This window comes from Mytilus edulis, chromosome 6 (assembly GCF_963676685.1).
Source record: "Mytilus edulis chromosome 6, xbMytEdul2.2, whole genome shotgun sequence".
In the NCBI taxonomy this organism is placed as follows: domain Eukaryota; kingdom Metazoa; phylum Mollusca; class Bivalvia; order Mytilida; family Mytilidae; genus Mytilus; species Mytilus edulis.
Window position 1 is genome coordinate 31,637,177 of NC_092349.1, and position 72,089 is coordinate 31,709,265.

At 31.4% G+C, this 72,089-nt stretch overlaps 1 protein-coding gene across 3 annotated transcripts; it reads right to left on the minus strand.

The window, feature by feature from the left end:
* Positions 1-6,953: 6,953 nt before the first annotated feature.
* LOC139527513 (putative transporter SVOPL) lies at positions 6,954-44,656 on the minus strand. Of its 3 annotated transcripts, none has more exons than XM_071323011.1 (15): positions 44,570-44,656; positions 34,653-34,825; positions 28,546-28,709; positions 26,030-26,128; positions 25,023-25,094; positions 23,755-23,879; positions 18,945-19,008; positions 18,223-18,348; positions 17,491-17,619; positions 16,124-16,268; positions 15,598-15,675; positions 13,608-13,801; positions 12,156-12,245; positions 9,500-9,613; positions 8,191-8,655 (listed from the first exon to the last, which is right to left on the minus strand). In XM_071323011.1, the coding sequence occupies exons 2-15, from the start codon at positions 34,759-34,761 to the stop codon at positions 8,644-8,646; spliced, it is 1,521 nt and encodes a 506-aa protein (XP_071179112.1). In that variant the 5' UTR covers positions 34,762-34,825; positions 44,570-44,656; the 3' UTR covers positions 8,191-8,643. The 3 variants fall into 3 exon arrangements, with proteins under 3 accessions (XP_071179113.1, XP_071179112.1, XP_071179115.1); XM_071323014.1 differs by having other exon boundaries at positions 28,557-28,709; positions 44,570-44,634; XM_071323012.1 differs by lacking the exons at positions 34,653-34,825; positions 44,570-44,656 and adding an exon at positions 32,694-32,807 and having other exon boundaries at positions 6,954-8,655.
* Positions 44,657-72,089: the final 27,433 nt, after the last annotated feature.

Below are 72,089 nucleotides of genomic sequence, written 5' to 3' on the forward strand. Positions count from 1 at the left end.
GGCAACCCGACCGTTGGCAAACCTTAGAAATAAAAGTGAAAGCAGGACACTTCTCATATCCATTGTGTAGTTAACTTAACCGCCTGGAAGATTGTTGAAAACACGTTGTTGTTACTGTGTACTTAAATGCTATAACTTGTTAGGCAGTTTAAAAATTTTACCTTTCGAAATGTTGAAAATGTTTGAATTATTAATTCAGCGTTACTATCAATATTAGTTCAGTAACTGTTTATTATGTAAGCATTGTCTCCAAATCTATTCAAACTGTATGGTGACGTGTGTTGATGCTATTGTTTTGCAAATGTGTTATATTAAATCATAATGAAATAAACATGCAATTGATATGAATACAAGGAGAACTTTATAATTATGAGGTATACGCCAATGAGACACCACCCCATAGACACAAAAATCAATAGATATCTCGTCTAAAACATCAGCATTGGTCTTCAACATTAGAATGTGTCTTTACACGTGTCAAAACCGTAAATCACCAGAATCCTATAGTATGGTTAGCTTTCAAGTTAAAATAACGCAATATTGTTTGACTAATAGTTCCCTTTATTTATATCTATCATATTTCTTTTAAAAAATTCAGCCAAAACTCTTGTAAATAAATAAATGACAGAAGTCTAATATATTAATTAATAAAAATATAGAATATATACCAATACACATAATTAACAGCGCCTGGTGATGTTTCATAGCCTGACCGGTTTCGGTCCAAAAAGGACCTTCATCAGAGGCAGAATGGTGGATTAATGTTTGCACCATATTTATATAGATATGGTAACCGGCGGTTGAGTTAACCAGCGGTTCAGATTTTACCGGCGGTTCAGAGTTAACCGGCCGATCAAAGTTATCCAGTGGATAAATATGTATCTGGTTGAAATATAGACAAGTTCAATTATCCTTTCAGTGAAAAATCATAGCTCTAATATATTAATTAGTTTGGCATGATGTATTTTTTTCTATATTTTTAGGGGTTACTTCCTGGACACAGGTTTTCTTTGAAAAGAGGTTTGTTACACAGATTAAATACTTATGTATAATCTAATAATCTGTAATAAAAGAAATCTGTTGTATAATTTAGTATAGATTTTTTTTCTGGATATTAAGTCTCACTTGAATGTTATTTTCTATAAATCATACATGTCGATTCAGCCATCTCTTGTCGATTCGTTAATTAACATCTGTCCACTCTATGAAATCGTTATTTACACCTTGTCATTCAAAGATATATAGCACATTTTTAAAATTTGATCTAGATCGACTTTAATTTGTCTAACAAACCAAATAAAAATTAAAACAATATAAAAGAAGATGTGGTATGATTGCTAATGAGAAAACTCTCCACAATAGACCAAATGACACAGAAATCACCAACTATAGGTTACCATACGGCCTTCAACAATGAGAAAAGACAATACCACATAGTCAGTTATAAAAGGTCCGAAAGGACAGATTTAAACTAGAAAACTAACAGGCTTATTTATGTACAAAATAATGAACGAAAAACAAATATGTAATACAATAAACAAACTAAAACCACTGAATTACATGTTCCTGGCCTGGGACAGACACATACAGTTTGATGCGTGGTTAAACTAGTTTGTTTAAACTTGTTTGTTGAACTCTTAGAGATATCATGTACCTGTTCGTTGTTCATGTATTGGGTCACTGTTTCATTGAGGTTAACGAATATCTCTTTCAAACCCTAAAAAAAGAATATTCAAATAGATAAAACAATTTAATTACTAAACTATTTCTCCTTTTGTAATAATATGTTCATTGCTAATTTGACATATAAGACAATGGGAGACCACTGTAATTCAAAAAATCTATTAAAATCACAGAATTCAATTATCTTAGTGTCTCGGTTGTAAAATAAGAAAACATACAGAAAGTGCTGCATGAATCTTTGGTTTATGTCTAATTAGGTCAGAACAATATTTCTGAAGAAACCTTGTCTTCAAAATATTGAATGTTGAGCATAATATTCATCATATTCTTGTCATTTCAGGGTCTTTTATAGCGGACTATGCGGTATGGGCTTTGTTCATTGTTGAAGGCTGTACTGTGACCTACAGTTATTAATTTCTGTGTCATTTGGTCTTTTGTGGAGAGGTGTCTCATTGGCAATCAAACAACATCTTTTTTTTTTATATCAAACCAATTTGGCAATTTAACCAGAACATCATGTGAGCTGTTTCCATAGCTTGCTTCCGTCGTCAACGTCTTTTTGTATCTTCTCTTCTTAAACCACATAGCAAATTTTAACAAAAACGTGGCAAGAATAATGTTAAGATAAATAAGATGGTTCCGCAATCTCTGAACGAAAAACATAGCCGAGAGACGCATTTAAATTTGGGAGGGTTTTCCATCACAGGCACTTGTCTCAGAATTAGTTTTCCTATATATCTTAATATAACTTGAGTTATTTTGGAACAAACAAATCAAATAAAAATTCATTGTTTCCTAGAAATATGATGGAGAAATCTACACTGAGACAGCAAATCAGCAACAAGAATTTACTAGGACAATATGCAATTTTGAGTCTAGAAAAATATTTACTCCTCCTGTAAAGTTCTAAATCGGCCCATAGTTAATAATTCTACATTGTTCACCTAGGAACATATTTTTTGCTACCATTTTTTATATCAAATTCTAATGCAGAGTTAAATAAGTCACTTATTTCACTGCAAATTTAAAACAATCCGAAGCGGCCCAGTTGTAGTAATTGGTATCCTTGACCAGATACATTTGGCCTTATATTCAGATTAGGACAAAAAAATATACAAAAAAAATTGTAATTTTTTAATAGCAGAATAAATATTTGACAATAAACAAGTAACAGCATATATCACAGTCATTAGAGATAATTAACATATGTCATAGGTATTTACAGCTTAAATTAACATCTGTCATGGGTTTTCTCAGTTTTAATTAAAATCTATCATGGGTTTTCTCAGTTTTAATTAAAATCTATCATGGGTTTTCTCAGTTTTAATTAAAATCTATCATGGGTTTTCTCAGCTTTAATTAAAATCTATCATGGGTTTTCTCAGCTTTAATTAAAATCTATCATGGGTTTTCTCAGCTTTAATTAAAATCTATCATGGGTTTTCTCAGCTTTAATTAAAATCTATCATGGGTTTTCTCAGCTTTAATTAAAATCTATCATGGGTTTTCTCAGCTTTAATTAAAATTTATCATGGGTTTTCTCAGCTTTAATTAAAATCTATCATGGGTTTTCTCAGCTTTAATTAAAATCTATCATGGGTTTTCTCAGCTTTAATTAACATCTGTCATGGGTTTTCGAATCTTTAATTAAAATATATCATGGGTTTTCTCAGCTTTAATTAACATCTGTCATGGGTTCTCTCAGATTTGATTAAAATCTATCATGGGTTTTCGAATCTTTAATTAAAATATATCATGGGTTTTATCAGCTTTAATTAACATCTGTCATGGGTTTTCTCAGATTTAATTAAAATCTATCATGGGTTTACACAGCTTTAATTAAAATATATCATAGGTAAACCGTTTACACAGCTTTAATTAAAATGTATCATGGGTTTATACAGCTTTCTAGCTTTAATAGACACCTACCATAGGTATTTTTAGCATTAATTAACATCTGCCATAAGTATCTTTAACTTTAATTGACACCTGTCATCGTCATTTTCAACATTAATCAACATCCATCATGGATTTTCCCAGTCTTTATTATCAGCTGTTTTAGATATTCAAAACTTTAAATAATATTTGTCATGGGTATTCTTAGCTTTGATTAACATCTGTCATTGGTATTCTTAGCTTTAATTAACATCTGTCATTGGTATTCTTAGCTTTAATTAACATCTGTCATTGGTATTCTTAGCTTTTATTAACATCTGTCGTTGGTATTCACAGCTTTAACTGACATCTGTCATTGATATTCACAGCTTCAATTAGAATCTGTATTGGTATTTTTTAGCTTTAATTAACATATGTCATTGGTATTCACAGCTTTTATTAATATTTGTCATTGATATTCATTCACATCTTTAATTAACATTTGTCATAGGTATTCCTAGCTTTAATTAAGATCTGTCATGGTTACTTTCGCCATTAATTAACATCTATCAAGGGTATTTTCACCTTTAACTAACATCTATCATGGTTACTTTCACTTTAATTAACATCTGTCATTGTTTTTTTAAGCTTTAACTAATATGTCACAAGTACAACAAACACATGAAATAACAATTTTGTTAACAGGAATAATACTGCATGTGTAGTAAATAAAATCAATTTTACTTATTTTGTTTTGGTTCAAACACTCACCAAATATCATGCTGATATTGGTAAGATGTGTTTTAAAAGGTTCGATTTATTAGATAATAATCCAGACAAATAAATGGTTTCAATTTTTAATGAAACTGGTATATATTCTAAAATATATATTCTAGTACAAGTTTATGATCAATTTGTTTCATGATGTCACACATGATTTTAGTATTGGTATTTATTTTGAGATTGGTTGATACATTAATTGATTGGTGTTTAACGCCATTTTCAGCAATATTGTGCTATTTCATGGCTGTCAGATTTGAGTGGTGAATGAAACTGGAGTGTCGTGAGAAAAGCACCAACCTTCAGTAGGAAAACTGACAATCCTAGTCAATTAAGATTGGAGTTGGGGATTCTGCCACATGTGAGATTCAAACTCCCAACCTCAGTGTTAACAGGCTACTGGTAAGTTTGTTTGTGAATAAATTATTTCGATTTAATGTTATTTTTGTATAATAAAGAAAACATATTGAGAAAAAGAATGAGTTCCACAATACATCAAATAGGTGAAAATGAAAAGCTGGTGGACTAGGATGAAGGACTGTAAATTTGAACTGCTAATTAATTGTTGGTTGCATGGTGTCCAGTGGCAAATATTTCTTGCATGTTCTGGAAGATGAATTGCCATTTAAATTTGAAGATATAGAGGGGACTTAGACCCTTACATGACAAATTAACCTCTAGATCTTATTTGCTAAAATAAAAGATAAATTTACAAATCCAGTTTTGATTGCTTTGTTTTCATTAAATTTTCAAAATAATTTGCCATGTAGTTTTAGAGGATTTGTGTGGCAGCAATATTTTTTTTCTTCTAATCAAAACTAAAATAACCAAAAAGTAAAAAAAAAAAAACTTCTAAAAGCTCTAATGATGCTTGATCAATACGAATCCAAGATGATGCCATTCATGAAATTTTTGTCCACCTTATTACTACGTAATTTTGATAGTATAATGCAATGCAGTTGTTGAAATTAAAAACTTACGGCAATACTTGAACAAGTAAACTATCCAAATAATTCTGACTTATCAATCCATGACTGAAGGTGCAAGGCAAAATAATCTCCATGGAAATAGGATCAGCCAATGCTTATACAACTGCATACCAAATATCATTGACCTTATCATAAACTAATAAAATGTTGACGTCGCCAGATACAGCATGCCTTAGTCTTGCTTTTTCATCTTCGTCGAGGCACATTGCTGATTATTTTATTTCTTTTGTTACAATTAGGAATTTTACAGAAAGTCAATACTTAACAGCACTACTAAATCCCAAACTGCAAATAAACCCATCCTAAAAAAATATATACGGTAACATATACAAAATGCAGGCTGATGAGATTCATGTAAAAACTTGAAAAATGTGTACAATAGTTGATGTCATTTCTAAAATGCAATAAAATATAATTTCCTTATTGAGCAAATACAATTTCATATAACAAAACAATACATGATATGTTTTTTCATAATTTAACAATAAATATTCTACAAAGTAAATAATACCATACAGAAAAACATGTATGATGTAGATATCTAAACAGAAGCTTATAGAAAATATTAAAGCTATTCTATGGCTACATGCCTGACAAAGAAAACATGCATTCAATACTGATGAATTTATTTACATTTTGAAATTATACTGCAGTGTTTTGTTTAGTTTTGTTTATTGTCAATTTATACAAAGAGAAAATTTATCTTTTTTTGGACATTGCACAATTTTATGTAATTCTGTATTTTTCATGACCTGTCTGTGTGGAATCCAATTGGAAATAGAACCACTGATTTTCCAGTGCATGCTTTATTTTTTGCATCCAAAGAATAATTGTGGTCTACACAAAAGCTCTGAGCAAAAAAAACAAAAAACTAGCCACCAGTCATATAGAATTTTATAAAAATTCTTATTTCAAATAGTGTTCATTGATTTAAATAGGCACTTTAAATATTTTGCACAAACTATCACAAGTGGCTATATAAATAGATACTGGTGATTTTTAGAACAAAAGCAGACAAAAATTAGCACTCCATGAAAATTCGAGCTATACCATAAAGCACAGAAACCTTTCTTCTAGTTAAGGAAGCTGGCTTGTCATGTTTTGGATTTTTTGTCAGAATTTCGGCATCCTCTGGTTTTATCCATTTAAATGCCTTGAAAAAATTCGCCCGGTGACCCCCATTTTTCTTTTTGAAATTTTTTACATGTATAATGATAAGCCATCTGTAAAAGTCTTATAAAATTTTAATTACTTTCCAACAGTTTTTGAGAACTTCAACTTGTCAATGATAAAGCTATGAAAAGTCAAGAGAGAATTTTTTCCCGTCAAAATTTCAATGGCTCATATCTCGAAAACAAGCACGGTGACCTATATATATTTTTTTTGCTCTTTGGATTCCTTTATCAATTCCCTATCAATATAAACTAGTGCTTTGAAAAGTTAATGACTTTGAAACTGAGAAGCAAACTTCCTTAGCTATGCAGCAGGGATACAAGGTTTTACATTTTAATATTACTTGCTAAGCATTAAACATCAAAAAAAATTTTCAAGTCTTTGGTTAGACCTTACCTTAGATCTAACTGCTGTCCTCAGCTACCCCTAGACATCCAAGGCATTTATATTTTAATTTTGAGGGTCAATGGTTAAAAAATGTGATGAATGCATCAAATGATTGCAGCATTTTCTGAATAATTTCTAAAATATAACAACCATACAGTAGCAGATCAAACAGTACTCAAGACAGCTATATGTATACAAGTATAAACATGAATCTGTAAATTCAACAATAACATTAGAAAAATAGATTAAATGCAAAACTTAAATTTTATCATTAAAACAATTTGCAACCTGTAACATGTAATTTCTGAAAGACACTTTATTCAAATTAAAAATCAGGAGTTAAAATGATAAAATGTAAAATTCGAACATAAAACTGAAAAAATTGAAAAATAAAAAGGAAAAAAGAATTGAAACAGAAATTTCTATCTCAGAATTAATATTACCCTGTAATGTATCTTTTTTGTCAATATAAGAAATCAAGATCTATTAAGAAATTTGATTTAAAATACATATGTCATTGATATATGAAGATGTGGTACGAGTATACTATGATATGAAACAACTCTCCACCCAAGTCACAATTTGTTAAAAATAAATCATTATAGGTCAAAGTTTAACCTTGAACATAGAGCCTTGGCTTACACCAAACAGCAAGCTATAAAGGTCCTAAAAATAACTAGTGTAAAACCATGAACATTAAATCTCAGGAGTATAAACTTATCATGGAAGCTTAACAGATTACTAACAATTTCAATAAGAACTTAAACTTAAAACTTAAATGTGGATAAACATATCATTATGCAGAAAAATACTGACAATTCAAATTCAAATAAGATTTGAGCTACATCAGACAAAAATCAACCTAATGCAAATGAATATCAATACATACCTTAACCTACTGAGGGTTACAAAATCTGAATGAAAGTGTGTTACTGTTTCAAAATTGCGCGGATATAATAACCCTACAAAACCGACCAAAAATCATCTTCTGTTTCATATTTGAATGTTGCAAAATAAATCAAGGTCTTGCACTGAGTTAAACCAGATGCTCCGCAGGGCACAGTTTTATACGACCGCAGAGGTCGAACACTGAACAGTTGGGGCAAGTATTGACACAACATTAAAGCTTGATACAGCTCTGAATTTGGATTGTAATTAAATAGTTGACACAACCAAGGTTTCTGACACAGAATGAATGTGGTCTCAGAACTTAAAACTTCTTCTGACGACGACGACGACGTCATACCAATATACAACCAACAAATTTTCAATTTTTGTGATAATATAAAAATTATTGTGTTCATTAATTATTTCAATTTTTTGAAGAAAGGATGAAAATGTGAGATTTATAAGTGCAATTTCAGGAATCTCTATTCTGATATATATGTAACAGGTATCAGAAAGCAAGTTCTTACTTAATTGCAATCCTCAAAAAACCACATTATTTAAAACAATAAAAACCGGTTCATAATTTCTGATTGACAATTCATGTGCATGTATATGTGCACTTGCATAAGGTCAATTTCTATCTGACAAAGCTCTTTCTAAATGCCCACAGTATTGCTATGAATGTAATAAATAATTCAATACAATTAACAGATCATTGAAACCTGACAAAATATAAAATTGGAATGTTCTGATACTTAATCACATGTGATTTCAAACTCTGAACACAATCATAATTATATTAACAAATATTTCCTCTTCTACCAATGGTTTTTTGATTTTCTGCTTGATTGAAGACTGTTTCTTTTCTTCATGTTGTATGCTGGAAGAATAAAATGCTTATAATTACTTTACATGTATATTTCATTAAAATAAGTTATTTTGAAGGCTAACAGCAGTCTCACATTATTCTGAAATTAACCTTACTTCAAAATGATTCTGAAATTAACCTTACTTCAAAATGATTCTGAAATTCACATTACTTCAAAATGATTCTGAAATTAACCTTACTTCAAAATGATTCTGAAATTAACCTTACTTCAAAATGATTCTGAAATTAACCTTACTTCAAAATGATTCTGAAATTAACCTTACTTCAAAATGAAATGAATCATTCATGATGACACCAGCTTCCACAATCAAGTGCACAGGTGAATAAAAGGACAACTTGATCGAGATAGTATTTTCATGATCCTAGCAAAAAAATGTAATTATAAGTATTGAATACTTCTTTATGTAATTCTAATATAGGATTGAAAAACGACCTTGACCAAAAACTTTAAACTCAAGCAGGACGAACAAAAAAGGAACAAATGAACGAACAGACCAACTGACCGCAAAATATTTATAATGCTCCTTGGTGGGGCATAAACTGGAAGCATTCAATTCTTAAAGGATTTTAATTTTTGGTATTTTCTCACTACTACAAATTTTTGTTGGTCATCTTCTGTAATTACAAAATGCCACAAAAAATAATGTGATCATAGTTTAAAATATGAGATTTTATTTTTGCTTAAGATATGCTGTCAACATTTTTTACAATAGTTGAAAACACATTCCAATTTTTCAAACATTAATGGACTGGACAGGGCTGCATGGGGAGAAAAAGAAAAGGTAATTATTGATTGTCTCCCTTCCCTTTAAGACGCTCATTATCTTCAACTTACTGGTAATGCTCTTCCCATAGTTTCTATTGGCAAACATATGGCACAAATAGCAGCTACAGAACATACACTACCATACACCCACACAGCAGCTGTTAATGACTGATCTAATAGTACCTGTAATAAAAAACAACAAAGTGTGGAGACAGAGAAATGTCTTGACTACAAGAGTCTAATAAATATAACCATACGTTCACACTAAGCTGCTTTTAATGACCGATCTCACAGTACCTGTAATGAAAGCCTGCCAGGCGGTCTTTCTTACTACTTAAAATTAATAAACATATATTTTTGAAATTAAGTTTCCAATTCCCAAAGACAAAAAAGGTTGATATGGTTATTCTTTTATAAGTCTCTATTGGTCTTTTACCAAAGGACATAACTCAACAAGAATGTGTCCAAAGTTCACGGATGCCCCACTCGCACTATACTTTTCCATGTTCCAGGGACCATGAAACTGGGTAATAATCTAATTTGGCATTAAAATTAGAAAGATTAAACTATAGGAAACATATTTTCTAAGTTTCAAGTTGATTGGACTTCAATTTCATTAAAAATTATCTTGACCAAAAACTTTAACCTGAAACTCCCACTTTCATTTTCTATGTTTAGTGGACTGTGAAATTGGGGTCAAAAGTCTAATTTGGCTTTAAAATTAGAAAGATCATAACATAAGCAACACGTGTACTAAGTTTCAAGTTGATTGGACTTCAGCTTCATCAAAACTACCTTGACCAAAAACTTTAACCTGAACGGACGCACAGACGAACGGACAAATGAATGGAGCCACAGAACAGAAAACATAATGCCCCTCTACTATCGTAGGTGGGGCATAAAAACGGTGAAAGTGACATCACCCAAATTTCAAACTTGATCTGTGTTTGGCAGTAATGAGCCTTGTGTTAAAGTTTCATAACATTTGATTGATGCAAACTAAAGTATAGAGTCTGGAAACAGCAGATTTAGTTATCTTTCCATTTATAAAGGGACATAACTCAAGAACAGTGAAAGTGATGTCACCTAAATTCAAATTTGATCTAAGTTTGGTGTTAAAAACAATATTTGAATTCTTTGATTACATATTCTATAAATAACAGCTCCTTTATCTTGTTAACAGTAATTCAGAGCAAATCTGCCAAACAAAGTTTAAATTGGATCTTTTCTGAAAAGTTGAGTAAAAAAAACTGCTCTTATTCCAACAGAAATGAAAGATATACATGTACAATTCTAGAATCTGTTTGCTTAAGCTTTACATGCAGTAGAATAGTTAAAATGCAAATGTAAGGAATTTTGTAAAGAATGTAAGAGAAATCTAAATCAAACTTAATATCAAATTTCTGAAATTTAAGTTCTGCCTTTTTTGCAAACCTTTTGATTTTTTTCTGTTCAATCAATAGTGAAATAGTGAAATAACAATTCGCTTTTTGCAGCCAAAAAGGTTCAATTTTGTCAAATTACGCTTAGAAACATTGATAATTAGTTATTCACTTGCAAGTGAATGAGTGACCTCTTTAAATCCGTATTCATGTGAACTTCAATTTAACCCCTAGCTAGAAATTGACAATGCATGCATTGTACGTGTACTGGTTATTTAAAGAAAAAGAATGTCAACAATGAAAGTGAAACTACGGTAAATCATTTGATTACTAATTCGATGCACATAAAATCATTCTTATATGGTTAAAAACAATGAGAAACATCTATTTTTAATCTATAAAATAAAATCAAACAGACCTATAAAAATCCAATTGCACGTGTTGGTTTAATCTATTCATATCTTTATTTATGTTTACATCACTTATATGGTCATCTGAGGTCAAATCGGTAAGTAATTAGATGGCATCTGGACAAAAATACACACAAAACGAACTTTTGATAGTTTGGATAAATGTTTTACATTGTTATAAATCAAATATGAGAATTTGAGTCAAATTGGTGACCATGAATTTGACAGCTAGTGCCCCTTTAAGCTTACATATTATAGATCTAGGCATGGTATAAACTCAAAGGAACAAGTAAACAAATAAAAGCATTATTTCAATGAAAAACTGCATGAAGAAATATATTCTTTTTTTCTGTTGATCTCCCTTTATTGTGGACATATCAACAATGTTGCATTTTAATAATAATCCTATTCAGAATCATCCCATCAACAAAAGTTTTGACATGGCAATTATATCTAGCGTTATTGCTATTTTACAAAATTTCCCTTTGATCTTAGGACTATTCCAGAAAAAAATGTAGGGGGGGGGGGTTGGAAGGCAGTTTTTGTCAGCACCCGCCACCCAGACAATTGTAATTGAGAATTATAGTGCATTATAGTGTGAAAAGTTGCTCTGATACCCATCACCCATGTATTATTAATACAATGTGCCTTCCAACCCCCCCCCCTACATTTTTTCTGGAATAGCCCTTACTGTGTGACAATTGTTTTTCTCAGCGGAGTCAATTTATGAAATTTATCGCTAGAAACTAAGGGACCATGTGCTGTGGTTAATTTCATAGGTAAAATAGTGAAAAACAGATTATCATCGGTCATTTCAACATTGCTTTTCTCACTTTCGCTGTACTGGCTCAAGCGAGGAAATCAATCTCGTTGAGATTTTCAACAATAATCTATAATTATCTAAGGCTAGGGAGGACCAATCTTAAGACTTACCTGAGCAACAAAAGGAGTAACCATAGCACCAACTCTAGCCCATGATGAGGCAGCACCTATACCAAGGGTCCTTATATTGGTTGGATACACCTAAAATTGTAAAATAAAAAACTGCTCTAGTTTTGAAGCTAAATACTAGAGGAGAATGATAGAATATTTATATATTAAGAATTTGAAAGTGTTTAAACTATGAGAAGAGCTCACTTATTTATACCTTATTTTCCCTATTTGTATAGTTGTTGCCATGTGACCCCATTGAATATAAATAGATAAATATAACCAAATAAATAAAAAAAAAAAGAGTGAGCAATAGCTTTTTTTTTTCCTGAGTGATCTCATATCAAGGAAGAAGATAAAGAAATTAGTGTACATCATTATTATATCTGATATTTAACCTGTGAAACAATGGTTTTCATAAAGATCGAAAAGAGTATTTGGTTAATCATTGTCTCATTTGCAATCGTAGCACATCTGCTTATTTTCAGGAGGCTGTAAACAATAGAATATGTTTGCAAAATTACTTATTGTTTAACTTTAATATAGATGAGAAAGTTGAACTGAGAGGAATTTCTGACAAATAATAACCCTACTATATATAACATGTATATAAGTATTCAGTAAAAAATCGTTTGATGAGCAGTAACACAAGAATGGATGGAAATAATCTAGAATTCATTATTCACAGCCTGATCGTCATTTAAAAGAACAGTCAAGCATTATAATATAAAAATATGATGAGAAGATGTGGTATGATTGAAAATGAGACAACTCTCCACCAGAGACAAAATGACATAGAAGTTTACAACTATAGCTCACTGTACTCCCTTCAACAATGAGCAAAACCCATACATCATAGTATCATAAGAATGTTTTTGTGCATTTGAAGCACACACCACAATATGTATATGTGAACATATGTTCTCTTAGCGGAAAATGATTTGGAAAGAAAATCTTGTTGTCAGTCAGTAGAAAACAAGAATGTTTCCCCAAGTACACAAATGCCCCATCCTCACTATCATTTTCTATGTTCAGTGGACCGTGAAAATGGGATAAAATCTTTAATTTGGCATTAAAATTAGAAAGATCATATCATAGGGAACATATTTACTAAGTTTCAAGTTTATTGGCCTTCAACTTCATCAAAAACTACCTCGAACAAAAACTTTAACCAGAAGCGGGACAGACGGATGAACGGACAGATGAATGGATGGATGGACAAACGAACAGACGGACCCACAGATCAACTTCATCAAAAACTACCTTGACCAAAAACTTTAACCTGAAACAGGACAGACGGCAAATGAACAGACGAACTAAGGAACAGACGGACCTACAGACCAGAAAACATAAATGGGGCATAAAAAACAAATGTAATGGGACGGACATATGGAAGGGCACATAGCCATTGAGTATACCCTTTTCTTTAGAGAGAGGATATAATATGTATCTTACCTCAGCTGAGTAAATATAAACAAAGTTGAACATCCCTGATGAAAATCCTCTAACACAAAACATAACAGCAGTTAAAGCTTTCTGTGGCATTGGTATTTGTAACAACATAAAGAAGAATGCACAACCTCCCATATTAAAAGCACCCATCTTTTTTCTTCCCACTCTGTCTATTAAAAACATATTGACAGGTAATGCTGAAATATAAAAAATACATATGTTATCAATATTTCATAAAAAAACAAAATAAATCAAAAGTGCAAAACAATTTTTTAATCAAATGTATAACACAGGTCTCAGGATTTTAGAAATTTAAAGGGAAACATAAGGATCTATTGTATAAAAAAAAACAATACATAAATGATATAAAACTGATAAAATCCCTACCTTAACAAAAATACACAACTGTTAAAATTCCAAAAAAACTCTAAGCCACAAACCAGAAAATTTCAAAATCAAAACGGAGTTTCTGTGCATCAATCTCCACAAAACTGTAAAGTTTGGAGAAAATTATTCATGAATTACACATGAAAGTACACAATGTGTTACAAACTGCATTAAATGTAACAGTTTTAACCCTTTCAACACTACACAAAAAAAATAGAAAAATGGCTGCTGCTGCATTTTTTTCTTGTGTTCATTCATTATAACAGTATATTCCTTTTCAGACTGCTGTTTCTTTTTTATTATAAGAGATACAGAGAAAGTTATTGTATGAAAAATGCTCAGAAGAGCATGAACTGTAATGTTAGGCAATTACTTCAGTAAAATTCAGGTAAAAGGTTTAATTTATTACATTTGTGTTGCATTTTGAATAAAAACTGCTTTTAGTCTTCATTTATTTTGTTGTTTTATCTGCCATATAATAATTTAAAGAAGACACCATACACAATGTATTATGTAATCGTGGCACAAATAAACGGCTCCATCCTCAAAATGTTTAGTCAACCTCTGTATTTCCCCCTTTTTCTATGTCTCGTAATGATCTATCAAATCATATTTCCCACACGAATTAAATGTAATAAACACATTGAGATAACAAGAATCCTTTTAACTAAATGACTAATCCTTGTTGTCAGTTTCAGAAATCCTGAAATATTTACATATTACAACTTCGTTTATGATTTCCGCCATTTGCAATGGTCAAAATATTTGTTTTTAATTGTTTCAAGCGCAAATGAGACCTTGTATATCATTGATTCATACGATGAAAAATTAGAGAGGACCCGAATGAAAACCGAATGGTTTAAGAGTCCTGATGAAAAATCCATTGTCATTGCGGCATATGCTGCGAATAGCAGTTGCGGACGAGGGAAGTCATCGCGGCATATGCTGTGTATATATATATATATAGCTTTGAAAGGGTTAAGTTCCACAACTCTGAAAGGACAAACTGGAAAATAAAAATAATGACAAGGGCATGTTATTCCATCAAATATAGTATTCTGTTTAAGTTATAGAATTGGGTTAAAATTTCATACAAAGTATCGGCAGAGAGACTGACATTGATATACCATAACAAAACGTTAAAGAAATAGTATTGTTATTGCTGTTCTTCATCAGTAAGTCACAATGCTACAGTAAGAACTTCAACATGAAGCTAAAACTCTCACATCACTGAAAGTGTCATGATGGTCTCTAACAACAGCAGGGAATATTTCTTGATGTGATAATGCTACATCTATTCATTGTTAAACACAGCTCTAGTAAAATAAACAAAATATAAATTAAATCTAACAATCCTGGGATTTTGGGTAAGGGCTATTCCAGAAAAAAATGTATGGGGGGTTGGAAAGCAGTTTTTGTCACCACCTGCCACCCAGACAATTGTAATTGAGAATTATTGTGCTTTATAGTGTGAAAAGTTGCTCTGATACCCATCACCCATGTATTATTAATATAATGTGCCCCCCCCCCCCCCCCCCCCCCCCATACATTTTTTTCTGGAATAGCCCTTAGATATTCAATTTAAAAACATAGTCCTGATACTTACGAATGAGTTCCCCAAATGATGATAGTATCATTGTAGAATAATCATCATTGTTTAAAAGATTACAGCTACAACTCTCTCCTGAAACAAATTAACAAATATTTTATACTTATTTCTATCTAAGTAATTTTTTCAGGGATGAAATAAAATAATCTGAAAATTTCAAAATTTAGGATTATTCTGTGAAGGTAGGAATGAAAGCTCAATTTTGTTTACTATATATGCATAGTTAAATTCTTCAAAAATGTATATTTGGGTAATTCAAAACTTACATTAAGACACTTGGTAATTTTTAAAATGTGTATGCTAATCTCTTGAAGTGTTACTGGTTTAACTTTGCCGATGGGTTGTTGAAGTTGAAGTAAATTCCACACCTTTTTTGATCAAATAGAAATTGAATTTTACCTGTCAGATAAATAATGGCAACAGATGTATAATGATGTTCAAAAACACATAAATTTATCAATTTGGCAAGATATGAATGTTTTTGGTGTAAATGGTGTAGCACAACCCCAATTGACTTTCTTACCGGTCTTTTTCTTCTGTAGTATTTCTGTACTTGCTAGCACCATACCATAGTATGAGAATGCTGTGGCAAACCATAATACCCACAGCATTACAGTTGTTCCCACATAATTACTAGAAAATAAATCTTTAAATTCTCCTCGTTGTACCTATAAAGGAGAAAAAAAAAATTTAGAACTTGAAATGTTATGATCAGATATTTAAAAGCCCATGTTTTCTTTTGGAGTTTCCAGAGAGCCATTTTGAAGAAGAAGAAAAAAGTGTGCAAGGAGTGGTTGTGTATTTGGAATTTCTCATCAAGGACATTAGACATTTATGTATTTCATATATGGTATCAGGAGAGAAAAAGGGAAAATCCATCAGTATTTATTACTGTTAAATATTAAAAGTTTAGAAAAAAAAACCTTTTAGAAATTGTCTTTCTTACAAATACTACAAAGAGTTAAAGTTATCACGGAAATGATTAGTAATTTTAGTGCCTAACCTCTATTAGCCAAAAATAAATATTCCCATCACTCATAATTAATTCAATATTAACAAGAATGTGTCCATAGTACACGGATGCCCCACTCCCACTATCATTTTCTATGTTCAATGGACCGTGAAATGGGGGTCAAAACTTTAATTTGGAATTAAAATTAGAAAGATCATATCATAGGGAACATGTGTACTAAGTTTCAAGTTGATGTAACTTTAACTTCATCAAAAACTACCTTGACCAAAAACTTTAACCTGAACTTTGCACTATCATTTTCTATGTTCAGTGGACCATGAAATTGGAGTCAAGACTATAATTTGGCATTAAAATTAGAAAGATCATATCATGGGGAACATGTGTATTAAGTCTCATGTTGATTGGACTTCAGCTTCATCAAAAACTACCTCGACCTAAAACTTTAACCTGAAGCGAACGGACGGACGGACGCACAGACGGATGCACAGACGAACAGAGGCACAGACCAGAAAACATAATGCCCCTCTACTATCGTAGGTGGGGCATAAAAATTTGAAATGCACATAGAATTGCAAAAGGGAATAACTCAAATTTTACTACAGAACAATATATTTTTCAGACTTTTGGGAAACTAAAGGCATCATTGTTTATGTCTAGAATTTAAGAAAGACTGAAATAAAGTTAAAGGCTTTTCAATTTCCAAGGTAGAGAAGGAGCTTTTATTATCTAAAAGAAATTTTCAAATTATCTTTCAATCAGTAATATGTAAGTATGTTTAAAAACTTAACTTCTTAGAAAATAATTTCCCTACAGAAGGATAATTGTGCTGAACTTCTGATGTTCATAAGTTGACCAAAATAACTGTTTTAATAAAGTGGATGACATTGCCATTAAAAAATTATACTTGTTTTACTTACAACTTTTGATTGGACGAGACTACCCTCTGGAAGTGAGGCTCTGTTGACTTTGGCAGCTTTTTGTAATATTTTGATTGCCCCATCTTTATCACCTGCAGCTACAAGATATCTGGCAGACTCTGGTAAAAACTGAAAAATATGAAAATTACAATTTAAAATTATAAGGTCTATTCCATTAAAATGTATAGTATGTGGGAGAGAAGTTTAAGTATTGAATTTGGTTCATGGGTCTTTTTTCAGTGTGCGTCTTATACTATTATGCAATTTTTTTTTATCTAAAAATGGTTCTTTGTTGTATTGATATTTTGAAAGTCCTTTCCTACTCTTCCTCATACATTTTTATTGGAACAGTCCTAAGTTTTAAGCGCCTAATTTTCTATTTTTTTTACCTTCGTTAGGAATGCTGAAAGTCAAATATTTGAATGCCAAGAATGTTTAAAAAGTTATAAGATATTAAACAACTATTAATGAGCAAGCTCACATACCCCTACCCTAAATATAGATGTTCTTAAATTTTGAAGGCCTTCAGCTGTTATCTGCTCTTTGGTCAGGTTGTTGTCTCTTTGACATATTGCCCATTTCTATTCTAAATTTTATTATAAATGAATGGGGTTGTAAAAATGATAAACTAACTAAAATACAGAATAAAATTAAACCATAAAATATAAAATTTTGGAATTGGTTTGTAATGAAGAAGCACTTCTTTGCAATAGTATTTTGACTCTGCCTTACCTTTAAAATAAGCAGCATTATAAATGAAGGTGCTGCAGAAAATACCAGTAGCCATCGCCATCCAAGTGTAGGAATAGTAAAGGCAGCTACTGTCACTTCAAATATAGTCCCGACAGCCCATGGCACCTAAAGATATCAATAGAAAAGGATAATTAGAATGATTAAATCAAAAACAGCAAAATATTTAAAAAAAAATATCAATAATCAAAATATAGGTATCTCAAATTATAACTGGAAAAGTACCGGTAACAATTTGTGAATGTTTTATAAATCAGGTACAAATTTAAACAAAAATATTAAAACATAAATTGATATAATTATAAAAAACTCACAAATATAAAAATTATGAAAAATATATATATACAACATCTATCAACTGAAATATGCTGTTCAAACTATTTTAAGAAAACTGGGTGACAGTTATAAAATAAAAATGAAACATGATGATTCTTCTAAAAAAATCTAGAAAATCTTAATTAAAAGTTCAATATTCAGTGAAAAAATAGGTCAAATTAAAGGCCCACAATTATCACAAACTGTCATTTTGATACAACAACAGTCAACAATACCAATGCCAATTTTTAGAATAGGGGAAAGCAACATTCACTTTGGGTATATGTTGCGAAAATTAAATCACTATTTTGCAATAGACTCTCCCAGCATTTTTCTTTCCTGGAATAAAGATACTAAGCAAGCAGAATAATAAGGTGCAACAAACATACACTTCCGAGGATCAGCATCTTGGCTCTATATTTAGCTGGTAAGTATTCAGCCATCAAGGCAAAGCTGTAAGGTAAAAGTCAAGGTCAGTTGTTGTAGTAGCCTAGCTGTAACAAGATTAAATTCAAACTCTAAGCTATAAGATTAGAAATTAGTGCAACTGGGACATATTTAGTTATTTCAGGAATATTGGAAACTGTGAATTCATTTTTATTCGTAGGTTTTGGTATACCACAAGTTTAAATGTCCAACAAAGTACAAATTTTCTATAGGTTTTTATGAAGACATTAGCTGCTAAACCATAACAAAAATATCCACAACTAGAGGCTCTCAAGAGCCTGTGTCGCTCACCTGTTAATGTGTTTACAGATGGTGGCCATCTTCGTTGGTAGGCGGGGTCATTAGACACTTTTAAAAAAAAAAAGATACCCTAGTATTATGATTGTGGCCAAGTTTGGTTAAATTTGGCCAAGTAGTTTTAGAAATGATTTTTATACAAGTTACAAAAATGACGAAAAGTTGTTCAATATTGACTATAAAAGGCAATAACTCCTTAAGGGGTCCTCTAACAATTTTGATCATGCTAACTTATTTGTAGATCTTACTTTGCTAAACATTATTGCTGTTTACAGTTTATCTCTATCTATAATAGTATTCAAGATAATAACCAAAAACTGCAAAATTTCATTAAAATCACCAATTTTAGGGCAGCAACCCGACAACAGGTTGTCCGATTCAATTGAAAATTTGTGAGGGGATATATCTTATTCTGATGGACATTAAAATCTTGAAAGATTTGCCCTAAATGTCTTAGTTTCAAAGATATAAAGCAAAAACTGCATTTTACCACTATGTTCTAATTTTAGCCATGTCGGCCATTTTGTTTGGTAGGCTGGGTCATCGGACACATTTTATAAACTGTAAACCACAATGATAATTGTGGCCAAGTTTGGTTAAATTTGGCAAAGTAGTTTCAGAGAAGAAGATTTTTAGAAAAGTAACAAAAAATGACGAAAAGTTGTTAAAAATTGACTATAAAGGGCAATAACTCATTAAGGGGTCGACTGACCATTTTGGTCATGTTGACTTATTTGTAGGTCTTACTTTGCTGAACATTATTGCTGTTTACAGTTTATCTCTATCTATAATAGTATTCAAGATAATAACCAAAAACTGCAAAATTTCCTTAAAATAACCATTTCACAGGCAGCAACCCAACAACAGGTTGTCTGATTCGTCTGAAAATTTCAGGGCAGATAGATCTTGACCTGATCAACAATTTTACCCCTTGTCAGATTTGCTCTAAATGCTTTGGTTTTTGAGTTATAAGCCAAAAACTGCATTTTACCCCTATGTTCTATTTTTAGCCATGGCGGCCATCTTGGTAGGTTTGACGGGTCACGTCACACATTTTTTAAACTAGATACCCCAAGGATGATTGTGGCTAAGTTTGGTAGAATTTGGCCAAGTAGTTTCAGAGAAGAAGTTTTTTGTAAAAGTTTACGGACGACGGACGACGGACAATGGACGCCAAGTGATGAGAAAAGCTCACTTGACCTTTCAGAGGTGAGCTAAAAATGGTTAAAAATTGACTATAAAGGGCAATAACTCCTAAAGGGGTCAACTGACCATTTCCGTCATGTTGACTTATTTGTAAATCTTACTTTGCTGAACATTATTCCTGTTTACAGTTTATCTCTATCTATAATAATATTCAAGATAATAACCAAAAACAGCAAAATTTCCTTAAAATTACCAATTCAGGGGCAGCAACCCAACAACAGGTTGTCTGATTCATCTGAAAATTTCAGGGCAGATAGATCTTGACCTGATAAACAATATTACCCCATGTCAGATTTGCTCTAAATGCTTTGGTTTTTGAGTTATAAGCCAAAAACTGCATTTGACCCCTATGTTCTATTTTTAGCAATGGCGACCATGTTTGTTGATAGATCATAACTTCGGATACAATTTACAAACTAGATACCCTAAGGAACATTCAATTAAAGTTTGGAAGTATTTGGCCTAGTAGTTTCAGAGGAGAATATTTTTGTAAAAGATTACTAAGATTTACGAAAAATGGTTAAAAATTGACTATAAAGGGCAATAACTCCTAAAGGGGTCAACTGACCATTTCCGTCATGTTGACTTATTTGTAAATCTTACTTTGCTGAACATTATTCCTGTTTACAGTTTATCTCTATCTATAATAATATTCAAGATAACTTCGGATACAATTTATAAATAAGATACCCTAAGGAACATTCAGTTAAAGTTTGAAAGTATTTGGCCCAGTAGTTTCAGAGGAGAAGATTCTTGAAATAGTTTACGACGACAGACGACGACGGACGCCAAGTGATGGCATAAGCTCACTTGTCCCTTCGGGACAGGTGAGCTAAAAATGTTATTTTTCCTCAATCCACAAAATTGGTACCCATGGAAATTAAAGAATCTACAGTATTCTTAAGCATAAGGTCCGAGACCACAATTTTTTCATAGTGCATTTCTTTTAGAACATAAATGAAAATTAAAAAAAATCCCACCTGCGCTTTCTCAATGAAATTTTTACAGTGTGTTGTACTACTTTTGGGACAAATTATATCAAAATTATAGAAAACTTCATCGGCTCTAACTCAAAATATGGACAATTTTATGTTTAGGGCGTCTTGGAATCTTTTGACAGCTTCTGAAGTGCTAGTTTTTAACCTTTTTCAACTGGACCAAATCACTACTTTCCTTAAAAATTCAAATTTTTTTACAGTGTAATTTCACCCCCCTACTTGCCATTTCATTTGAGAAATAAATTTGGAAGGGGTATAAAAAATATTGGCAAGTAACCCACTGTCAACACTAGGGACTATATTTGTGGACAACGAAAATCAAGGGACGACAATTGTGGTCTCGGACCATAAACAACAAGCTGCTGAATGTGTGTACATCTGTGTTTTTTTTGTGTAGTTTTAATCTTTATTTGATTCCTTTTAAATCCATCGTTGAAATGCATTAAAAAGAACCCCTGTTGGTCAACCAATCAAATGCTGAGCTAACAAGAATGTGTCCATAGTACACGGGTGCCCCACTCGCACTATCATTTTCCATGTTCAGTGGACCGTGAAATTGGGGTCAAAACTTTAGTTTTGCATTTAAATTAGAAAGATCATATCATAGGGAACATGGGTTCTAAGTTTCAAGTTGATTGGACTTTAACTTCATTAAAAACTACCTTGACCAAAAACTTTAACCTGAAGTGGGACGAACGAACGAACAAACGGATGTACAGACCAGAAAACATAATGCCCCTCTACTATCGTAGGTGGGGCATAAAAATCAAACTGTTGTATAACTTCAGCAGATCCACTTTTCCTACTAAAACTTTTAACATTGTAAGATAGACATTTTTTTTTTTACAAAGACATATGACATAAATTAGCTTGCAGAATAAATGAAAAAGAAACTTTTTCTGAACAGAATATATCACTCATGCAAAGAATTAGAGAAGTTGCGAAACTATATCATTAAGCTTTCAATTCAACAACACAATTGTTCCAAATATAGGACAGTTTATAAGGTATATTTACTGAATAATATCAAAAGACATGCTACAAAATTTGACATGACACAGAAATTTTTCATTTCTTCCATGATCTCTTCACTTCATAGCTTAAAAACATTTTTAATATGAATGAAATTAAGCGCATTTAAAATATAGAGAATAGGTCCTAAACTTCATTCTCCATGTGAACATGGTAAATATTATTTTCTAATTTCCTGGAATAATCCTTTGTGCATGTTATGAATTCCTTTTTATAATGTATGCTGATGGTAAATAGATGGTTATATAAATCAAATCATTATCATTAGTTGATGATTAAGTTTTGTTTAGAACATGTATGAATGTAATTACAAGAGAAAACTTTGTATGTTTCATTATTATTTTAAATAATAATAATAAAGATATCTTTATTATGTTAATAGAAACAAAGTTTTGATTTGAATAAATTAAATATTTGATAATTGCAGTTATCTACCTTAGCACACATTCATTGGTTTTATATTACCTATATTTTTCATTGATGGGGAAGGTCTTATGTTTTTTCTAACACTATTTTTTATGCAAATTTTACATATTACAAAAAAATAAATACTAGCAAAGATGATATGCAAATTAACTAAATACAAACACTACTTTAAACACACTATTATTACAAGAATCATCTATTTGTAAAAGTTTCATGCACAATGCCAATCAACAAAAGTCTAAATCATAAAATAAATTTATTCTACAAGATGCTTTAATGTGCAAATCAATATACTACACTGGTGATTTCCCTTAATATGTTTTCTAGGAATATCCAGACAGTCAACAAAATGGCAGTCAAATATCTTGAACTTTTTTATATAATGAAGCAAAACATTAATTTCTATTTTTTTTAAAATAAATAAATATTTTAATTAGGGAAAACCATACAATTATTTTTTAAATCCTCCAAAGAAATTAACAGCATCATGTCTATGGAAAGGGTTTCAGAACTTTTCTGATATGTACATTTTGTACCAGTCGGGGCTACCGTAATCTACTAAAAATGAGTGTGGGAGAGTCATAAGGGACATTCAAAATTAAATTCCCCTACAACCAGCATACATTCTTTGAGTTATATATATCACTGCACATTCACAAATATAAATAACCTTGTTTCAACAAGAAAATTCAGAAAGTTAAATTTTTCACAGATTTATTCTAGCAATATGTGCATCTAAGCTTGCAAGTATTCAAACAGGCATTAAAAGTTTAAAATAATTTGACACACATACCTTTGAGGTGACCCTGCCAGACCCCCACCTACAAGACATCGTAAAAACAGGATCCAATAATAAGATGGACTGAACGTTGTCAACAGCCCGTAGTATCCTATCCAGAATGTTACCATATATAATGTCTGAAAAAAACAATGTAAAAATATTCTTTTGCTGAAAAAGAACTTGCATCAGTAATGTATATATACATATCAGGTAGATTTTGTCTTTTTAACCTATCCCCTATGTGCAAAGAGGGTTTTCTTGAAGTTTTACCAATTCTAGATTTGTGTCATCTCTCAGTCTGAGATGGGGAAACCCATTGCTGTGGTGTATGTTACATTAAATATTCAACTATAATAATTGCACCAGCAAAATGAAAGAAAATTGTGCAGAATTTTTTTTCTCAGTTTGTTAAATCATTTAAAACAAAGCACTTAAATAAATTAAATACTACCATCAATTCAAAGATTTTTCTAAAGATCGCTAAAGTTAAAATCGCATTTTATTCTAAAATGACAGAATAGCAATAATGAATGAATGCAATAATTTCTGAATATACAGTATTTTATAAATATAAAAAAATAGTAATTTGGTTTAAAAAAAGCCTGATTTTTTTCTGGGTTTCCAATATATACAAAAAATCTAGAGAAAAGTCTTGCTGAAGTCAAAATTAAAAAAAAAAATGGCCATGGCTATAGAACCTAATTATAAACTATAACAAATGTTGATGCTATTGAACCAAGTATGTATCCATAGTACACAGATGCCCCACTCACAATTTCATTTTCTATGTTCAGTGGACTGTGAAATTGAGGTCAAAACTCTAAATTAGCATGAAAATAATAAAGATCATATCATAAAAACATATGTACTTATCAGTTTCAAGTTTATTGGACTCTAACTTCATCAAAAACTACCATGACCAAAATCTTTAATCTGAAGCAGAACAGACAGACTGACAAAGGGACAGACCAAAGGAAGGACGGACGAACAAACAGATGCACAGACTGAAAAAACATAATTCTACTAAGTGGGTATAAAAATGGTCTTCTCTGACCTTGGTTCCACAATTATCTAAGGCCAAAAAATGTCATAAAAAAGTCACTATCTCTATGCATTATATGGGCATTGCTCATTGTTGACGGCCATAGAGTGACCTATAGTTGTCAATTTCTGTGTCATTTGGTCTCTTGTGGAGTGTTGTCATTTACAATTATACCACATCTTTTTTTATATGATAAATACATAGTACATATATATTATAACCCTCCTTTTATACTCACTGTCTGCCTGCCATATCTGTCTCCTACGGCACCCCATATTGGGGCCATGATACACATCCCAATAAACACAACCTTAAATTATAGGATTACATTATGTCATCACAAATATTTATAAAGGGATATTCATAAGTGCATTTTCACAACACATATTTTATCAATCAAGATATAACGTCCTAAATGTAAGTCTACATAGATCTACTCAAACATTTCCTATTGTTTCAATAGCATTTCAATGAAATGTTTATTCTCTCCTTTTGATGTTTTTTGTATTGTTGGATTACTGCCTAATGGACATGTACTTTCCTTGTAATATTCATCAGTGAAAAGCATTTGATTTTAGATATTTTCATTGTGCTTAATGCTATTCAAAATATGCAAAACAATCTAATTTAATTTTGGTGATGTCTGATGTTCTAATATAACTATTGTTTTCAATTTGTTTGATCTGTGTAAGCATTTATTTTTGCCATTTGATATCAAAGGGACATTCCATTTTGAATTTTTCATTTGACTTCTGTATTTTTCATTTTTTTGTTAATTTTTGTTAATAGTTATATAGAGTTAAGTTGGTACCAAAAACTTTTTATTCATTTTATTTAACTTATTTCATTTTCATAAAATTTTGACAATATATTTCATTTGACCCTTTAACAAAGTCATAAAATTTCAAAAAATTTGAACCACACACTTTAATAGTTTATCTGAAAACATTCATATATAGTAGTTTGACAAACACTGTTCATGATCATTGAGAAGCATAAGCTTAATATTTCCTTAACAATGTGATTAAAACATTTGGCTGATTTTACAGAGTTATTTCCCTGTAGTGTTAAGTACCACCTTAAGAACATTGTTTCTAGAACCTTGGTGGCCAAGAAGTTTAAGTAGTATTATCATCTACAGCGGCCACTATTTGTTTTGGGTTTATTTGTTTTATTGTTGTTGGGTTCCTGTCTTATTGACATATACCACCAATTTTTCTTTTCTTCAGAATAACAGCTACTCACTGTAGTAATAAAAGCCACATGGAAATGTTCTAATCCCCATTCACATCTCAACACAGGAGATATAACAGCCAGTAACATCATCTCTAAGGAATCTGCTGCCTGGAAAGTCACAAAATAATTTATAACAAAATTTATTAAAAATAACAATGGTTGAAGTCAAAGAATATGTGACTTAAAGTTTACAATTAAAACCTAGTAAACCTGGTAAAAGTGTGACAATATGATGGGCTTAAAATATATATATAAATATATTATATATATTTATATTTATATTTATGATTATATATTCTCAAAATGTTTATTAAATTGAATAAAATAAATACAGGGGAATATCTATTAAGAAAAACATGACCTTGTAAAAGGTTGTTCAATTGACCTCTAGGTTGCATATAACATGTTTACATGCAGACCAGGTGGTGACATATAGCCATTACAATTAGTTAGTGACACTGGACATACGTGCATTCTTTGACCATCAATCTCCAGGTTGGTCAAAACATGTCAATTAGAGACAACTTAATAGATATTCATCCCTGTATCTTTTGACTTAAGACTATAATGGTCAAATTAATAGAAACCTTGACACTGTTTATATTCTGTATATATACTTGTGTATTTTATTGTATGGGACACATCGGCCTATGCAGGTTAATAAAATTATAGCAAATTCCATCTTGTTATAAAAGTAATGATAAAATAACTCCACTGCTGAGTCATGAAAATACCAATCTGGAATGTGTCCTTAGTACATAAGTTCCCACTTGCACTATCATTTTCTATGTTTAGTGGGCCGTGAAAATGAGGTAAAAACTATAATTTGGCATTAAAATTAGATAGGGAATATTTGTACTAAGTTTGAAGTAGATTGGACTTCAACTTCATCAATAACTACCTCGACCAAAACACTTTAACCGGAAGTGGGACAGATGGACAAACAAACGAATGGGCGAACCAACGGACAAACACCCAGACCAGAAAACATAATACCCCTCTACTATCGTAGGTGGGGCAAAAAAAAAAAAGAATTCCATGCAGTCAAAATAAATGTAGGTGTCACATCATGTTCTTAGATGTTAAAATTTTCAACAGATTTTTCGACCCACATAATTTAGAAAAATTATACAACAGCTTGCTTTCAATCAATGTAGTCAAATCAATCATATCATTACTTAGTTACGTTTACTTAAAACACAAGATTAAAGATGATACATATATTGCTTACTAAAAGAAAATTATTATGTAATCAAATTAATAATGTGTGAAATGCAATAATGAGTCAAAAGTGAAGTTTTATGGACATGTTGTATATATATATATATATTTCTCTAATTCTTGGTCAATTATCCCTTTCTCCACCCATTGTAAAAATTTAATCAACGTGTGGTTCGGTTTGATCTCAGTACTTTATTGGTTAAAATCCGATTATGACTTCGAATTTTCTTGCTTTCCTCTGAATTTTCTATTGTGACGGCATGAAAAAAGGTGGCCATGCCTGATGACGTCACATAGAAAGAGCACATCTAAAGGAAGGAATAAGTTTGCCTGCATATTGATTGAAAATCATTAGAGAACCAGATTTTACCACTAAATCTCGTGTAATATGATATTTATCCACTCTCAACAGTTAAATTTTAAATATTTAAAATGCTTGGCAAGCCTCTTAAATTTGAAAATTTAACTGTCTCAAGTGGATAAATACAATGAAATATCGTATCACACTCGATTTTGTGGTAGAATCTATATAGATGTGCATCTATTGTTGAGGTTTGTCATGACTATATATTGCCCTCTAGATGTCTTTTGATTGAGGTTTGTCATGACTATATATTGCCCTCTAGATGTCTTTTGATTGAGGTTTGTCATGACTATATATTGCCCTCTAGATGTCTTTTGATTGAGGTTTGTCATGACTATATATTGCCCTCTAGATGTCTTTTGATTGAGGTTTGTCATGACTATATATTGCCCTCTAGATGTCTTTTGATTGAGGTTTGTCATGACTATATATTGCCCTCTAGATGTCTTTTGATTGAGGTTTGTCATGACTATATATTGCCCTCTAGATGTCTTTTGATTGAGGTTTGTCATGACTATATATTGCCCTCTAGATGTCTTTTGATTGAGGTTTGTCATGACTATATATTGCCCTCTAGATGTCTTTTGATTGAGGTTTGTCATGACTATATATTGCCCTCTAGATGTCTTTTGATTGAGGTTTGTCATGACTATATATTGCCCTCTAGATGTCTTTTGGTTATTTTCATTGTTAGCTGACTCTCATTGACATGATTCAAATATGTTTCATATAACATGCATATTGTGGATTAATATTGTTAGGTGATTAAAGAAATATTGGTATTTTGAGAGTCAATTCTAAATTAATTTCATTGTTTCATTTTGTTGAAAAAAAATTAATTTGTGGTTTCCCCTAGCTCAAAATTCAAGAAAATTGTTATCACATAAATTTAAAATCCACAGTATTTTGAAACCATTGTTATAAACACAGTAATATTTACAGTAAACAAACCACACATGAAGTACAGTCGAATCTGGAACCAGCCAAATCCAACTGCTTCTACAGCTTCCTCTACAGTGAAATGTTTCTTTTTAGATTCTTCGGTATACATCTCTCCTCCTGAGGACTCAGACTCACTCTCTAGTAAAGCTATAGCTTCAAGTTCTGAAATCAAAAGTACAACTTTATATTAATTTTTAAGTTCATGTATAGTAAAATAAAATCTGTAACCATCTGATCCAAATGTGAAAAAAAGGCCAATTTTTTAAGGATTGGTCGACTAATAAAGTTTTGTAACTCATGATCAGCAACATGAGTCTGCAATGTCATATCAGAAATTAATCAAAAATACAAGAATGTCTATTGTACACAGATGACTCACATGCAATATCATTTTGCATGTTCAGTAGACCATGAAATTGGGGTCAAAACTTAAATATGGAATTTAAATTAGAAAGTTCATATCATAGGAAACAGGAGTACTAAGTCTCAAGTAGATTGAACTTCAACTTCTTCAAAAACTACCTTGACCAAAAACTTCAACCTAAAGCAGGACAGACAGAGGGACGAACAGACGAACGGACAGAGGGACAAACTAACAAACTACTTTTGTAGGTGGGGAATAAAAATGAGCTAATTACAATAGATAAATCAAACCATCAAAATTTCATGAAAACTGCTAAAGGTGATTTCAAATTAATTGTAACTGCAACATCCCACCTTTTTCTTATTGATATAGAATTTTTTTTAAATCAAAAAATGTAACTTAAGTATGTCAATATATATAAACAAAGTTTCTTGAATTGTTCAAAGCATTATTGAGTACTAGTCAGAAAAATGGAAAAAATCTCATACTTTTTCATGAATAAAATCCCATAACTTAGATATACATGATACATTTTGTGTCTATTTCATATAACAAGTTAAACAAGCACTGTATACAATGTATATATAAAATTAAACTTACAAATTATAATCTAGTATGGAATTTGGTTCTTACAAAATTTCACTAGCAATATTTCACGTCTTTGTTTATATATTTTTCAATAGTTGACATTTGAAATAAAAGTTATAGTTTAAATTGTTAAATTAAATATTAATCCTATTATCATAACGGATTTTTATCTTCCTTTCCTTATTAATGTTAACATGTTTAATGTGTGCATAAGTGTTTAAAATACATTTTTTAAAGTTCAGTGCAAAATTTAAATAAAAATCATAATAGAAATTTTAAGTTCTCTTTAACACAGATTTTCCAGACATTATATATGACACATGTATGAAATGGAAAACAAATTATATAACTTTAAATTCAACCAATAACATAAATTTATCTATACACATGGAAAAAAGTATTGCAACACCAAATTGAAATTCAAATTAAAAAAACACTCTTTATTTTTTCGTGATATAATTTGTTGAAATAGAACTAGTTAAACATTATTTAAATATTATCTGAGTTTAATCAATAAATATAGATTATCTGCGCATGCAGCTACTGTACTCGTAAACAATAAAACAGATGTTTTAATCCTCATTGTTTTCAACACTTTAAATAACCAAGTTTATAAAATTATGTGATTGACACCTTGTAATTGGGCATCCACAACTCATAACTGCAGCAAGATGGCAGATAATCAGCATGAGAGAAGCAGGTATGTCGTTGTGACAATTGCATGTATTGTTGGTCATCCCCATTCCGCTATAATAAGTCATTTTGAGAATAAAAATCAGGCAACAAACGATGTTAAAAACCTTTCGAGATCAAGAAGATCGACCCCCTGCATAATGAAGGGAAAATCAAGCATATTGAAGGTTAGTCAGAAGGAAACCCATTGCAAACAAGACAATCCTAAAAAGAGAGTGATGACCATACAGGAGCCTTTAAACAAGAACTGTTCGAGATCGGCTCATCACTCCTGGTTATCATGCGATAAAACCATTTCGGGGACCTTTGCCTACGAACAGACACACAGTTGCCCGTATCCAATATAGGGCAGAGCTCGCCAAAGTTGAAAATTAGCATCGTGGAGGAAGAACTATTTTTCCAATGGAATTTGGTTTATCTTCCTTGGCACGATCGTAGCCCGAATTTGAACCATATCGAGCACATATGGTACAATATTGTCAAACAAGTCATGAAATAAACAATACCCTTTGTCAGGAATGGAAGCTGCTATCTTCGCAACAAATTAGTCGACTTATGGCAGGAATCAGAAGACGTTAAGATGCGGTTATCCGTTTGAATGGAGGCTGTGCACAAAGTACTAATTCTTTGGCGTATAACGATCAACCATGATGTGAACAATCATCTAAAGATTAATTTTGAAATGTCTGACGTTGTAAAGTTCGACTACAGTAAAAGTTGTAAAATGCATTTTTTGTACTAAAAACACTTTTTTTTGTTATAAAAATTTTGGTTAAATAAAAGATTTTTTCTTCATATTTTTTTGTTATCATTAACTACATTTCAATATAAATTTACAAATATTTTATCATATTCCATTGAAAATAAGAGGCTGATTTTTCAAGTTTTAAAATATCAAGGTGTTGCAATACTTTTTTCCATGTGTATATTTTAGAATCAATAGTTGGCATATATATACTTGTATATAATAAATCTAAAATTAAAGAACCTTTAAATGAGCACGCTTACACACCCCACGTCCCCACATTGTCACTGGAGAAATAAAATAACGGTAAGGAAAAAAAATGTATGATAATTTCCTCTGGATATGCACATCTACATAGTATATATGTCCTTATTATCTACCAAGTTTCATGAATTTATGTTGTGTGGTTTTAGAGGAGTTGTGATTACAAACTGTTGCAGTATATATTGAAACAAATAAGTTCAAAGAGGCGTAACTCCTAGAAAAAAATTGAATCCTAATATCCTGTCGATATGCACATCTACAAAGTATGTTCTTATTATCAAAAAGGTTTCATGAAATTCTGTTGTGTGGTTTGAGAGGAGTTGCAATGACAAGAAACAGGACTGACGGACGGATGGACAGACAGACAGACCGAAAGGTTAAAATCATTATACCCTCCGCAACCTTCTTTGCGTGGAGTATAATAAATGTCTAAAAAAGAGAATGTGTCCATGAGACACTTATGATATTCATGCTCGCATATAACATTATAGAGGGGCTTAAATTGAGAACAGTCAAAGTGACACCACCAAAATGATCTGTGTCTTGTTGTCATTTGCATTGTGTATAAGTTTCATCACAATTGGTGAAGGCAAACAATCCTAGTCAATTAAACAGTCGATTGCACCTGGCCTGCCATATGTTGCATAATAAATCAAAATCTGAGGATTTACATGTTAGTAATACACATGATACAGTCTGACAGTGATTGTAATTATAAAAACCATCAAATCAATTCAGGTTTCTTGGAATGATCTTTTTTTCCTCGTTCCACAAAAATTTGTAAATAAATCCACAAAAGCCTACTGACATATATTTTTTACTCATTTAAAAAAAAAAATCAAATATGAACTTACTAGGTTGATTTTTTCCTAGAAATCTTAATTTACTTCCAATCCCAAAATCATATATAGGCACAACAAATAAGGCATAAATTTGATAAACCTCACAAATATTGTCCAATTCAATTTCCTTTTATCATGTTTATCGAACATTTATGACTGTATAATTTACAAATAATTTACTGCCATAATCATTGAAAATTAACCCCTCATTACAAAGGATGTTTAACTTTAAATGTCATAGTATTTCAATATTTGGTGTTTCACATATAACTAAGGGGTCTGGATGGGATTTACAGAATAAAAGTAAAAAAAATTGAAAGAATACAGAAAAATATACCTAAAAATAAAGAACAGAGAATAATGGGGTGCTGAGATATAAATATTAGAGAAAATTGGCCTAAAATCATAGACATATAGGAGGACCTTCTTTTAAAATAGCAGTGATGATAGATTTTTAGAACATGTTTAAAATATGTTTTTATTGTATTATGATATTTTTCATTTAATATAAAAATAAGAAGATGTGATATGATTGCCAATGAGTCAAAAAAAAAATAATCATGTTTTACAGAATTTTTATTTATCATAATACATGTAATATAAAACATTTGAATTTAGTATATATAAGAGTGATTATAAAACATACATACATTTAGCATCCATAAATGTAAAAACATATCTATCCAACAATCAATAATGTCATGAATGTAATATAAAACTAAAAGTTTTCTCTCATTAAATGCAAATATACATGTACATAAAGTAATATATGTTGCAACATGTGTTACCTTTGGTTTAATTCATTCAAATATGAAATTTAAATTCTTGACAGAAATGTAAAGTTCTGCTTAAATTAACATTAACAATTACAATTCAACTGCACCAGACTCAGATTTAGCCAATTAATGTCTCTTCATCAATGCTTGGGGTCAAAATATTTTAAAATTCAAAACCAGCTAATACATGTACAATTGCTTACATAATTGAATCATACATCCATAAAGAGCTCATGAATATATTATAGCCAAACCAAACAAGATATCTTTTAATTGGATCTGGATATTGTGTTCATTATAACATCAATGACATAATCATGAAAACGATGACATTAATTCAAAATGAGATTTGCAATTTTCAAGAATTCACATAATTTCTAAGGGTTGGACTAAATTCTTTTAGAATTACTTGTTAAGAGGTTATTTTCAAACTTGTCTTTTAGAGAAAACATATATATCTACATGTATATATCTACATTTTTCATCAATTTTATGATATAAAATCTTTAAATATAAATTTTATAAAAAGCAGGACACAATTCGCCATTCCAGAATATAAAGCCTTGCCATTCTGGGTAATATTTTCAAAAGTACACACCAAAACATTGTGATTGGTTTAAAACGTTCTAAACAATGGAAATTGAACCAATGACACAGAGTTATGTTCATTTTGGTGTAGGAACAATGAGATTACCCATAATCCTTAAAATTCTGAAAAGGCAAATTAATCCATCCTTAAATCTACAGAATACAGTCCAATATTAAACCAAGATGAACACTTCTCTTCAAATTATCTCCAGTGTGTACTTTAGTGTATTACACAGATTTATAGAAATCTCATCATGACAAACACTTGTATTCAGTCATCGAGAGTAGTTTAGTGTATACACAGCCAACTCTGTGACCCTGGTCAAGCTCAACACTTCCATTCAAAAATATAGAATACTAACTCTTATCAATAAAAGAATAACATTTGAAGAATGGGCCTAAGGACACAAATGCTACTGCTAAAGCTTTGCAATTTTCAAAGTTAAAAGGGGGCATAACTCTAAAACAGTAAATGACTCTTTGCCCAAATTAAGTCTGTGTGGGGTGTTTCTTAGCATTGTGTAAGAGTTTTATAACATTTATATGAGACAAACTTATAACTTAAGAATACAAGTATCTGAAAAATTTGCAATAAATTTCCCACGTCATAACTTAACAGCTTAAGGAATAAGAGCAATAACTTTAGATTTGTTAATGACAAGCAGCCAAAATGAAAATTCTGTCTGAGTGTTGTGATTCTAAGCATTTGTGAATGAGTTTTTCATAAAATTTGAATAAGAAAACTTAAGAAAGAGTGTGGTAAGAAAAAAAAAATAATGTTATAAGTTACAAAAGGGGCACAACTCTACAATGGTAACAAACTTACTACCCAAATTCTAACTCTGAATGAGAGATTTGTTCTCAGTATGTATACATATACATTGTACATGATGTATGAGTTTTATAAAATTTGGATGAGAAAAACTTAATTTAGGATGCAGAAACAATAAAATTTGCCATTTTCCAAGTTATGAAAGGACATAACTCTAGGAAAGTAAGTGACTCATTGCCAAATGTCAGACTTGTAGACCAGTCTGTAAGTTTGGTTCCTAGAACATTGTAGAATTGTGTATGGGTTTCAAACATTTGTATCATGAGGAAAACTAAAAATATAGTGCTTAAACATGAATGGGACAAACATGACAAACAGAAAGATAGGCAGCTGATTAATGGACAGACGGTCAAGGATAATGATGCCTACAGCAGGGAGATTCAAATTACTTTTTAAAAATATACAGTACTTACCCTGGTCAACATTTCCATTGGATTCTCCTGTATGTAGTTTAGTGTATTTCATTGTCATCCTGGATGGCCTGCTGTAAGCTGTGTCTCCAGCAGTCAAAAGTGACTCCATGATGGTGGTATGTACTCCTACCCAACTTCTTATCCTTGATTTAAAATACTCCTTCACATTGTTCCTGAAACCATTGCACAAGTATTAATTAATACATTTGTTAAATGTAATTTTCCCACACTACTGATAACTTTTGCAGCAGCATCAAAGCAAATTTTGCCAAATTCAATGGAAAATGATTAAATAACACAACATTAATCATTTGATTCACAAAAGAAGATTAAAATTGCAACACAACATAGAAATGAAACATTTCTTTATAGCTGGATCTACTTGTTGGCAGAAAAAATGATGACCCCAAGTCTGGTCACTGTTTATTTTTACTGAAGCTTATCATGTTTATCTAATATGGACCATAATTTGGTATTCGGTCTTTGGTTTCTTTTTGTATCCTTTTTTATAAGTTCTAAAATTTTAACTTTTATTTTGTGGGTTGTGTTGGTGTTAGAATAGTATGAATGGAACAATTGAGTTTTTCAAGAAAAAATTAATACATTTTGATTCACCGTTTACGTGACAGGAAACCAAACAGGAAACCAATCTTTATTTTCTTTATTTTGCACAATATAATTCAAAAGGCATAAATAAACACCATTACTAGTGTTACTTGCTTCATGTGAATATTTAAAATCTATTTTCAATGTTATATTAAAGTTTTTTTAAAACTTGACAGGAAACCATAAGAAACCGAAAGCATTTTTTTAGTTTTATTTTATTGCAAAATCTGCTTAAAATAATCTGAACAGTATACTTTTTCTTAAAATCCATCTTAAATGTAACAGTATTATAAAACTCCTAAATATGTGCTTGTTTTGAAAACAATTAGTACAATTTATTCAGAATTTTCCATATTTTCTTCATTGATACAGGATACCATAATCGTTGTATCTTGATGTTTTGGCCAAAAAAATATATTTATATTTGGTTTTGAAATTCCAGTTATATAAAATTTATTCCAAATCATTGGCAATGTAAAATTCTTTAAATCCAGTAAAGAAAAAAACTTTTAACTTGGAATTAAAATCTTTAAAATAGGCACCATGTGATATTTGTGACCTGTACACCATCTACATGGTTTCCACATTTTAACCTACTTTAGTGGGCTAAAATCAATAAAGTACTTCCTTTCAAGTCATGCCTGGTAAAAGTTTACTTTTCCTTTGACAAGTTTATTGCGTTTCTGAAAAGTGTTTGCAGAACATGAATAAAAAAAAATAATTAAAAATTGTGACAAAGTTACCAACTTTGTACATTCCTAGTGTAACGGTATATTAACATGCATTTTTCATTTAATTATCTTTATTCACCTAAAATATCCAGTAATATTTACTGCTGAAGCAAAATCAATCCAACGAACATCGGCACCATAATAAGAGACGTCATTTCGATTGAATTTTCCAAGGACCCTTTACATCGTTATTGGGAAACGTAGTGTGTTTAAACGTTGGTCAAATTTGAAATCGATTTTGTCAAGTCATTGGGCATTTAATTTCACACAAGATCGTATGTAACATTATGCACATAGGAATAATAATAGACCCCCGGCGCAATCTCTTTGAAAATTGTATTTTTCCTTTTTTAAACAAGTCAAAACAAGTCTACAGATTATGTTTGCTAACATCCCGTTGGAAACAAAAACAATGTTTAGAACTAGTATATCGTATGTCCGGCTGTAAGGGCGTGATCACATGTTAGTCACATGTTTCACGTATGACCGGAAATGATTAGAACTTAAGGACAAAAACAATTTTAATAAATAACTGGACTTCTGTTTCGTGTGAAATGTAACGCATAACGATAACGTCATTTTCTTACTTAATTATTACGAAGATCAAAACAAGAATGTAAATCATCTCTGATTTACCTGTTTGAACATCTCGCGAGAGTTCATATTTGCATATTGTTTTTAAGAATTCTATTACAACAAAGCAGATTACATCATCTAAAATTTGCGTTACGAAATCGGACACAAAAATCACGCCACTGTTCTTACATCTGCTACATAAATACTTATAGTTCTCGGCATTTTCTTCTCACTATTCTTATTGGTCGATGTTCTTTGTTATTTGAAAGCAAAAGTTACGAATTTGCCGGTGACGATTATCTATAAATCAGTCAGCGTTATGCTATTCGGAAGCAAAAAGTAACGCGAGAAACGACACAAAAATAAGGTTGTAGAATCTTTGAAATTCATATATTTCAATTTTTTTTCTAGGGAAGAGTAGCATACACTTGTATGTTAATAAAAATAATGGCATCTTTAGATGTAGTTACAACTTTTCTTACAGTAATTCAAACTTTATCACTTTTCTATAGTTATAGGAAACGGAGCCCAATAGCAAATTATGGTCCATATTTTGCCAAATGGTCTGCTGTCACATGTAACATTTCTATCTTTTTATTGACAAGCATTTCTTCTCTCCTTTATATTTATTCTGAATTAAAATATCAAAATAGCACAAAAAAGAAGCTAATCTACTTATTTTCATTTCCAAATGTTTACCATGCCTTCAAGATCATACTAGTCACAAAAAGTGGCTTCTTCTACAATCCCTAAATATTTTAAATTTCAGACACTCACCATTGCTCACTGTTCATGTGACTGCATTAACTTATTGTTCCTTATATAACTGTACTAGAACTTATCAGTACATATTATGCTCTGGCATAGGAAATATTGTTACTTGAGATGAAGTCATTGTAATAAAGTAACAGATTGTACATTGTCATGATTGTTGCATGATCAGAACAATGAAACTGACAGTTCAAGCATTACATCTGCTGTATTAAGTCTATTATCTTATAAATCATTTTTTTCTTCTTTGATTATAACTGCTATGATTGATGGCAGTTGGGGTAATCATATTCAAACATTATTAAAGTTGTAAGATCGTTTTAAAATATTTGATTGCAATTCATTCATTTTTGTATCCATTGGTTGTTCCATGAACAAAATATGTGAGGGATACATGTATGGAAGTCATTTTTTCCCCCAACTTTTACCATTCATTCAATTCTTTAATACATGTATTTGCATGATTTATATATTGGGAAAACTTCTCTCGACCCCATTACTCATTAATTCTTGTTTAAAGTACCTCCCCCCATATATTTACTAATCTTCTGGAAATGTATTAATCAGTCAGGGGTACTACTTCACTTGTACAAGTTATTCACTTATATCTTATTTACTTGAAGAAGTTAATATTATTATACTTTTAAGTAAATTTGTCAGATACTTTTACAAGTATATTTTTTTTAGGAACCACATCAAAAGTTCAATGTCAGTCAGGGGTACTACTTGTACAAGTGTATTTTATTTACTTGAAGAAGTTAATATTATTATACTTTTAAGTAAATTTGTCAGATACTTTTACAAGTATATTTTATTTAGGAACCACATCAAAAGTTCAATGTCAGTCAGGGGTACTACTTGTACAAGTGTATTTTATTTACTTGAAGAAGTAAAAAAAAATATACACATATAAGTAAATTTGTAGGATACTTATACAAGTGAATTTTATTTACTTGTCTAGGTAAAAAAAAAAAGGCCTTAGTTATGTCCCTTAGTCATTCAGAATTTTTTACTTGTATAAGTAAAAAAAACATCCTTTCTTCTTTTCTTGAATTCTTAAGATTTCTTTGCTCTAATAGAATTTTAAATTGTGTACCCTTTACATATATGTCTTTACTAATCATTTAAGTGTAATTTCATGGACATTGAAAATCCCATTTGTCTGTTATCTTCATAACACTGCTCATTTACAAGCCCCAAAGGAGCAATTTTTGATTGCCTTGCACAAATATACAAGATCTTTGCTCAATCAGTTTCTTTGATGAATTAATGAGATGAAACATTGAACTTTAATGAAAAAATTTGAGCAAACCTGGGAAAAATCATTAAAGGCATGATTTTACATCTCAAAACTTTAGGATTTTTGTGGGATTGTAAGAAAAATTTACATACAAGTAATTTTTTTAGAAAATTAAGGGGAGATAATTCAAACATTATTTATTTACTTGTATGTGTATATTTTTTTTTACTTCTTCAAGTAAATAAAATACACTTGTACAAGTTGTACCCCTGACTGAATGTAGGATAAAAAAAACTTAATTCATATTGTTTTTTCACTGACCCTCATTACCCTCCTCTTAACTTAATTTGGGAAAAATTAATTGAACAATAAGGATATATATAAAATCAATGTCAATAAAACAAAACTTGCAGCACTTTTGACCCCCACCCCAAACTATTTGAATTAAGTTTTTTATCCTTCATTGAATTTTTGATGTCTTCCCTTACTTGTATTTACAAAAAAAAAAATCAAAAAAAAAATGTATGTACATTGTAGGTAATGATTTTAATGGCTTTTAAAAGTAATATGTCCCTTCGACAAAATGTTACACATTTTTGCAAGTAAAAAAGTCATACTAGTATGTTCTTTTCTTTAATTTCTCAGGACTTCTTTGCTCTAATAAAAATTTCAATTGTCTGTCCTTTGCAGATGTCTATCACTTATCATTCAATTTAAGTGTAAATTTTTGGACAATGAAAATCTCATTTGTATGTTACATGTATCTTCCAAACACTGCTCAGTTTAATATAGACCTCCAATGGGCAATTTTTAAAAACCTTGTGCAATAACTTTGAAAGACCTTTGCATAATAATTTTCTTTGTTGAATTAATGAGATGAAACATGGAACTCTACTATTATGAGCTTACCAAAGAAAAATTGTTTAAAGCATTTTTTTTACATTATCAAATTTGAGGATTGTAAAAAAAAAATATTTATACATCTCTCCAAGTATTTTTTTGTAGAAATTGAAAATTAAGGAGAGATTATTTAAACCTTGCATTGCTTTTATGTAAGAAAATATGAATATAACAAATTGAATGTTAATCTCCCAGTAAATAAGAAGAACTTGTACAAGAAGAACCTCCGACTATTGATTAAGTAATGTCTGCTGTGTTCTCTATCATGTCTATTATAAACATTATTTAATAGCACAGTTTTCTTCAATTCACATATATCAGACTTGCATTGACTAGACTAACACATGTAACATAAACATTGATAATTATACACACAATTTTTCTAAGACACACATGACACATCATGCACCTGCTCCATGTTTAAACTAGAGGGTCCAAGGACCCTGTGTCGCTCACCTGATATTTTTATTTACAATTGTTGCATGATAAATGCAACTGTTGTACTGTCATTTAGTTTCAGAGATATAATACTAAAAAGTGCATTTGAAACCTATGTTTTATTTCAGCCATGTGGGCAGGCAGGGTCATCATACACAGTGGTCCCTGGATATCCTAGTGGTGATTTAAACCAAGTTTGTTTAAATTCAACAGTTGTTTCAGGGGAGAATTTTTGTAAAATTTATCTAACAAGAAATGCAAAGTAATGAGAAAGTTGTGAAGTAGTTTTGTTGTTGCGCAACCCCCCCCCCCCCCCCCCCCCACTTTGCCAAAAAAAGCAAAAAGGTAATAAAAAATTATCATATAAGGGCAATCTATCCTATTCATGATTTCTGCAAAATTCAGTTGATTGTGCAAGGGTTGTATAGCCAGCTGAGGTCGTTAAAAACTCTCTTTCTTTTGTTGTTGCAGATAGATCTTGACCTGATAAGCAATTTTACCACATGTCAGATTTGCTCTAAATGCTTTGGTTTTTGAGTGATAAGCCAAAAACTGCATTTTACCCCTATGTTCTATTTTTAACCATGGCGGCCATCTTGATTGGTTGGCCGGGTCACCGGACACAATTTTTAAACAAGATACCCCAATGATGATTGTGGCCAAGTTTGGTTTAATTTGGTCCAGTAGTTTCAGAGGAGAAGATTTTTGTAAAAGATAACTAAGATTTACGAAAAATGGTTAAAAATTGACTATAAAGGGCAAAAACTCCTAAAGGGGTCAACAGACCATTTTGGTCATGTTGACTTATTTGTAGATCTTATTTAGCTGAACATTTTTGCTGTTTACAGTTTATCTCTATCTATAATAATATTCAAGATAATTACCAAAAACAGCAAAATTTCCTTAAAATTACCAATTCAGGGGCAGCAACCTATCAACGAATTGTCCGATTCATCTCAAAATTTCAGGGCAGATAGATCTTGACCTGATAAACAATTTTACTACATGTCAGATTTGCTCTAAATGCTTCGGTTTTTGAGTGATAAGCCAAAAACTGCATTTTACCCCTATGTTCTATTTTTAGCCATGGCGGCCATCTTGGTTGGTTGGGCGGGTCACCGGACACAATTTTTAAACTAGATACCCCAATGATGATTGTGGCCAAGTTTGGTTTAATTTGGTCCAGTAGTTTCAGAGGAGAAGATTTTTGTAAAAGATAATTAAGATTTACGAAAAATGGTTAAAAATTGACTATAAAGGGCAATAACTTCTAAAGGGGTCAACAGACCATTTTGGTCATGTTGACTTATTTGTAGATCTTACTTTGTTGAACAATTTTGCTGTTCACAGTTTATCTCTATCTATAATAATATTCAAGATAATAACCAAAAACAGCAAAATTTTCTCAAAATTACCAATTCAGGGGCAGCAACCTATCAACGGGTTGTCCGATTCATCTGAAAATTTCAGGGCAGATACATCTTAACCTGATAAACAATTTTACCCATGTCAGATTTGCTCTAAATGCTTTGGTTTTTGAGTTATAAGCCAAAAACTGCATTTTACCCCTATGTTCTATTTTTAGCCATGGCGGCCATCTTGGTTGGTTGGGCGGGTCACCGGACACAATTTTTAAACTAGATACCCCAATGATGATTGTGGCCAAGTTTGGTTTAATTTGGTCCAGTAGTTTCAGAGGAGAAGATTTTTGTAAAAGTTAACGACGGACGACGATGACGACGGACGACGGACGCCGGACGCCAAGTGATGAGAAAAGCTCACTTGGCCCTTCGGGCCAGGTGAGCTAACAACAATTGTTTAGTCATGCCTTAATGATCAATTTAATAAATTGATTTGCAAATCTTTGCTCTTCACAATATTTTTATCACACTGCATTCAATGATATATATCTATACATGATATATGAAGATGTGGTATGAGTGACAATAACACAACTCTCCATCCAAGTCATAATTTGTAAAAAATGTAAAAGTAAGCCAACATAAGATACATTGTATATACACTATATGTCAACAGGATCGAACAGCGAGCTTTAAAGTGCCCCAAAAAATGACTAGTGTAAAATTCCCATTTCAATAAGTGGGACATCAGAGAACTCACTTCAAATAATTCATGGTGGAACCCTGATCATAGGTGGAATGGTGCACCGTAAGAGGAATCAACTATATAAGAGAGAGACACAAGTCGTGTCAATTTTTGACCTTAGGATCAGGATCAGGTATTGCTCAGTGTTCTCCCCAGGATTTTTGGATAGCACCATGGTAGCGCGTGACAAGTTCTATAAACGTGTTGACTTTTGTGACGCGTCGCATAGTTTTTTATGGTGTTTTATTCATAATATGGTTATAACTACCCTTATGAAAGGTTAGTTTTTGCATTCTTTTAATTGTTTTCTTCTTAACCCTGTTCTAAGTTTGACATATTCTGATTAAATAATTGAAAAGCAATAAAGATTTAATATTATTTATTCAAGAATAATAAAACAAGATAAAATACATGTACATAACATATGACAAGCACTAAGGAAAGTTACTATTGTTTTCAAATTTGCAAGTGCTCACTGATTAAAATCTAATTATTCTTTACTTTCTATATAAAACATTTAGGCTTAAGAACTAAAGTTAAAACAATTTCATAAAGTCAATTTAAAGCAAATAAATAACCAGTAAACATGGTAAATAAAATTATTTCATTTCACAAGAAGTTTCATTATTATTTAATTTCAATAAAAAAAATACTGGAAAGGCACTGGAAAGGTTTATATTAAAACTAAGAAAGGAAGGAAAGGATACCTTTTTCATCTTGGGTAATAATTTAAAAAAATACTTGAAAGATTTATATTAAAACTAAGAAGGAAGGGATGGATACCTTTCTTATCTTGGGTAATAATTAACCAGGGATTGGTCTTCTGTCAATCACTGTCTATACAAAGTTAATAACAATTCTAAATAACAAGGGATGTTGGTGTGGGGCTTATCGCGCCCTTTATTTTACAATTTTAGTTGGTTTTTCCGCTGGGCTCCAGTCATTATGAGTTTTGATTCCCCATTTTCGGTATCGTATCATATTTATGTCAAGTGAAGCTTTGACCACGTGCTTCATAAAGAATCAAAATATGTATGATCCTTAAAATATATTCTTAATCCAACAATAATTCATCTTAATCCAACAACGTTATGTAATTGTATCACTTCCCCGTGGTGTGTACAACTGTCGGCACTGTTTGTGTACAAAGGTAAATTTGCCGGTGTCACTGGTCAATGCTTGGGTGGTGAGTGAAGCCATAAAATTATAATCTCCAGTCATAAATTAATCCAAAATCAATTAAAACACAAAGGAATTCTGTTACAAGCGATAATCAAGTGATTAAATCCAATCAACAAGTTTCATCGATCACCTGTTGTGCAGCTCAAATAACGCCCGGAATTTTAGACCGCGGATAAAATCCTACCGATTTAAAGCTTTTTCGAATACAATGTCCGGAAAAATATAGCACCTCGGTCAAAAATTATAGCACCGCGGCAAGACCAATAGCACCGCGGCCCAGAAATATAGCACCGCGGGGCCGCGGTGCTTTAAGGCCTTGGGGAGAACACTGTTGCTTTAATATTAGTATACATGGTATAAGTTGTAACAACAGAATCAGTGAAACAAACTTTTGGGTCTAATTTCTATCAAAGGTTGACTAAAAACTTGTCAAATTGTATGAAGTCTTGACATTTTTTCAATTATTCTTTGCTTTTGAAATTGTGTTTGTTTTAGCATTTTAGGTACAAAAATCTTATCAGCTTATCCTAGCTTTTAACAGTTAATTATCATGATTATATTTCTGACTTATAGTGACAGTGGGACAGCTGATCAAGGGATGTCATAACAATCTAAACTATCTTTTTAAACAGACTGCACCAAAATCTTTCCCAACTACATTGTACTACATTTGTACTTAAGAATTGAATGCTTCTTTTTGTAACTTTATTGGGGTGTAAAAGCGTTGACCGAAGTACATTTTGTATGAAGCGCGGAAGCGATTCATTCTAAAAATGTACGCACGGTCAACGCTTTTACAACCCTATAAAGTTACAAAAAGAAGCATTCCATACTTATAATTACATTTTTTAGCTATGATCATGAAAACACGAATTTATAGGTTTTATTATTTAATTCACCTGTGCACTTGATTGTTGGAGCACGTGTTATCATGAGTGAAAAGTTGTATTGAGCAATGCAACTGCTTACGGAATAACACGTGATGTGCAGTTAGCCAATCAGAATAAAATATTATAATGAAACATACATCTAATGTAATTATATGTACATGTACTACTAGTTCAAAGACCAATATTCCAACATTTTTTTCTTTTGGTCTAAACGAAGTTGTGAACATTTTTATACTTACTAGACTTGCAGTATCAAATGTTCATAAAGATGAATTCCAAAAAAGTCAAACCTATTAAAGTAAACCTAAGTAATCTTTTAAATAAAAAATTGCAAATGATTTGTTTCGTCTGCATGAGTTGAGATGAAAGAAACATCTTGTACAACATGTATAATCTGGCTATACAATTAAAAATGTCTACATGTGCTTTAGGTTAATGGAAATGTCCTGGGGTAGGGCAAATGATATGTTTAATTACCCATGGCAAAGATTGTTTTCTTTTAAAAATTCAGAATGATGTCTCTTAAATTTTCTGACACGTTTCTATTCTGTCGCTGAAGACACCGAAAATAAATATGGTCGCTTAGGGTAAGAAGACATTTCGGCACCACAACGTTTCGCTACCCTTTTCCTAAGATGGCACCATTTAGGATATCGCTTTTATTAAAAGTAACTGTTCATTCCTTCCAGGATCATATAACATATCATGTATATATATATAAGCAAGATATAATTTTTTCAGATTCCTTCCGATAGAATCTATTCGTTTATGATTTTGCTATTTTGTGGGTTTTATTTCTTATTTTTTGTCATGTTTGTCTCAGGTACTAAAATGAAATAATTTTCCTATAAAATCATTGACAGGTTCGAAAATGGAAGACTTCACTTCCAAGGTTGTGGAAAAAAATGAAATAAACGCCATGTTCGACAAATTTAAAGAGGCTAGAGCTAAAGTAGGCTTTGAAGCCACAGGCACCGTTGTCTTAGAAAGTTTTTTTCCTATTATAATGTGTTATATTAAGGTATATATAGGAAAAAAAATTCTGAGACAAGTGCCTGTGTTTGGAGCACTTCTAAAATGACAACTATTCGATGCATCTATTTAACAAAGGTAAAATAACAAAAACACCTAACTCCAAGGAAAATTCAAAATGGAAAGTCCCTTATCCGGCATGCACTGCATGAATGCCAAAAATCAAAAGCTCAAACACATGAAACGAACGAAAAACAATTGGCCTTTTCCTGACCAGGTTTGACTGGCTTAGTAAATATCTGTTGTATCGCCCGTGTTTGTTTGTCAAGCGAATTGATTCAGTCAATTTTACAGTCGTTTGTATGCCCTTTAATTCAGTTTGGTAATTACATAAAAAAGTCAGTCATTCCCAAAAAATGGGTACAATTCGAATGTAGACACTGTTAAAAAATAAATTTCAACTGAGCAGAGAGAGAGTGTTGTTTTCTTCTGTGTCTATATCTAGTCTGTCATTTTTTTAATTTTTACTTACACCATTTTAGTTGTTTTCTAGTTTTAGCATTTTCTGTAAGACAAGGTAAGTATGAACGTATCGGAGGTTAGTGTTGTATAAAGTCATCTTAAAAATTGCATTAGAGAAAAACACAAGATTTAAATCCAGGCTCATGTGAAATGGGTTACATTTACCACCATAGCAAACTGATTTATACGTATTATTCTGTATATATTGAAAGCAAATACCAATTTTAAGGTCTGAATTAATATAGTGTTTAAAAAATAATTCAAATAAGTAGTTTTCACAACTTATTTAGTAATAAATTTAAACTAATGAAATGTTATGCTGTATAATATTTTAGTTTCATAATACAGCTTTCCAGGAAAAACCCTATTATTTATGTTTTGAATCACTTGTATGTATTTTTTATGCTTGTATTAATCCACACCCCTATCTTTGTTACGGAGGTTGCTATCAAACCAGTATCTGAATGCTGATACATAGTAACACTTAACTCTTTAATGCTAGCTTTTCTAAACAATGTATTGACATTACAAACTTAAAAACTATTTTCTATCAAGTTATATGTTTCTTTTAGTCAAATTGACTTGTTCGTGTCAAAATCTCCGTAACGATTCATGAACTTTCACTCAAAAATATGTTTTACCTAAACCGAATACTGTTCAACTTAATTTTATTAGCTCTATACAGATAATGTCATCTTCCTTCACACGTCCATAATGTATGTATTATACTCAACTATGAAGTTTTGGAGTCAAAATAGTTTCATTTGAAAATTTCTATCCTCCGTAACGACATTTAAAACCTCAATAACGGACAATTCCAGTTCTTACCAACAGCAAACATATAAATGAATGTAAATATTGGAATTAAATGACAAACAAGACAACAGAATTAAACATTTTTCTTAGTAAATCTTTATCTAAAAAGAGTAAAGTCCTGTTAGAGAAAAAAACCTTTTTTTCCTTAAATTTCTATCCTCCGTAACGTAAATCAATGATGTCGTCTATGATTGACATCACCTTTTGATTTTTATTAGTGATAATTGATGAACTGATTAGGTATATATAACAATGTACAAGAATTTCAATTGGTATGATCGTGTTTACATGCATCTTTAGATCTTTTTTATTTGCATAACCTCCGTTACATTGATGAGTCCTAAATAATCTTGAAAATGTTTGCCATAAACCGCTGTTAAAGTTATGATTGTCGTCGTTATTACACAAGTTGTGTTGTAGACTATTTTAAATCTAAGAAAATGGCTGATATAACGTTTATTAAACGTTATATGTTGCTCACATAATAGGGAAAAAACAAGTTAACCTACCTTTCTCAAAACAATATTTTTTTTCTCAAAATCTGTATTTTGTTTGTCTGTTTTCTTTATAATAAATGATATCTGCTACAAAAATGACTTTCGGCAGTGTCCACTGGGGTAAAGCTGATGACCGTAACTGCATTCACGGTCATCCCAAGATGTCGGATGAAAAATTAGGTCAGTTTCTGTATTGTCTGTTAAAGTGTTTCTATATCATTTTCTTTACAAATCATACATTGAAACGATGTAAATTTATAAAAGAATCACTCGAAAATCACTAATTACTTCCGAGAAATGTGCATGAAACGGGAAATTCGATTTGAAAAAATCGCCAAGATGACCGTAAATCACAATCGAGATGACCGTAACAGAATCAGAGATTCATAACAAGGCTGACCGTAACTGCTTTTAAGATGACCGTAATTTGTAAATGATGACCGTAACTTTTAAAGGATGACCCTCAATTCTAAGAAATATCCGTATTTATATAACTATCTGTTTATATCAAATGATTAATCGTGTTGGTATACACATATTAATATGAAAGTTTTATCCTATAGGTAGAAGAAAATAAGACGTGCTTCAAATGCAAAGATTACCATATGTATCTTTTTTACAGTAGAGGGTTTAATTTTTAAAATGAATTTGACAAAAGACATGCAAATGAACAGGAAGGGAAAAAATGCTACAAAAGCGCGATAAAATGACACCTTACAAGCATAATGAAAAAAATGCGGTGCACAGCCATCAACTGCTCGACAAAAGATTTTGTTTTGTTTCTGGGATTCCTTTAAAAGACATATAATAAATACACATTTTTAAAAATGCCAAAAATTTGCATGTACACCCATTGATATTATATCGTCTTTCATTTTGTCATGCAAATAAAATAACAGAAACATTTTGAAAATATCATTCGAATAAACTAGTGAAGGTGAGCTCCAGCAAAGTAGATCCTTAAAATAGTATTGTACGAAAAGCGTATCACAAGGCGGAACGTTGTCAATTTGTATATATACAGAAATGTTATTCATACAGTCAGGATTCTACTTCTTCCTAGTGTTGACAGTGGGTTACTTGCCATTAATTTTTATAACCCTTCCAAATTTATTTCTCCATGTTTAATGCCTCAAATTACAAGTAGGGGGTGAAATTACACTGTAAAAAAATTTGGGTCCAGAATTTTAAAGGAAAGTAGTGATTTGGTCCAGGTGAAAAAGGTTGAAAAATAGTACTTTGGAAGCTGTCAAACGATTTCAAGACGCCCTAAAGATAAAATTGTCCATATTTTGAGTTAGAGACGGTGAAGTTTTCTATAATTTTGATATAATTTGTCCCAAAAGTAGTACAACACACTGTAAAAGTTTCTTTGAGAAATCGCAGGTGTTTTTTTTTTTTTTATTTTCATTTATGTTTTAAAAGACATGCACTACGAAATAATTGTGTTCTCGGACTATTACGCCAGTTCATGCTCACAATCGTAGAAATGGAAGCCATTGTAGGGATGACGCTCTGCCAATTTTGCTCTTGAAAACTGATAAATTTATCCACATAGCACCATTACGATCGATCGTTATATGCCAGTTATATTTTAAAAGACAAATGTATCTACTAGCTAATGAGCATTAGTTAATGATCTTGTCTGAATTGATTCAACATAAAAATATTGTCTGTTCGGATGGCGGATGTCAGATGGAATTTTTGAAAATTCTTAAGCATTTAAAAAAATTCTAATTAAATATTTCGTGGAAGGGCAGATTAAACATTTTCAGTAGTTGAAGATTATAAACCCTAGTTATCACACACAAGAAAATCATATTTTTTCGAAGATATCCATTTTCATCATCCAAATTAAAAGACTGTCGTCAAGTACTTTTAGAAAAAATAGCTATTCGAACACACCTACTCTGTTTTTGTGATTCTTTAGATAGGTATCTCACTTGACCCATATATTTCATCTTTTCGTACTGTCATTTTTTTACGTTATAAAGTCAACCTGTAGCGTTGATATATAATAATGATAGAATTTGAAGCGATATGCTATATAACATACTATTGCTTTGTACTTTTTAAAGACAAAATATACACCCCAAACATGCCCTAACATAAAAAGGTGCACTCGATTTTTCTCGTTTCGATACAATCGTTACCTGTTTTGGGGAATTTTTTCTTGATTCACATAATGGGAGGACAGTCACGAAAATTTCTGAACTAAAAGATTGATATGTTCTCCGTCCGTGATAAAAAAAAATCGGAGGTTATGCATTTTCTACATCCAACTTATAGATACTATATATAAAAAAAAGAAGATGTGGTATTATTGCCAATGAGACAACTATCCAGAAAAGACCAAAATGACACAAACATTAACAACTATAGGTAACCGTAAGGCCTTCAACAATGAGCAAAGCCCATACTGCATAGTCAGCTATAAAAGGCCCCGATAAGAACCATGTCGTCGACTTGATATCTTATTGCTTTGCATTACTATGTAATAGATACATTGAAAACGTATGCAAATGGTGTTTTTAAAATAAGAAAATTGTCGTTTTATTTGTTTCTATTAACTTTTTAAAATTTTGTTACTATATCAAACATTACAGTTAACATTTATCGCTTTCTCGATAAACACAGAACTTCGATTCTTTTGTTCTATTTCAAAAGTGTTTCCGCCTGCATATATCAAGACAAATTAAGATTTTGATCTGCTTCCTCTGGAACCATACACATGGGCTCGATTACCAAATATTCGTATGTATTATTAATGTTTTTAATGCTCCATTTATTGGCATTATGTTTTTCTGGTCTGTGCGTACGTTCGTCCGTTCGTCTGTTTGTTTGTCCGTTTGTCCAGCTTCAAGTTAAATAAAATTGAAACTTAGTACACATTTTCCCCTATGGTATGATCTTTTTAATTCTAATGCCAAATTACAGTTTTATCCCATTTTCATAGTCCACTAAACATAGAAAATGATACTAGTAGTGTAGATGAGGCATCCGTGTACTAGGGACACATTCATGTTTCTTCAAATTTTCGTCGTATCGCTGTCAATTTGTGTTAAAATTTTAACGTCGATATCAATAAATATTTCATTGTTTACGAGAAAAATGCAATTTACGGTCATCCTTTACAAGTTACGGTCATCTTTTTACCAATCACGGTCATCCTTGTTTTATGTTACGGTCATCTTGAAAATATTTTGATTATGATTTACGGTCATCTTAACGATTTTTTCAAATCGAATTTCCCGTTTCATGCACATTTCTCGGAAGTAATTAGTGATTTTCGAGTGATTCTTTTATAAATTTACATCGTTTCAATGTATGATTTGTAAAGAAAATGATATAGAAACACTTTAACAGACAATACAGAAACTGACCTAATTTTTCATCCGACATCTTGGGATGACCGTGAATGCAGTTACGGTCATCAGCTTTACCCCAGTGAGTGTCGGCAGCCGCTGATACTGATTAAAATAGTCTGACAACTTATTATAACTGTAAATAACTGCGTCACGGAGGTTATTTAAACGGAGGTTAGTTTTATTTACATTATACATGGAAATATGTAACAATATTGTTGAGTTGCTTTCTCAAAACTGATTATTGAGAAGCTTTTTGGGTGCTTTCAATGAAATAATCATCATTTTGATTTGTTCTTGGTTAGTGCGTTCCAAAATACGCGTTACGTAGGTTGGATTCTTATATGCGACAATCGAAAAAAAGAGAAAGAGAATATTTTTTTTTATTTTTTGTTTCATTGCAATAAAAGTTAAAGGCAGGATTTTAAAATTTGATGTATCAACTTTGCTTAAAGTCACTTTGGGCATGATTTCCAATCATATAAATATGTTTTGACTGTACCTAAAGATACGTTACGGTAGGTTATACGTTTATCGGTTTAATGGGTAAATCAAAGTGTATATTATAACTTTTGATTCTAAAATATTTTTGTGGATAAAAATCAATATAGTGTCAAATAAAAAAAGCAAATCTAATCATGATTTAGTTGAAATAAAGTATTTTAATTCACACCGATATTTGGAGTTTTTCTTGGCGACATTCGGAATTCGTGTGATTTACGTATATTGAATAGAAAATAACACAAATATATTTACGATATACATCACAGAAGAATATAATTTTATTTTAGTATACATATTAATCACTTAGAACACGAAAAAGATTATCTGTGACATATGTTCAGCTTGCATTTTGTGGTTATTTGCCGGCGACACTGAAATTTTGTAATTGTACCCATTTTTTTGGGAATGACTGAAATATGTTTGTTCCATGTGCCATGCAGTGCCATCAAATCGGGAAAATGAAATTATCATGATTATCATGGTCTCGGTTTTCTGAAGATAAAAAGTCACTAGCCATTTTGAAGACCATCTGTATGTATAGATTTTTTATTAGAATATCAATTTTAACACTAATAAAATAAAATTGAGAAAGCGGAAATGGGGAATGTGTCAAAGCGACAACAACCCGACCATAGAGCAGTATGGTTTGCTTAAGTATAATTTTTTATTAAAAAAAAAATACACGTTTTTAGAGATTGTCATAGTGTATGTTTCTGCATGTGTTTACGTTCGTAATGAATGAACTTAAATATTTGAATAAAGACCGTAAAATAGTAAAACTCTAAATAAACCGCTATCATTGCCGGAACCGGCACCAAGTGCATAGGAGGCTATTTTGCCCGAGACGGAAAAATAACACCTAAGATACAATTTTGCCGTCCGGCAAAATAGCCACAGCCTTTACATTTACCAGTTTTATCCTGTTCTGTTCATTGCGAAATTTTTTGGACAATGATAGAAACAAGACGCACATATGGTCAAGTTACCATGTGGCATTGCAGACACAGTGACACAGTCGATTGAGTTGGGTTAAACCCTGACAGTTAAATACGCGCGCATACAGAATTATCCACCCCAAATTATTAGACCATATGTCGTAAAAATTAAAACACACAATAAACTGAAAAACTGCACAATGCCGCTACCAAACGAAATTGTACAAACTTCAACAACATTATGAATAAAAAACAGCACATTATTACGAACGCATGTTTCCCGACAAACGGACTTTAATAGAAGGCAAATTAAAAGGTGGGCGGTCAGCGAAATTGAGTCAAACTATCTGGAGCATGTGTTGTTAAACTAGTTTCAATTATAAATTAAATGCGAAAACACAAAGAAAAAATCAAATTAAAATTTTGCTATGGATGCGGTCTTTAAAAATCATTGAAGATGCGTCCGTCCAGTTTTCATAAGATATCATCATGTTTTACCTGCAACTTTCTTTTTGTCAAAACCATGTAACAACCACGTCCTTACCGTTCGGTGGATTAATATAATAGTTCTTGAAAAACTGGTCATTATTGTGATATATGGACTGCCCTACGGGCAATCCATGTATCACGATAACGACCAGTTTTTCAAGAACTATTATGTTTATTTCATTGAGAAACCATGTTTTGGAAAATTCTCATCAATTTAAAATGCCTACAGCGAACTCGAGTAGTTGTACGATATCTATGGCAAAGAGTGAAGACCAGTCGTAGTAATACTGCCATTCATTTAAGTGCAATCATTTATTAAAAACAGGAACATGTTTTATAAAAGGTACATCTCTCTAAAAAGAGAAACCACGCCCCATCGGTCATTAACAGAGAAATCACGCCCCAACGGTCATTATCAGACGGAAACCACGCCCCACCGGTCATTATCATGTAAAAGTGCGTTAACGACCGGTGTTCTGGTCCGTTTTTTTCTTTTAATGACCGATGGAATTTATTGCTTAAGAATAATGAATGTCATGTGACCCCTTTTAATCCAATAAGAGAATCTTATTCTCAACCGATATGAAATAATTCCAAATAGCAATGAATATTATCAACCAATATCATCCCTCGGGCCTAAAGGCCCTTGGGCTGATATTGGTGTCTCGGGATGATACGACATATGATACGGATTTAGCCATGTATTATTCTCTATGTAATGTTTTTCACTGAAAACGTAGCATTGAGGTGTATTTTCCGGAATTTGCCGAGTATCGCCGGAATGCCATTACGGAAAGGCATGTGATAACAATCGAAGCATGTGATAAACTTTTCATATCAGCCCGCTAAGCACCAAATCGAAAAATATGGAATGTAAGTTAATTTAATGCTATTATCATACAGTAAAAATCATATGTTATTTAGTCTAAGTATATGATAATATCAGATTATTACAATTATTATCTTATTCATAAGATATCATCATGTTTTACCTGCAACTTTCTTTTTGTCAAAACCATGTAACAACCATGTCCTTACCGTTCGGTGGATTTCCAAATAGCAATGAATATGATATAATATTACATAGATATAGGAATATGTGGTGTGAGTGCCAACGAGACAACTCTCCATCTAAATAACAATTTATAAAAGTAAACCATTATAGTTCAATGTACGGCCTTCAACACGGAGCCTTGTCTCACACCGAACAACAAGCTATAAAGGGCCCCAAAATTACTAGTGTAAAACCATTCAAACGGGAAAACCAAGGGTCTAATCTATATAAAAAACGAGAAATGAGAAACACGTATCAATTACATAAACAAAAGACAACTACTGTACATCAGATTCATGACTTAGGACTATTAATAATAAAGGTAGTAACTTTCTGTTTGCATATTACTCAGAAATCAGTAGTCACAAAACCATACGAGTTATGTTAAACCCTTTTTAGAACACCGTTCTGTTATATAAAAGCGAATAATAAAACCTAAAAGAAAGCACTATACACTGGAGTAAATTATGAGACAGTTGTATAAGCACTATACACTATATAGTGCATGAAGTTATAAGTCTGTTCTAGCAAAAAAATTGTAAGCGACGGTCATGATGTATTCATTTCTGGATATTTCACTTCTCATGTGCATACAATATTTATCTGAAAGATTATAGTCCTTTTTTCTATCAGAAATGAGTATGAACTCATTCAATTATCTAGGGAGAATACTGTAGACAAACCTTATAGAGCAATGAATATTTAACTTTTCCGTTATATCTGACCTGTATTACCTGAAAAATGACGCAAATGAAGTTTTAATTTGTTTGGCGCAAATAAAAAATAACCTTGTGGCGCAAATAAAATATTGGATTTTTTAAAAATTGTCGCAAATGACTTGTAACATGTGTAATGCGCCCTTTACAACCGGTGTAAAAAAAAGACAAGTACATAATGATGCCATGTTAAACAAAAACAATTGCAAGGGTTTCAAATAGCTAATATATGACAGCGTTTCGTCTATAGATATATGGCGTACCCTTTTCAAGTCGAAAGAAACCATTTATTTAATGGGGTGATAATTCCAGCGAGGTCAAGTATTGCCTATGATTACGAGTACGGGTGCTATACGGGCATGTTCTCAATAACGAATTATATAGGATACCACATGTTGTTCTCCGTGTCTTGCATTTCAAAAATTGGAAAGCTGCAGCTACATTTAACCTCATATGTTCTTGTTGATATTTCTAACAGTGGGGGTCGACAGGAGACTATCGACCTCCACATTTTCAGGTGCTAGGTTTCAATATTGACTGACTTAATAAGGGGTGGGCCGGCTGGGCGCTTCAGTCATGTTTTTGTGATTCCCTATATAACTAACCAAATTTCCCCCACAACAGGGAGGAGAGCATACCCAGGCCACTCCCTCTTGTATCCGCTAACTTAACAATTCAGTATTTAGTTTTTTTAATCGTCATAAACATGATAAATGGGTCGTCTTCCTTGAATCATTTATGTACACATTGTTGTCTTCAATAAACTTCCTGGATCGACACAGAACTTGAAAGTTTGTAAGTCCCAATTCATAGATCCCGTTTATATTTCATAATTAGAGACACAAACTGATTGAATGGTCGTGATTTTTTTGGCAACCGTTAACATGGTAACATGTAATGTTATTATTTGTCTCTCTAGACCATACGTAAACCGAAAGTTTTCATTCTTGTAGTATAGGATCTCATCAATCATGTTAATAAACGATCGTGAATGAATAACTAAATGGCCTATTGTTGAATTATATAAAAATATAGAGGGGCTGTCAAAATTCGAGTCCAGAACGGATTTCTCTTGGGATACATGGAATATGTGGAAAAAAGGTTTATGTGTAGCTATCTCCCGGAAATCTGCATGCTTTCAAATTATGTACGTACCGTTGACATATCATTCATGTTCCGTCCATAACAGATTGGCAGACAACCTGCCATATGCAGGGAGTACTATTCCCCAAATGAGTAACTATCCCTCATTTGAGTTGTCATGATTATTATGCATTTGATACTGCTAAAAATAGATTTTTCTATAAAACTGAGTCTTTTTACTTAATAAAATTGAGATAAGAAAAGGGAAATGTGTAAAGAAACGGGAAATATGTAAAGAAACGGGAAATGTGTAAAGAAACGGGAAATGTGTAAAAAAAAAAACAACCCAACAACACCAAAGAGCAGAAAACAGCACAAGTCTATGTTAATATGTAAAATATTTATAAAAAATGAAGCAATTTTTCAAAAAGATGATCATTAATAGCCCTAACATGATTACTGAGAAGCTTCAAGTCTATGAAAACTTGTTGCATTTTTTGGATTCGAGCGTCACTGATGAGTCTTTTGTAATCGAAACGCGCGTCTGGCGTATATACAAAATTTAGTCTTGGTATCTATGATGAGTTTATTTACCGTTGTCTGCGACAAATAAAAAAAAAATTCTGATATAGTTACTATTCTGAAAACCGTCCAATATAAATATAGTTAACATATATATTTTATCTAACTGTGTACATTAAAACAAATTTGTTTCTTAGTATGGATAGTAAAATTGGGTATTTTCTCTGGGTCGTTTAAATCACTCGAAACTAGGTGAGACATGCACAGAATGATAGATATGTATTATAAATATAGAAAATTGAATATTTTAATCAGCAAAAAAAAATCAAAAAAAAAAGTCTGTATCATATACCCAAGCGCCTGTGCGTTTAACACATGATATTTTCGCGGGAAATTTTTCTATTGAGATCGCAATTTAACTGATGGAGGTAAAGGATTAATAAATATGTAATGTGAAATATATTGTTCTTTGTGTATACATTTTTGATGAATTGATAGGATTAAATGTGATACTATTTTCTTCAACATAATTTGACGTCAGGTTTGTACATATTTAGTCTCTACTCTAGTCTATTGTGGACGTTAGGATTATTATGTCATTGTTATTTCCTCGGGGGGGGGGGGGGGGGGCACTTGCTATATAATTAGTGGTAGGGATGAGCCGCTAGAATAGGTCACTTTTTCATGCTCTATGATATATGAAAAGGGTGAGAAATTCAGATTAAATATATATATCAATAGGTTGATATTATCACTTGCTTGATTATATCATAAGTATCCAGGGGCGTAGCTAGAAAGAAACGATGTGGAAGCAACTACCGCCGAGCGGAGCGAGGCGAAAATTTTTTGGGACCCTATTATGCAGAAAAATGTTTTTTTTTTCGGTTTTCGGTCATAGGACGGTTAAAAGAGGCGCTATATGTAGATAAAAATTTATGAATGTAAAACTATTAATAAATCTTCTGAATAGAGTAATACATAAACAACACATATTTGTGATACAGAATTTACTCAAAAGTGTCCAAAATCTGCTCTTCGGGTCTGGGCAGAAACAAACGTCTCTATTACTTTGTCAATATTCACACTGAAATCCCGATGAATATGCAGTAATGCTATGTTACTGTCGTTGTTCATTGTTGATCGTACATTTGTTTTCAATTACATACGTAGTACCGTGACTGATAGATCTCCATCATGGCATGGTAGCACTCGCGAGATGTTATAAACCAGCGTACGTGTTCGGCATCGAGCGACCTCCTAATTGAATTCGTCAAAATTACATGCCAGGTCAGTTTCGTATGTCTCAGACAATATTGAGATTTGTTCGTTTGAGATATTTCCTACAACACGATGAAGCAGATACAGCGCAAAGAAGCGATTTTCTGATAATACTTGACGCGACTCCACTCTCCAGTTCCCTTATCATATGGTCTATGAACGCAAAAAATAATGAGACTTTCCAATACTGTTTTGGCGTGGTTGCAGGGTGATTGGCTCCGGTAGTCTGTCGACCACATCGCCCCGGCATATTTTTAACGATATCGAAGGGATCTGATAATTCTAATGCCGATTGGTACATCTCATTCCAAACTGATGAACTGTACACTGTAAACTGTAAAAGGTGCTTCAAAACTACATGTCTTAGACTGAGTATTACAAATTCAAATCTTGTTAAAGGTACAAGTTACCTTCCGATTTTGTCATAATCTCCACAAAAAAAAGTATTTTGAAACCAAATGTCGTTATTTAATGATATTTCATCAATTAAAAAAGTGACAACATAGGTGTTTCCTTTAACATTCAATTTATAAATTTTTATTTTGCCATTTCTTTCTTGCATGCCGAATCAATGTGCACGCAACTGTCTGTTAGCGTATAGGGAGCTACGATCTTTTTCTGCATGACTCGAACACTTGTAACTAGGTTGTCAAACTAATATCCGGGATAGATGGAAAAGACACCAACAGTCTCCGAACGTTAAACAAATATCATAATCATAATAGTCTTAGTTAATACATACATCACGCTGTCCGATTCCGATTGACCTACGATCTTTTTCTGCATGACTCGAACACTTGTAACTAGGTTGTCAAACTAATATCCGGGATAGATGGAAAAGACACCAACAGTCTCCGAACGTTAAACAAATATCATAATCATAATAGTCTTAGTTAATACATACATCACGCTGTCCGATTCCGATTGACCAACTCATCTCTCTCTCTTCTTTTTTTTTTTTTTTTTTTTTTTTTTTTTTTTTGTGAAAACGACGTGGATGCACGTGCTGTCGTGCCTCCGGGTAGCTACGCCCCTGGTATCTGAAACTAATCAGATGTCCGTATTTATTCTTGATGTGGTTAAACCACAGTCGTAAATGCATCAGTTATTTGTCAAACCAATTAAACTCTATTTATTCTGATGTGGTATTTCCACTGATGCCAGTGATAGATGCAATAAATCCAACTATTTTGACATTTGCACCTAATAAACATTCAAGGGTTTGTATACATAAAACATGATAACAATTATTTAAAGAAATTCCATTGTGACAGCGTCCTTTCGAGGGAACGGCAATGATACTTTTTATCAGTTTTTAATTAATATTTAAACATGTTAAAATCAGTGAAGGTGTTACACTCTGGGGTGATATTACATTTATCTGACCTTAGATGTAATATCATCTATGATCTGACCGAACGTCTTTTATATGTATTGTATTTTGGAATTGAAATATCTTCATAATGAAAGATGTAAAATGGGCAATAAGAAAACAGTGTTTAATATGTGAGGAATTTATTGGAAAAGAAGGTAATATTTTTGCGACAATTTTGCTTCTTAACAAGAACGTGATGATGAGCGGGGAAAATATTGGAATATATTTATAGGTCTGATTTTTACGGAGCCCGGCTAGGGACATACAAAAAAAAAAAAATATATTGTGCGCACAAAATAATATATTTTGCGCACAAAATAATATATTTTGCGCACAAAATAATATATTGTGCGCACAACTTAAATATATTGTGCGCACAAAATAATATATTGTGCGCACAACTTAAATATATTGTGCGCACAAAATAATATAGTGTACGTTAAATTCTTTGTCCTTACACATGGTACAGGTCTTCAATGTCTCCTTTTTAAAGTGACAGAATGGAGAAATGCATAAAGTTTTCTTTTGAAATGGGGCTAGAATACATGGAAATATTCATCACTGCATTTGTATCAACTCCTGGCAGGAATACTGAAGAAGTAACGTTTATTTCGTCTGACACTTGGTTTACCAACAAATGCGTTGGAAGCCTCCACTTTATATCAGAGTTTATTGGAACGGTTTGAAACAGACTTGGCAAAAGAGCGAGGAAACTATCGAACTTATGTACACTTTGATACTATGGCTTTACCTGTTTTCTTGTAACAAATATGAAAAAAGTACTTTTTGCACTTATACTCAATTCATGACTTTGATTTTGTTACCCTGTTCGACGACAGAGATGGTCATTACATTGTGTATATTTAAAAGTCTTTACGTCCGTTCATCCGCCCGTCTCTGTTTATTGTAAATGTTTTGGTTATAGTTTATGATGAAGTTTTAGTGTCACCAACTTCAATGAACTATGTGGTTTCTAAGAAGGTATCATTGTAAAAGTGTAGAGTAAGTCAAATCCACTGAAAACTGAATACACGTACAAGTTGTTTTGTTGTTGTTGGTTTTTTTTTCGTTTTTATTTTATCAAAGATGACTATGTTTTATCATGGTTAAGTAAGGTTCTTACCCAAAATATACTGTTCGTTATTGAAATGTGACGGTGTACTAAGTCTTCGAAATTCACCTTGAAGTTGTGATCAAATAAAGATAAAACTGGGTACATAATATATAAAGCAGAAGATGCAATATGAGTGCCAATGAGACAGCTCTCCATCCAAGTCATAATTTATTAAAAGTTAACAATTATTGGTTATAATACGGTCTTCATCACGGAGCGTTGGCTCACACCAAACCGCAAACTATACGGCCCAAAATGACTAACAAAACGATAAACAGATACGAACCACACCAACAAACGACAATCACTGAAAAACAAGCTCCCGACATTGAACAGTATGCTTATTATGATTTAAATTTTTAAGCGTTGAATACAAATGATTCAGGTCAAGTTATAGTTTCATTCTGTTTAATGGTCTTTAATAGAAGAGAGGATAAGAGGTCACTTATAGTATCTATTTTTGATCGATTTCATTATAAAATTTTACTGTATGATGTTCGTATTCAATGTTACGAAACAATTTAGGAATAGCCAATAAAATTCCTCAGTGGAATATTTTGAAAATAAACGAAACACTTATGATTCATTTTTTCCAAATATGGTCCGTTTATTCAAAACTTTGTGACCCTCGATGCGATTGCCAAAGAGACAACTATATACATATACAACATAGCTCATACAAATACGGGTTATATTCTTCTCATATATTTTTTATGATGGCATGATACTCAACCCCTAGCGGTAAGGATTTTGCTTGATATTCATATGATTAAAACATAATCTTTCAATCAGTTTAGTTGAGGTGTGGAGCTGGCATGTCAGTAACTGCTAGGAGTCCTTGTTATTTTATGTATCATTGTCATTTTGTTAAGTTTCATTTGTTACCTATTCTGACAACGGACACGTGCTTCTTTACTGTCGGTATTGCTGTGTGTTTTTTTTTAATCTGCATTGGCTAGAGGTATATAAAAGGATGGTTGAGATCTCACAAAACATGTTTAACTTAGCCGCATTTTTATGCCTGTCCAAGGTCAGGAGCCTGTGGCCTTTATTGGTCTTGTTGGATTTTTAATTTTAGTATTTTGTATACACTATGGATAGATAAAGGAAGAGATGGTATGAGTGCAGATGAGACAACTCTCCATCTAAGTCACAATTTATAAAAGTAAACCATTATAGGTCAAGGTACGGTCTTCACAAGTATCTTAGGCTCACAACAAACAGTAAGCTATAAAGGGTCCCCAAAATTACTAGTGTAAAACCTTTCAAACGGGAAAACCAACGGTCTAATCTATATACAAAACGAGAAACGAGAAACAACTGTAAAGTTTAGTATGAAGTCCATTTTCACTGAACTAGTCCATATTTTTGTTTATAGGCCAGCTGAAGCACGCATTTGGGTGCGGGATTTTTCTTGTTGTGTTGAAGAACCAAATATATCTGAGAAACAACCCTTATATGATTTGCACGCCTTATAATTATTTTGTACATTAAATACAGTTTAACTATACCATGTATACCTTTATCATCGTATCTAAAAAAAAAAATAGACCAATTCTGAGATATGACGATACCGACCAGCCAAATATATATACATTACAATCATTCTATAAAACAAATATTGTTAATTTATTCCTTATAGTATCTGAAAAACATACCAAACAAGAATCAAATAACATGGACCAATGAACCATGAATATAAAATCAAGGTCAGATTAATATAATTGCAAGATAGACAATTTCACTATACAAACATTCCATACTCCAAAAATATATCTAACTTAATGCTTAAAGTATCCGAGAAATACACCAAAACACAAACATTTTACTTTGCCGGACCACTTATCCCTGAAAATGATGTCAAGGTCAGATGACACCTGTGAAGTGGACATTTAGACATTAAAATCGTTCAATCCAACCAAATATAGAAAAACTATTGCATTTGGTATCTTAGATTTTGTCTAAACCACGAACACGTAAAATGAGGTCATGGTCAAGTGAAAACTGTTTTCCTAATTTTGGGAGCACACCATATTATTTTAGTGCGCACAGTATATTAAAATGTGCGTACAATATGTTTAAGTTGTGCGCACAATATATTTAAGTTGTGCGCACAACATATTTAAGTTGTGCGCACAATATATTTATGTTGTGCGCACAATATATTTAAGTTGTGCGCACAATATATTATTTTGTGCGCTCAATATATTATTTTGTGCGCACAATATATTTAAGTTGTGCGCACAATATATTATTTTGTGCGCACAAAATATTTTTTTTTCTTTGCATGTCCCTAGCGGGGCTCCGTAGATTTTTGTTAATTAATATATGACAAGGTATATATTTTTGATTAACAAAATATATGAAAAGGGTGGGGTACTTGAGGTCTCAGCTGCTCACCCCTACCAAAAAAAGTTTAAAGTGGCCCCCCGAGGTTATTTCCCTTGTTTAAAACTATAAATTTCATATTGCTTTATTTAATGATTTACATGAAGCTTATTCAGTACATATTTGTTAAATTATATAGATATTGGTATTTTGAATTCATTGGTTAAAGATATTTATTTATATTCTAAAGTTTAATGTTTGCATCGTCGCAAAACCTTTGATAACCTTCTGCGAAAAACTTATATATTTTAAATAAATCATTAGAAACCAAACATCACATCATATCATGCCATTTAATCTCTATGCAATGGGCTGATTATATAATAAAGATAAAAAAAAAATGGGCTGATTATACATCACAATATACTTAAAACATTGCCTTGTGATATTTATGTGTAATATGTAATATATCTGTTGTAAATAAATGTTGAATAAAGATTAAAAAAAACCACCCCCCAAAAAACATGGAAAGCCTTCTTTTAATAAAGATTATAAAAAAAAAACACCAAGGAAAGCCTTCTTTACACGAGTAACATTGAAATATTGAATGCTCCATTTCTACTTTGGCTTTACATGATAAAAGTTGTATTTTATTGATTAAATTAAATATTGTTGTCACTGCTTTTGGCTTTTACTTGGATATTTTATAGCGCTTTTCCATTTGGCATCCATCGTCTCCGAATAAATCAGTTCACATACAAGAATAAGCTGAGGTCCGCATCCCCGAATCTCCAGCAGAAATGTTCCTGTTACATTTTGGTCCCGCGAGGCGGATGCGGAGTTTTAAAGCAACTTTTCTGGTTTGTAACTGAACTAAAATATTTATAAGAAATGGAGCAGACATTTGAGTCAATGTGTGGTGCCACTGGATATGACAGTCCTAATCAGACAGTTTTTATGCCCCACCTACGATAGTAGAGGGGCATTATGTTTTCTGGTCTGTGCCTCCAGGTTAAAGTTTTGGTCAAGGTAGTTTTTGATGAAGTTGAAGTCTAATCAACTTGAAACTGAGTACACATCTTCCCCATGATATGATCTTTCTTATTTTAATGCCAAATTAAAGTATTGACCCGTATTTCACGGTCCACTGAACACGTAAAATGATAGTGCGAGTGGGGTATCCGTGTACTATGGACACATTCTTGTTAATAGTTATTTCTGGGGTATTTTATTTTCATCGTTTGGTTCATTTTTGTAAATGTATATTTAGTTATGATTAGGTTTGAAGAAAAACCTTGTTTGTTTGACAGTGTAAGCGTTGATATTACAGATTATTTTGTTAATTTTGAGACAGTTCTCATTGGAATCAGTGGAATGAATTTGAGATGGCATGTCAGTTAATAATGAATTTGAGAGGTGAAGCTCAAACTATTTTACGTTTCTTAAATAGGCCACGGTTGAGTGATTATGACCGCTTGAAGAATGTTCTTATTCAGAGCTTTAATCCTAAGGAAAGGGTGGCATATTTAAAGTATCAACTGCAAGTTTGTAGTTTGAAAGAAAATGAAGCAGTTTCTGAATTCGGTCAGCGTTTTAAGATACAAGCTCACAAGGCTTATCCTGATAATTTTTAAGATTTAGATGTGTATTTAACTGACTTATTTACATCATGTTTAAATATTGAGATGGCTAAATGTGTCATTTTTAAGCATCCTCATAGTTTCGACGCTGTGTTATCACTAGCTATTGAATATGAAGCTGTTCATTTCGCTGTTGACACAGAGACTATTGCACTGCATGAAATGATGCATTTAATATAAAATTAAATGCATATGTTATGCATATTAAATTTCAAATTACAAAAAATATTACGCATTTACTTTGCTGGAAAATTTCTAATTTAATATAGATTTAAACTAAATTTAATATTGCAAATAAATTCCCAAATTTCAACCTAGTTTAAAGGTATTTTTAAATCTAAATAAATTTCAAATTTAAAGAATTTAAGTATAGACTAAATTTGAATAAATTTCTAATTTAAAGAAATGTTTATGTAAATTAAATTTGAATAAATTTGAGATTTAAAGAATTTTTAATATTAATTAAATTTGAATAAATTTCAAATTTAAAGAAGTTTTGATATAATTTAAATTTGAATAAATTTGAGATTTAAAGATCTTTTAATATAAATTAAATTTCAATAAATTTCAAATTTAAAGAATTTTAAATATAAATTTAATTTAATTAATTATGTAATTTAATTACATGTAAATTCAAATAAATTTCTTGTTTATGACTTATTTAAATTAGAACTTCCATCAAATTTAATGCAATTTAAAGTCAATATAATCCTGTATAACTACTTACAAAACAATAGTGCAAATGAATAATAAAGAAAAGGCAGAATTTTTCCCTCTGCCTTGTGGAAAAGGGATGTTGGGGATTTGTTTTTACTTTAACCCAAATATCTGGTTTGGAAATATCTAATTAAATAAAAAAACAGAAATTAGGAAAAACAGGAATTTTTAATGGTTATAACTTTGTAGCTATTGTACATATAAAATTGATCCTCCAACTTTTCTGATCCATGTTTACAAAGTATTAGACTTGAAAGGCATGGATTGCTGTTCTGTGTATTTACAGTAGAATAATATTTGTGGTTTCAAATAGCAATGTGCAAATGTATAATTTGTCAGTAACATTGAACTGTATTTTTAAGATGAAACTTAAACAATAATCCAACGAATACATGTCACTCATTTGCAAAGCTCAATACCATTTTGTAAATATGCCTTTACCTATATGTAAAGAATGGCAATGCATCTGAATTTATATAAGAACTTGAAGAGTTAGAATCTAAGACATCAAAAAACACAAACATCAGATATAAACTATAGGACAAGGCTATCTATGTGTGATTTGGATTTTGACAATGGCAGCAATATACAATACAGGAGATAACAAAAACTTTTGGGCATAGTTATTTTCATCACTTCTAATCGGGTCAGAATAATAAAAAAACAATTTTGAGTTATCTCCCTTTGTATATACTTCAATAAAAGAAACAAAGTATCTAACAAATTAATTTTATTCAGATACTGACAAATTAGAGTTGTTTTGGTGATAAATTAAAATAAAATGTCAAAAAGTTTGTTATACAATTTTAAAAACATTTAAAACAAATAAAAAAACACTTTTGTTTAAAAAAAGTCAAGTTCTACATCAAAGAACCTCATCAAATTCAAACTAATTAATAAAATAATGGTTATTGACAAATTAACATGCTTACTTGTATAGATTATTTAAGAATCATAACAATTGGGTTATAACAAATAGCAAACATAGGCACCTCTAAATTTCAAGTTTGGCATCATAAAAATATTAATGAATAATCTCCCCTGCTAGCATTATTTGTCAATTTTAAAAACTTCAAAAAGCAAAAAACAAAAAAACATAACATTATTTACATGATTAACATAATTTGTAAATTCACAAGAGTGCACACACTGAAATGTCTCGCCTTCTTTACTTATCATTGATATTATGTTGATAGTCCTAAGTATAAAGCTTTATTAAAAACTGTCACATAAACTTAACATTAACCAAGATAACTAAACAAAGAGCAATGAACCATGAAAATGAGGTCAAGGTCAGATGAACCATGCCAGGCAGACATGTACAGCTAACAATGCTTCCATACAACAAATATAGTTGACCTATTACTTATAGTTTTAAAAAAATAGACCAAAACACAAGAACTTAACACTGAGCAATGAACCGTGAAACTGAGGTCGAGGTCAAATAAAACCTGCGCGACTGACATATAGATCATAAAATATTTCCATACACCAAATATAGTTGACCTATGGCATATAGTATTAGATAAAAAGACCAAAACTCAAAAACTTAACTTTGACCACTCAACCATGAAAATGAGGTCAAGGTCAGATGACATCTGCTCGCTAGACATGTACACCTTACAATCATTCCATACAACAAATATAGTAGATCTATTGCATAAAGTATGAAAAAAACAGACCAAAACACAAAAACTTAACTATAACCAATGAACCATGAAAATGAGGTCAAGGTCAGATTACACCTGCCAGTTGGACATGTACACCTTACAGTCCTTCCATACACCAAATATACTAGCCCTATTGCTTATAGTATCTGAGATATGGACTTGACCACCAAAACTTTACCTTGTTCACTGATCCATGAAATGAGGTCAGGTCAAGTGAAAACCGTCTGACGGGCATGAGGATCTTGCAAGGTACGCACATACCAAATATAATTATTCTATTACTTATAATAAGAGAGAATTCAACATTACAAAAACTCTGATCTTTTTTTCCAAGTGGTCACTGAACCATGAAAATGAGGTCAAGGACATTTGACATGTGACTGACGGAAACTTCGTAACATGAGGCATCTATATACAAAGTATGAAGCATCCAGGTCTTCCACCTTCTAAAATATTAAGCTTTTAAAAAGTTAGCTAACGCCGCCGCCCGATCACTATCCCTATGTCGAGCTTTCTGCAACAAAAGTTGCAGGCTCGACAAAAAAACATCCTGCTGCTCGAACATTGATTAAAATTTCATTCCAAATGCTGTATGCAAGAATAAAAATAATAAGGTGTAATGTAATACTTCAAATGTCTCTGTACCATTGTACTTTGGTTTACGAGAATAAAGATATATATAATATGTACAATTGAATAAAATAGCACACAAATAAACTTTTATCAACAAAATTATGTAATGTCAAGCAAAAAGTTATCAATATTGAATGTACTTGGACAATTGAAAAAAATAATAAGTTTATATGCTTATAAATATATTTGGTGTATTGACTGTCTCCTGATTAGTTAAAATTTTTAGTTTTATTTTCAATTTTTTTTGTTTACAAATTTTATGAAGTCAACATGTGCATGATGTGTGTACTTTGTTATTATTTATATAAATAAAATAAAAAAATTCTTTGAGCCTTATTTTTGATAGAAATTTATTTATAATGAATGGCAATAACTTATTTTGATTTTATTGAACCATAAAATTAATTTTCAACTATTTACATTTTACATAATCCTTTGCAGATTATCTAATGTGAAGATTCAAAAAGTTATCACCCTTTGACCAAGCGATTATAAATAATGTGAAATCTTACAGGAAAAATCTTGACAGCAAATACAAGACACTAAAATGAGCCACACTCAAATTATTATTCAGCATTTAATTAATTAGAAAAGGCAACAGAAAGTTTAAGTAAAAAGAAATATGTAGCTTAACCAAACACATTAACATAATCTAATGTCACCGATATGCTGCACTTGTAAATAATTTTAATAGAAAATGCAAATGTTAAAATAAAAGAGCAGTAATTCATTTTTTTACTTTAAAAAATAATCAAATTCAATAAACCAAACCACTTCATTTTAAGGGTTCCCCCCTTAAACTGAAAACTGTCAACTATAATTCAAAAGTAAACATGAAGGTATTTTTGTTCTTGCAAATTCCAAAAGTGTACCTTTGAATTGGTCCTTTTAAAGAAATTTTTATTGATATCTCTCAATTTTGTGTCATATGCCCTTAAGTAAAAATCCATGCAAGTTCTGTACATTTCTTGTGACAAGGCCTCTCTGATTTACTTGGACCTCAGCTCTTTGCCTTGTGCATTCAGCTGTCTCTGGTATTTACAGTCTAGTAAATGACTTTAGTTTATCCATGTAAGATTTAAAATCTTGTGACAGTCAAATCCCAGTTGTGATCAGGCGAGTTTATCTACAGAATCACTGTCCCAACTTGACATTAAATCAATTTGCATGGCCTTTCTAAGTTTGTCCTTTTCTGACACTGGCAGTTTCTTGGCTTAAAGGGCCTTAGCTCTATTTTGTAGCTTCTGTAATAAAGTAATAAAAAAAAAATGTTTAATCTTATTAAATTGACAAGTGATATATATGTGACAAAAGCAATAATTTTCTGCATGCAATTATTCTATCTTAATGCAGTTGTAATCAAAATCATATATTTAAAAGATATTCTAATGAGTGACCCAAAAATATCTCGTGGAATAACTCTATAAAAATAATAGCTAGAAGTTGTGATAAATTTTCTATTTTCAATGGACCATGAAATTGGGGTCAAACCATTAATTTATCCTTAGAAAGATCATAACATAAGGCACATGTATATTTATTTTTAAGTTGATTGGTCGTTAACATCATTAACAACTATCCTGACCAAAAACTTTTACCAAAACTTGAACCTAAAGCAGAACAGATGAAAGAATAAACAAACAAAAGCATGGATCATTAAACATAAACCCCTTCTACTATTGTAGGCTGGCATAACAATTTATTACAACTATTACACATTGTGATTTATTTATCAACATCAAAAAAATTATTGATTTGTATCAGTTTAGTTTTTCAATTATATTTGAAAACTAACTCCTTCTATCATTGTTTGGTCTTATTCACGGTGTAGAATATATACAACTTTTATAATTTGATGTGTGATCCCCTCAGGGGTTCAGGCTTATATTTTGGCAAGTGTTTGATGTGTCTATGGGCACTATGGAGGTCTAAAATTAGGTAGCACCCCCTTTTTTCCCTAGGGAGATTGATATTGGAATAGCTCATTATTGAGTTTGTTGTCTTTATCAATTTCAATATAAATCACAATATCAGGTACAGCATTTTTTTTATTTTTGACATATAAGAAGTATTTGTAAATAGTATTAAAATACAATCAGCTGAATACAATATAACCAAAACAAAAATCTGAGACTGGATTACTGCCCTTTTATCTATTTATTATTTGATCTATAAAATAATATTTAATCAATAGAAATGTGAAAATTTCAAACAAGATTTAAGTCAGTTATTGTTTGATTTGGCTAATTCTACTAAATACACAATTATTTTGATTTTTGTTGGGTTTTTTTCCTGCAATTATTTTGTAACACTCTAATAAAAATGAGTATGAATTCAATCCTCCATGATTCTATTCATGCTATTTGTTAGATGTCTCTACTCTCATTGGCAACAACACTTCATCTCCTTATAAATTAATTTTTGCAGGCCTCAACTAACAGTATTTTCCAATAAAATATATAAAACAATAAAAAGCTAGTACAATCATGACAATGAGTACTATTAATTTATCCCAAGACTTGGTCTGGTCATGTCAAATTAATGTAATCACCAAATAGCTTACTTCAAAATAGAACCAGCTGCTGTTTTACATGTCCAGACTAGATTGTTTATGCCTATAAGCATCACAAACAGCTGCTTACTGCAAAATAAAACATAAAAAGTTCCTAAAATAAATGTGTATTGCCAGGAGATAATTAGTTGAATTTAAACATTCATATTATATTTGTTAAACTTGGTCTAAGGAAAGGGTGTACAGGATTCCCAATACTCAATATATATATATATATATATGTCTAGCGGGACGGCTGCAGTGCAGGCGATTTGGTGTCACGATATCACGGGTTTTATTAATAGTAGCATGGGTTCGAATACCGGCGAGGGAAGAACCAAAAATTTGTGAAAGCAAATTTACATGTACAGATCTAACATTGTTAGGTTGATGTTTAGACGAGTTGTATATATATATATATATATTTTACAATGTTTGGCTATTTGAAACATTATGATCACATGCATATATGTATATATTCTGACAGACATTTCAACATACATGTAATGTACATAAGGTATATTTATAGATTTTAACAAGGCTAAGTAAGTATATAAGCTGATAATACTAAAAAGGCATACATGTAACTCTATCTTTTAACAAAGACAATGGCACGTCTCTATTTGAATTACATGACTTACAATGTACATTTATATCTTTTGAAAGATTTTTAAAATCATAAATTCAGAAAATGTAGACAAAATATATATATATACAATATATACCTTTATATGTCATGTATGTGAAGGAACATGGATGGCTGTTGTATTCCTTTATCTTTGAGCATCTGTTTCTGCTTGAAATCGATTCTCTGTAACAATTGGTGCAATTCTTCAATTTTTTCACTGTCATCAAGATTTCTGTTTGGGAATCCATCATCTTCTTTATTAGCTAAGTAAAATAAAAACTTTTTGAGAAAATGTAAATATTCAACATGATGTTCATACAAAATGATATTAAGTTTAAATTCTTTTATATAAATGCCTTTTAAACTTGAGTCGCTGAACTGTAGTAACATATATATAAACAGCATGTAAAGGTTTGAAATATTTCCAAAAAAATACTCAATAATCATAATATAAATGAAGGAAGTATGGTAACCTACATGTATGTATCATTTGTTTGGCTAGTAATTGGATCAACATCAGTTGGTCTTTAGCGGATAGCATTTATTTTGGAAACATACCACATTGTTTACTTTAATCTAATTAATCTTCATATACAACATGTACAATGTACATATACATGTATCTTAGTTTTCTCGTTTGAATTGTTTTACATTGTCATATCGGGGCCTTTGTACATGTGGTATGGGCTATGCTCATTGTTGAAGGCTGTACAGTGACCTATAGTTGTTAATGTCTGTGTCATTTTGGTCTCTTGTGGACAGCTGTCTCATTGGCAATCATACCACATCTTCTTTTAATATATCATTAAACATTTGAATCACAGGCACTTGTTTCTATCCATTGGAAGACCCACTATCAACGTATATTTTCGAGAAGGTACCCAACTAATTTTTTCACCTCTCCGCTTAAAACCATTATTTCTGGTAAATATATACGTTAATAGTGCGTCTTCAAATGGATAGAAACAAGTGCCTGTGATTTGAATTTATACCAATATCAAGGGTACAACTGATGTGTCACCTGGGTAAGTAAGGTACATGTACCTATAGAACAAGTCAATTACCCAATAATCTTAAAAACTATAGCACAGTTTGTAATTATTCCGTGACAATAAACAATAATTGGGTTTGCACGACACTTTGACCATGTCCCCTCCTTTTTAAATAAGGTTTTGGGAATAAAATATATTGGGCATGCATATCAGATTAATCATAAAAAGTAAATTGATTGTGTAAGGTTATGTAATATATAATGATCTATATTAAAGTAATGCGGTTACCAAATCGAAAATCATGTTGAATTTGAAGTATGTTCTTCTTTTGGGATTTGAAAATCCCGCAACATGACGACTTAAACATTGCTATAATAGAAAACACTCGAGACAACCGAAAGGTGCACGGTCGCACTAAATACCAATAATATGTTATTAAGCCAAATAAAATAATGTATCCTAATTGATAGATTGATATGATGCGATGATGCGTATATAATATAATTGTTTAAAAGATGTGAATAACAGAATAAATGACAGACACATGATCTCCATAAATTAACCAGTACAGATAATAAAGTATTTTCCTGGTCTACTTTTTGGTCTTAACTTACACTGTTATTATAACAACAGTACAAAAAAACGCGGGACATGACCAGATAATAAATATAATTTTTCATACGTACAAATCAAGTTGATCGAGTTACCTGGACTCATAATATTCACATATTAGTATAACCCTTAATATATATTTCTCAAATTATTGCTTTAATAGTAAGCATAGGTACTTGGGTACAAGACATTATTTTTACCCTACCCTTTTTTTCCAAAATCTGTCTATATATTTTCGTTTTCTCACTTTCGTATTATTTATTTTTTTCGCGTCTGTCTGTACGTGTCATTAGAACATAAATACACTACAAATTACTTGGTTTTGCTATTTACTATCAATTCCAAGTTTACTATCCACAGCGGTCACGGATATATTACTAAACGGAGAGTGAATTTTAAAATAAAAAACGAAAAAATAACGGATATTGGAAAAAAGGGGGAGGGTAAAAAAAATGGTGACATCCCATTAGTCTGACAACCATTATTCGGACAGCCCAAAACTCCGACAACATGTACTATTCTGACAGCCCATTATTACGACAACCCATTACTCCGACAGCCCATTATTCCGACAATATGCGTTTTTCTTAGTGTATGGATAAATTTTCTCTAAAAAAAACCAACTCCGCTCTCTGATATTTGTGGTGTTTCGTTTTGCGTGTCTAGTTACTTTATTTATCTTTATATTTCGTTGTTTGTGTGTCTGTGCTGTTCTAGCTCGCTATTTCTTGCATGTGTGTCTTGATCTACCTTCTTTTCACTAGATCTTCGAATCCCCCTTTTCGCGTATCAGGGGAGTGAGGTTCCCCCACTATGAACTACATAAATAAATAATACATCGGAACCCGCCCTCTTTGGTCGCAACACTTTCTCTCCTTGTATCACTCATCTGAGTTTTATTTAGATTTATTTTGAAATAATGGGATAAAGTAGCGTCAGTCAAAATAAGAAAAACAAAGACACAAATACGTACCCAGAACCTAA

Excerpts from the sequence above, each read along its gene's own strand:
- LOC139527513 (XM_071323011.1), bottom strand. The coding sequence starts at position 34,761 with ATGGAGTCACTTTTGACTGCTGGAGACACAGCTTACAGCAGGCCATCC. Across the intron at positions 28,710-34,652 it reads CAATGGAAATGTTGACCAGG|AACTTGAAGCTATAGCTTTA; the intron begins GTAAGTACTGTA and ends TTTTGATTTCAG. Across the intron at positions 15,676-16,123 it reads ACTACAGAAGAAAAAGACCG|GAGAGAGTTGTAGCTGTAAT; the intron begins GTAAGAAAGTCA and ends AATTTGTTTCAG.